This window comes from Theropithecus gelada, chromosome 20, assembly GCF_003255815.1.
Source record: "Theropithecus gelada isolate Dixy chromosome 20, Tgel_1.0, whole genome shotgun sequence".
NCBI lineage: Eukaryota > Metazoa > Chordata > Mammalia > Primates > Cercopithecidae > Theropithecus > Theropithecus gelada.
Genome location: NC_037688.1, coordinates 24,155,696 through 24,226,584, shown reverse-complemented (window position 1 = coordinate 24,226,584; position 70,889 = coordinate 24,155,696). Strand labels below are relative to the sequence as shown.

Genomic DNA, 70,889 nt, shown 5'->3' with positions numbered 1-70,889 from the left:
GGAGAGGGCCTGTGGCTACTTGGAAGAGCTGCAAACTCCACACTCTCTCACTCCTTCATTCATTCATCCATCTACTTGCTCTGGGCCAGGCACTGTGCTGGGCACAGGAGCCACTAAGGTGAGGCCAACCTAGCTCTGCCTTAGGGTCTTAAAGTCAGAGCAGGGAGAGACAATTATTACAAGAGCAGAAATATACATGGATGCCTTGCAGAGGGGGGAGGATGGTACTATGGTCTAAATGTCTCCCCAAATTCATTTGTTAAAACTGAATCCCCATTGTCGTGGCATTAAGAGGTAGGCCTTTTGGAAAGTGATTAACTCAAAAGAGCTCCACCCTCATGAATGAATTAGTGCTTTATTAAAGACTGGAAGGAACCAGCTTAGGCCTTTTTTGCATTTTGTTTTCTGCCATGTGAGGATGCAGCAAGAAGGCTCTCACTAGACACTGAATGCTGTGCCTTGATCTTGGACTTCCCAGCCTCCAGAACTGTGAGGAATACATTTCTGTTGTTTATAAGTTACCCAGTCTGTGTGTTTTGTTATAGCAGCACCAAAGGCCTAAGACAGATGGGCAGGGAAGTCTTCTTAGAGCAGATCTTTGAGGTTTGACTTGAGGAAGAGTCGGGCAAGTGAAGAAGTGGGGATGGCCACTCTTTACAGGGAGAATAGCATGTGCAAAGGCCCAGATCACTTGTTCATTCATTGGTCACTTGTTTATTCACTCACTCATTGTATTCATTTATTCAACAAGTATGTAGCGAATGCCAGTTATGCAGTTATGTGTCTATACTATGCACAGAGACTACAAAGTGAATAATTGTGGTGCTTTCAACCTAAGAGTGTTTCAGTCAGCTTAGGCTAAGTTATGTTGTGGTGACAAACAAACCCCAAATATTGGTAGCTTATGACAATGAAGATTTATTTTTAGCTCATGTTATATGTTCATTGCTGGTGGCAGAGAGAAGAGAGATAGTAGAACCATACATTGGTCCTTAAAGTTTCTGCTCTGGGTGGCATGAGTCTCTTCCGCTTACATTTTATTTGACAGGATGAGTCACGTGGCCAAGCTTGATGTCAGTGCATCAGGAATACAAATCCTCCCACAGAGAAGGGCAGTGAATATTTTGACCAATAACACACTCTACCATATGTCTGAGTAAAGGCTAATAACTCAGTCTGACTAGACTGCATGAGGGTGGCTACAACAATAAAGAGATTAAGAAGTCAAGGAGAAGCTTTATCATGTAGGGCCTTGGGTACCAGGCTAAAGAGTTTGGGTTCCATTGATTGTTAGTGGAGAGCCACTGAAGATATGAAAAGTTCTGTTGAGTTTTAAGCAAGGGAAGAGTAAGATCTTATTTATGCTTTAGAAAAATCATTTCAGTAGCTTCAGGAAAAGGCCTGGTGGTGGGGGGATTAAGGCTAGAAATAAGAAAACCAGTTGAAAAGTTGTGGGAATACCATGGTAGAGCAAATGAAGAATGCTCAAACTCAGGTTGGAATAGTAGAGAAGGAGAGGGCTAGAGCAAATGAAGAATGCTCAAACTCAGGTTGGAATAGTAGAGAAGGAGAGGCCTTCTAGAGCTGTTAGGAACAGAATCAAGGGAATTTCATTGGTACATTGTTCAACAGGTGTTTTAGAAACAAAGAATGAATGAGACCAGGTGTGATGGCTCACGCCTGTAATCCCCGCACTTTGGGAGACCAAGGCAGGTGGATCACTTGAGGCCAGGAGTTTGAGACTAGCCTGGCCAAACATGGCGAAACCTCATCTCTACTAAAAATATAAAAATTAGCCAGGCATGCTGGTGCATGCCTGTAATTCCAGCTACTCAGGAGGCTGAGACACGAGAATCCCTTGAACCTGGGAGGTGGAGGCTGCAATGAGCCAAGATCACGCTACTGCACTCTAGCCTGGGTGATGGAGTGAGACTCTGTCTCAAAAAAAAAAAAAAAAAAAAAGAAAAAGAAAGAATAAATTAATAAGTAAGAGAGTGCACCTGAACCTTGTACATCAATAAAGTGACCAATAAATAGATCCCTTATAAAGTGAGACAGACCCTGATCAAATTTTTTTTATTATTTTCAAATTTTGTTGATGATTTTCAAAAGTTTACTTTTAATTTACGTATGGTAACATTCTTTTTTTTGAGTACAGATGTATGATTTTGACAAATGCATAGACTCGTGTAACCACTACCACAATTAAGATATTCAACAGTTCCATCACCCTAAAAGTCTCTCTAATGCAGCTTCTCTTTGTTAGTCCAATCCTCCCTTCTCCCCAACTCTTAGAAACCCTGATATGTTCTCTGTTGCTACAGTTCTGCCTTTGCAGAATATTGTATAAGTGGGATCACACAGTATGTAGTCTTATGTAGTCTTTTGAGTGTAACTTCTTTCAAATGGCATAATGCACTTGAGATTCACCCAAGTTGTTGCATGCATCAATGTTTCTTTCCTTTTCACAGCTCGATAATGTTTCATTGTATGGCTGCGCCAGAGCTGGTTTATCCACTTGTCTTAGTCCATTTGGGCTATGTAACAAAGTACCATAAACTGTGTGGTTTATAAACAACAGAAATTTATTTCTCTCAGTTCCAGGGGCTGGCAAGTCTAAGATAAAGGCATCAGCAGGTTCGGTAGATTGAGTGTCTGGTGAGGGTTCACTTATTGGTTCATAGACAGCACTTTCTAGCTATGTTCTGACATGGTGGATGGGGATCCTCTGGGGCCTGTTTTGTCAGGCCACTGTGTTAGTCCATTCTTTTTTTTTTTTTTTTTTTTTTTTGCCACCCAGGCTAGAGTGCAGTGGTGTGATCTTGGTTCACTGCAACCTCTGCTTCCCGGGTTCAAGTGATTCTCCTACCTCAGCCTACTGAGTAGCTGGGATTATAGGCGTGCACCACCATGCCTGGATAATTTTTGTATTTTTAGTAGAGATAGGGTCTCACCACGTTGGCCAGGCTGGTCTCAAACTTCTGGCCTCAAGTGATCCACCCGCCTCCCAAAGTGCTGGGATTACAGGAGTGAGCCGCCGCGCTTGGCCTTTGTCCATTGTTGCATTGCTATAAGGAAATACTTGAGATTGAGTGATTTATAAAGAAAAGAGGTTTTATTGGCTCATAGTTCTGCAGGCTATACAGGAAGCATGGTGCTGGCATCTGTGCAACTTCTGGGGAGGCCTCAGGAAGCTTTTATTCATGGTGGAAGATAAAGCAGGAGAAGGCACATCACATGGCAAAAGTGTGTGTGTGGGGGGGATGTCACATACTTTTAAACAACCAGATCTCACATAAACTCAGAGTGAGAGCTCACTTATCACCAAGGGAATGTGCCAAGCCATTCATGAGGGATCCACCTCCATGATCCAAACACCTCACACCAGGCCCCACTTCCAACACTGGAGACTATATTTCTACATGAGATTTGGAAGGGTTACACATTCAAACCATATCAGGCACTGACCCCATTCATGAGGGGTCTGCCTTCATAATTTAATCCCACCCCAAAGTCCCCACTTCCAAATACCCTTGGATTGGGGATTAGGTTTCAATATACAAATTTTGGAAGGACAGAAACGTTCAGACCGTAGCACTCCTCACTAGTTGAGGGACATTTTGTTGTTTCTGGTTTTGGTGTTATAACTTTATAAGAAACTGCCAAACTGTTTTGTAAAGTAGTTTTACCATTTTGCATTCTCATCAGCAATGTATGAGTGCTCCAGTGGCTCTGCACTTGGTGTTGTCAGTTTTTTCCCCATTCTAGTAGGTATGTAGTGGCATGTCATTGTGGTTTCAATATGCATTTCCTTAATGAGTAATGATGTTGAAAATCTTATGCTTATTTGCCATCCATAGATCTTCTTTATTTATGCTTATTTTCCATCCACGTATCTTCTTTAGTGAAGTGTCTGTTCAGATATTTTGCCCATTTTTAACTTGGGTTGCTTATTTTCTTACTGTTGAGTTTGAGAGTACTTTCTGTAGTCTGTATACCCTTTGTCAGATATGTGACAGTCCATGGCTTTTCTTTTTATTCTTATAAGTTTAATTTTGCTCTTTTTAGAGCAAAAGTTTCTAGTTTTAATGAAATCCAACTTACAAATTTTTTCTTTTTATGAATTAACTTCTTGATATCATCTCCAGGAACTCTGCCTAACTGTAGGTCATGAAGATTTTACCTACATTTTATTTTAAAAGTTTAAAAGTTTTTATATTTTACATTTAGGTCTATGATTCTTTTTGAATTATTTTTTTGTATAAAATGAACATATAGGTCAAAGACTTTTTCCTGCATATGGATGTCTAATTGTTTCAGCATTGTTTATTGAAAATTCTGTCCTTGGGCCGGGCATGGAGGCTCATGCCTGTAATCCCAGCACTTTGGGAGGCCGAGGCAGGCAGATCACGAGGTCAGGAGATTGAGACCATCCTGACTAACACGGTGAAACCCCGTCTCTACTAAAAATACAAAAAATTAGCGGGGCGTGGTGGCGGGTGCCTGTAGTCCCAGCTACCTGGGAAGCTGAGGCGGGAGAATGGCCTGAACCTGGGAGGTGGAGCTTGCAGGGGGCCGAGATCGCGCCACTGCACTCCAGCCTGGGCGACAGAGCGAGACTCCGTCTCAAAGGAAAAAAAAAAAAAAAAGAAAACAAAAGAAAATTCTGTCCTTTCTCCATTGAATTGTTTTTTCATCTTTGTCAAAATTCAATTGATCTTATTTGCGGACCTATTTCTGAACTCTTTATTATATTCCACATAGATATATAGACAAATAGATATATAGAATGCATCTCTCCTTTTGCCAGTACCATACTGACTCGATGACTGTAGCTTTATAAGAAGTCTTGGAATCAGATAATGTGAATCCTTTAGCTTTTTTCTCCTTTTCTCAAAACTGTTTGAATCTTGTATATTCTTTGGATTTTTATATGAATGTTGGAATCAGCTTGTCAATTTATACAGCCAGTTAGGATTTTGATTGTGATTGGGTTGAATCTATAGATCGATTTGGATAGAATTTACATTTTAATAATTCTGAGACTTCCAATTCATGAACATGGTATATCTCTCCATTTAGTTATGCCTTCTTTGATTCCTTCATTAGTGTTTTGTCGTTTTCAGCATACAGGTCCTGTACTTATTTTGTTAGATTATAACTAAGAATTTCATTTTTAAAAGTTGCATCTCTCCATTTTTAACACTTTGTCTCTCTTGATCCATCACTCATATATTTGCTAGTGTGTCTTCACTTACTGTAGAATGCTTATTATAAAGGGAATTTTTAAATCTTGCAAAAGACAAAGGATTTCATAAAGTTGATAGGAGCATTATTGGAGAAATACTCAAATGTACAGAGCCAGTGACAAAGGAAGATCCAGATAAGTTGGGCAAATTAACAAAAAGAGAATTGACAAGGAATATAAAAAATGACTTGAAAGAGGGAATGATTTAAATATCAAAGGATATGAGAAGCCTTTGGGAAAACTAATGAGCCTGGAATATTTGTATAAAAATTCTCTTTGTGTAAATCAAAGATAAAATACAAGGAAGCTACATTATGTTCCTGTATATTTATGTTGGGAAGATATCAATACTTGAATTATCCTTCCTTTATTTTAAGAGTTAGAAAATGGTTGCAGTAAAAATCAAAACTTTCTTATATAAAATACGAAACATTTAGAATAATTTTTGGTTTTATTTTAAAGTCTCAATCAACCCTTACCTTCCAGTAATTTTTAGAAAAATCATGTCACTATTTTATGTAGATTCATTTCAATTAGCCTTATAGTTCTTACTCCTCCAGTCAGTAGACGAACCCTGGGTTTATCAGCTGATCCAAATGGACACTAAAAAATATGCCAGGCCTCCAGCTTCAGGAATAGCCAGATGTGGAATCCCAGATTTGGTGAGCTGAGAATTTCTGTGTGATGGAAGAACTCTAAGATGATGGTGAATTAGCCCCACCTCTGGTACTCCAGCCCTGTGTAATCCCCTCCACTTGAGTGTGGCAGCATGTGGGACTCATTTATAATGAATAGAATAGAAAAGGTGACCAATGTGACAGGATGTCACTTCAGTGATTACATTAGATAAGACTGCAGTGTCCTCTTGCTAGTGGACTCTCTTTCTCTCGCAGACTTTGATGAAGCAGGTGAGCATGTTGGGGAGGTCCTCAGTTCAACGGGCTGTAAGGACTGAATTCATTCAACTATGTGATCTCGGAAGTGGGTCCTTCTCTAGTCAAGGCTTGAGATAAGATTTTGTGTATGACACTTTGATTGTAGCTTTCAGAGGGGATCCTGAAGCAGAGAACCCAGCAACGTTATTCCTGGACTCCCAGCCCACAGAAACTATGAGGTGATAAGTGCATGTTTTTTTAAGCTGCTAAGTTTGTGAAATTTGTTACATAGGAGTGGATAAGGAATACACCCTGCTGCATTTAGCCATTCTTACATAAACTCATCATACATACGATTCATTTAGTTCTGGCATAAGCTTCTCACTAAAGACCCTGTATTAGTCCGTTCTCACACTTCTATACATAACTACTTGATACTGGCTAATTTCTGAAGAAAAGAGGTTTCATTGACTCACAGTTCCTCAGGCTGTGCAGGAAGCATGGCTGGGGAGGCCTCAGGAAGCTTACAATCATGGTGGAAGGGTGAAGCAGAAGCAAGCACCTTCTTCACATGGCAGAGCGGGAGAGCAAGAGTGAAGGGGGAAGTGCTACATGCATTTAAACAACCAGATCTCCTGAGAACTCACTCACTATCATGAGAATAACAAGGGGGAAATCCACCCCCATGACCCAACTGCCTCCTACCAGGTCCCTCCCCCAACATTGGGAATTACAATTCAACATGAGATTTGGGTGGGGACACAGAGCCAAATCATATCCAAACCTTATCAGACCCACACTTATTTCCCTCCCTCCTTTTCTTCCTCCCTCTCTCCCTTCCTTCTTTCTTTTCTTCTATTAGGAAAGATTATGAAAGACTTTCAAATAGGCAAAAAAAAAAAAAAAAAAAAAAGGTTGCCTTTCATCGTCTTTGAGCTATTTTACAACTCTGTAAGTTGAAGAAAACTTAGACTAATGCAGATTATTCTTGCCCATGGGAGTACAAATGATTGTGTCCAATGACATGCAGTCTATCTTTACCCTGTAGATAGACCAGTTTTATTTCTGTATGTAAGTTGATTTCAGCATTCCTTATTGGCTTTACTGTGGGATTCTCTGAATACTCCTTGCAATGGGTTGTAACATTTGACTGCTTCTATCATAAACTAATGAGTTAAAAATAAAATCTTTGATACATATTCATTTTATATGACTAAAGAGTTATGATTTTTACCTTAAAAAATGATCTTTTAACATTTTCTTCCTTCTTCCCTTCCTTCCTTCCTGTTAACATTGAATAATTACTATGTGCCAAATTTGGTTCTATTACCTTTTCAAGATTTATTTCTTTTGAATTTCACAAAAACTCAGAGTAGGCATTATATTACCCTATTTTATTTACAAATGAGAAAATTGTGACTCAGGGAGATTAAGAAACATAACTCTGCTTGTAGGAGAGCACTGACTCATCCAGGACTGCTGACTCTGAACCACCTGGCCTGGGACTGAGGAGTTTCCCAGGACACGGACTTTTAGTACTAAAATGAGGAGAGTCTTGGGCAAGCCAGGATGAGCCTATCACCCTGCATAGCTCCAGAAAGCCCAGGAAATGGACTCCACCATGTTTAGCTACAGATGTCCTGTCTTATCTCTCAAGCCCTGCCCAGTACATGCTGGTGTTTTGCTTCAGGGCCGTTGTCACCAAGTTCTTAGTGTTGTGCCTGCAAATGCCCCGGATGACTTCACTCTTCCCTATGCTTTTCAAAATATTGGCTGCTTTATGTAGTGCTCCAAGGAGGACTGTTTTAGTTCCTGTGCAATGCCCTGTGTCTATAGGCCTTTCCTTGCTCGGCCAGCAAAAGCCAAAGGCAGAGTTTTGTTGCTTCCTTCCCTGTTAAGATTCACTTCCTGCCCAGAGTCCGATCTGAAAACAAAAGACCCTAGTTCAGCACAGCTTCCTGTGTAACAACATTAAACATCCCCTCAGCAACCATTATACAGGAATATTATAAGACAACTGTGCTTTCTATGCCCTAAGCTACAAGAGCACATTGCAAAGTTTTGTGAAGTCTTCCTAAGTGTTGGGGCATACACAGATTTCCTGAACATCCCGGATAACCCCTGGATGGACTGAGAGAAATAGGCCTCAGCTGTTTCTCTTATCTTTGAGGAAGAGAAATATTGGATATTTCCATGCATTGCAGAATTCTATGGAAGTCACTTGGCTGGAAAACCGGGTTTCCCCCATCTCATAGACTGTAACTGCTCTGATCCAGAAAGTGGCTGGAAATTTGCTGTTAAAGAACTCCAAAGGTTAACAGTATTAGACTCCCACCGACCAAGTTCAAAGAAATGCTTTCAGAAGTAAGCAAACAAACAAACAAACAAACAAAATTAATCAACCCTCTAACAACATATATATTTTCTGGATTCAAGGGTGATGACTTCAAAAGCAATTCAGTTAATTCTTTTTTTTTCTTTTCTTTTCTTTTTTTTTTTTTTGGCTGAGCCTCACTCTGTCACCCAGGCTGGAGTGCAGTGGTGTGATCTTGGTTCACTGCAACCTCTGCCTCTGAGGTTCAAGCGATTCTCCTGCCTCAGCCTCCCAAGTAGCTGGGATTGTAGGCAGCTGCCACCATGCCTGGCTAATTTTTGTAGTTTTGGTAGAGACAGGGTTTCACTATGTTAATCAGGCTGGTAATTCTTAAAAGTCTCTGTTGCATTAATAGTGAACTCAAAACTTTTTTAAAAAACAAACTTTTAGTGTTTAAAAAAATGACATTTGGGGATAAATTTTGCTTATCAGTTCACTGTTTTCCAGTTACAAAAAGTGCTTAGAAATCAACATTAAGATAACATTTTTTCTGATTACAAAAATAATATATACTGCTTGCAGAAAATTTGGAAAACAGAATAAAGAAGAAAATAATTTTTCATAATTTCATAACCTGAAGATGGATATCTACTACAAAAAATTGAGATCTGACTGTAAATAATTCATTGAGTTTTGCTTTTAGCCTTGACCTTGAATTTAGCTCAAGATCACCACTTCCCAACATGACTTTTAACGGTTGCCCGGTAGGGTTTTGTGGATTTGCCATCATTTACCTAACCAATCTCTTATTGTTGGACATTTATATTGTTTCGAATCTTTTGCTTATAAATAACACTGAACTTACTGAGGCAGATACACCCTGTGCATCTTAGGTCCCTAGGAGGTCCTTAGCAATCCCTAGAAGGGTAATTGCTCCGTGGTCTGAGGTTTTGATTGGGAACATCTGCTAGTCACCTTGAAGACAGTAGGATTTATTCGAAGGATTCTTGACCTGGGAGGCGCCTGGAACCAGGGCGCTCAGGGACTGCAGCTACGTTCCTGGCCCAGAATCAACCTTCCAGGATTGGCTTGGTGAAAGCAGGGCGGGGCTGAGCAGGAGGACTGGGCGTGGACACTGCAGCAGGGCCACCTGGTGCAGGGAGGGATGGTGTGGTGCACTGTGACCCTCATAAATCCAAAGGTCTGGCGGCCAAGGCCAGCAGCTCTCGGAGAGCTGAGATTCTTGGTGCTGGCTGGGCTGCTGGAGACAGCAGGTACCCTGTTCCTTCGGGAAGGTGGGGGCTAGGACTGTGGCTCTTTCTACCCGATCAGACCCCGGTGCGAAGAGGGAGTGTAGCAAGAGCCCAGGCAGGTTGTGGGGCCAGACCACGTTCTCTGTCAAGGTCCAGGACCCCCAGAACCTGCGGTCCGTTGATTGCCAGGATGCCCGGCAGTGGAGCTCACAGACACTAGCCCTGGCTGAGCATTTATTGACACAGCGCACCCTCTAGTGGTCATTTCCCATGACCAACCGAACGGGCACGGATGATACTCCTTGGTTCAGCCTCTAGCCCCCCAGGTCTGGGAAGTCTGTAGATTCGCATTCTCCTGGGACCCATGAGGCAATGGTTGAGGGTGGGTTACAGGATGGGAGAGTGTCTAGGCCCAACTCTGTCCCTAACTTGCCTGTGTGGCTTTGGCCACATCTCATCCCCCTCTGGGTCTCACCTTGGCCATCTGTGAAATGAGGATGGTCATGCTAGCTTCAGAGGTTTGGCCTGGGGAAGGGGAAGGGCTCTGAGCCTCTGCTCCCCTTGCCCACTTTCGGTAGGCTTGGGACCTAGCGTTGGCTGGAGCAGGCATGTGCAGTGTGGTCAGAAGATTCCAGGGCCACTGGGTTTGGGGTATGATAAAATGTACAAATTCAGAGGCAGGCCCTCCTCCACTACGAAGATCACTCTTCCTACCTTAGGGTAAACAGGTTCCAAGCAGAGGAGGTGACCAGGGTGGCCAAGAGCTCAGAGCCAGGCCCCCTTGAAGGTTGGAGGGACAGAAATTGTCCTATCTGGAGGTGTCTTGGGGATGGGGAGGCTTCTTGGAGAAGGAAGTAGTGAACAGATTTCATGGGCTCCAGGGATTGGACAACCGTGAGTTCAGGGAGCAGGTACTTCAGACAGGTGGGAAAACAGCTCAAAAACCAGTTGGAAAGGGTAGCATTGGCAGGAATGACTGAGTAAGGAGCACTTCTCCCCGAGAAAAGCAATGAGAATACTGGCCAAAATTGTCAAAACCAACTTTTTCAGAACTCTGAAAACTAACCAAAAACTTGCAACAATCCAAGGTGTACCTATTTTTTTTTTTTTTAACAGGTAAATATTGGTAAGAACAGTGAGCTTGATGGCATTGTCCTTTTTTTTTTTTTTTTTTTTTTTTTAATAAGACCGGGGTTCCCTTTTTTTCCCCGGGTGATCTCAAACTCTTATATTCAAGTAATCCTCCCTCCTCAGCCTCCTAAAGTGTTGGGATTACAGGCATGAGCCACCACATCTGGCAGAGCTTGATGGCATTTTAACTTGCCCTAGTCCCATCCCCTTCTCCTGAGACCTGTGGTAGCCTTGAAACCCAGTGGTTTCATAATCATGGTGGAAATCAGCAGCCTAAAGACAAACAGAAAGATCAGAACAGGGTTGGAGCTTCTGCAAAGTCCAATTCCCAGATAACTGTCATTATTCAACTTGTCTGGTAGTTCCCTGGAAGAGACTCCACTTGCAAGGCTGTGTTCATTTGACCTGACTTGGTGCCCATTCAATGCACACAGCCTTTTCTCTGAGGTTATTTGTTGAAAGTAATCAGTGGCAATTGTTTAACATTGCAGCTGGCTGAGGCAGTGATAATGGCTGGGGCCAATAGGAAGCTAACAAAAATTTTAAAAGGAAAAGTTGAGGAATGAGCTCTCCATAGAAGGCTTTGAAAAGCTTTGGCATATTCCTAGGAATCTACAAATGTTCCCTCTTCTGTAGGTTCCTCTGATGATGATGGTGTGTGTGCATATGTGTACGTATGTGTATTTGTGTGTGCATGTGCATGCTTGTATGCATGTTTATATGTTTGTGCATGTGTGTGTGTTTCACAAGTGCCCTATCAGCTCTAGAAATGGAAGAATCTCAAAGGTTTTCTTTCCCTTTTTTTGAGACAGGATCTCACTCTGTTACCCAGGCTGGAGTGTAGTGGTGTGTTCAGAGCTCACTGAAGCCTTGACCTTCCAGGCTGAAGTGATCCTCCTATCTCAGCATCCCAAGTAGCTGGGACTGCAGATGCATGCCACCATGCCTGGCTAATTAGTTTTTTTTTTTTTTTTGGTAGAGATAGGGTCTCCCTATGTTGCCCAGGCTGAAGATTTTTCTTTATTTAGGTATAAAAAAAATACAGTACTTGTCATGCACCAGTGTGGCCAATATATAGTCATAATCTGTAGAGCAATTACTACAATTATAGAAAATAGAAGGTTAAAGGAATTGTTTTTCCAACTAAAAACCCGGAAGTAATATTGTTAACCTAAATAGCAACCTGCTTATTATGCAAAAACCCTTATTCTATATATCTGTGAGAGCTAGAAACTTGTAAGTATCATTAGTAAAAAAATCATTATAAGAAACTAGTTATTGGTTAAAACAAAAAAGTCAGTGTTATCTACAGTCCCTTGCAGTGTGAGGGGCTTTGCCCAGAGTGGGAACCTCAGTCCATGATGAAGGGTGAGCTGGATGTCTCCTTCCCTGCTTGTCTCTGTTGACTGATGCCACTTCTCCAAGGTGTGTTTGCAGTGAAACGTTCCAGTGGAAGATGCTCGGTTGATCACAGAGGTTGGGCAGGGCAAGGCCTTGCCTTCTGCAAGGTGTGCCTGAGGTTCGATTCCCTGAGATGTGACAACAGCGAAGTGTAAAGGCACATGGCTGGGCTCTGTCATGCAGTCACGAGTGGGTTTGGACATTGGCCAGTCTTGCTAAAGGCCACATCTTGGGTTCCTCTAAACCAAGGGATAAGGAGTAGACAGAGAAAAGAAAGAGGGCATGGATTGGCGACTAGGTGAGGCAGAGAAGGGGAGAGCTGTCTGCTCTGGGAATATCTGCCCCTTCTCAGGCAAAACTGGAGGGGTGCTGAGGAGTCTCAAAGCAAGGTCTCAGCTCTTCCAGGCCTTCTCCAGAGGGGATGGGTGTGGAGGTGGTCCTCACCCTGTGATCTGTCTCTCTTGATCTCCACCGCCCCTCCAGGATGAATTCACAGTTGCTTCGAAGTTCAACAAGCCATTTCCCTGAATGTGGTTCAGTGCTCAGTACAGCACAGTTACTGGCATGGCAGGCCAGTGAGGTCACTTCAGGACCCAAGGTCAGGAGCTGCCATGGGGCCCCTTCTTCCCTCTTGGCAGGCCTGGAGAGGGGCTGAGGAGTGGTGGGGCACTTGGAGTGGAGTATGAAGGAGTTGGAGCAGGGCCAGGGCTCTTGAGAGAGGGCATGATGGACGGTCACAGTCTCCCTTGGGAATGGGCTGCAGAGAATCCTGCCCCACAAGTCAAGCCGTCCAGGCCTTTGCCTCCAGGCAGATAGGGACCAGGACCTCACCAGCCTCACCACGGCATTCAGGGACCCTAGAAAAAGACCCTCCAGCAGTTGAACACAGGCTGTTTTGCTTTGCAGCCTTGGGGAGCCAGAGGAAGTCTTTGAGTTAGACGGCGGTCTGTGGGTGACAGGGTTATGTGGATGTCTGAGCCCAGACAGAACACTAGCCTGGATTTGCCAGCATTTGAGAGTAGTCATCACTGACATATGTTCCCGGATATTTCAGGAACCTGGAGTTTGCTATCCCAAGGCTGATGAGGTCTCTGGGACCCAGGAGGAAGGGGTGCTGGGCTGGGGAGTCAGTGCCATTTTTGGAGGCTGTGGTGCCTAGCGTCTGACTGGCCTGGGCTGCAGGGGGTTTGGGCCCCCAGGCCCAGAGTGGCCTCGGCCACCTAATACAGCAGCTCCTCCCGGGGGTCCGAGCCGTACAGCTCAGCCAGCATCTTAAACCTGGGTCCCCAGTCGTTAAGGAAGTCGTAATCTACGTCAGAGTCGGACGAGTCGGTGCCCAGGGAGCTGAGGGACTCGGCTATGGACTCCGAGCCCTCGTAGCCGTAGATGTGCAGCGTGTCGTAGGGGGGGCCATCGCCGTCGTGGTCCGCCTCGTCCTTCTTCACCTCGATCATGGCTGCCATCTCCCCGGGCCCCCCGTGTGCCCCCGGCGCGTGCCGCGGCGGCTTCTGCACCTGCGCGTAGAGGGATGGCCGGGCGTCCAGCGCCGGCCGTGGGGGCTTGGCCCCACCACGGCGCACCGAGTTGAGCACCGACACGTCGTAGCTGGTGGTGTCCATCTCGCCGCCGCCTTCCTCGTCGTAGGTGACCAGCTGCTCATGGATCTCCGGCACGCTCTTGCCGTGCGCGCGGGCCTGCTTCCGGAGCCGCCGCCGCAGGAAGATGAGCAGGGCGATCACTGTGGCCAGGGAGCCGAGAGGCAGAGTCAGACAAGGCTGGGGGCCGGGGCGGCCCCCCATGTCCCCATCCCTGCCCCGCCCCCTCGACCCCATCCCCACCGCCCATCGTGCCCCCATCCCCGCTGCCCCCTCACGCCCCCATCCCAGCCGCCCCCCAACATCGCATCCTCACCGCCCCCCGCAACTCCCTCGCGTCCCCCCCTGCATTCCCATCCCTTTGGCCCCCCCTTCCCCTGCATCCCTATCCCTGGCCCCCTACTTCCCCTGAAACCCCCTCCCCACCGTTCCCCCACATACCCATCCCCGCCATTCCCCCACACCCCGTCTCCGCCGCGCCCCCGCACCCCCATCACCACCTCCCCCGACACTCCCATCCCTGCCTTTCCCCCACACCCATGGGCAGGTGCGGATGTCCGGCCTGTGGGAATCTCTGAGGGGTGTGGCTATGTGAGGGTCTTGGATCCCTCAGGAGGGGTGGACCGTAAAGTGCAGAGAGTTTCTAAAATGAGGCTCAGGCCTTCTAGCTTTGAGTTACTGAACAAACTACTACATACATAAGTAAAGCTGGGATGCCCTGGGAGGCAGCCCTGCCCCACAGCCTCAGTTTCCCTGTCTGTAAAACGGAAATGATGACTTCTCTGCTCTGTTTATATTTGGGAAGATGGTTGCGAGGTTAAATACAATTCTATTTGTGGTGGGGATGCCACCATCATCATTAATTATTAATAAAGGAGAAATCTCTGCTGGAGAAGCCCCAGAAGGGGGGCATATCGAGGGCGCTCTCAGGGGAGCTACAGGCAGGAGAGGCCTGGAGTCCATATTGCAGGTGCCCTGTGGCTGTATCCAGGCCTTGCCTTGAGTTCCAGGGCGATCTCCAATCACCTGAGGGCTTCCTCTGGAGGATCAGCCCCTGCCTCATCTCATGGCGAGTGAAATGCAGGATACAGTACATCACTCCTCTCCCCCCATGGGAAGAGGCTGGGGGGTGGCCCCACGCTGCCTCCCAGCACCCTTGTGGGAGGAGGCTCCAGTTCCTCATCATGGGAACATTCCACCTTCACTGGCCGCCTCCCTTCCCAGCTTCACTCCCCCTCTGCCTTAGGAGGTATCCAGGGAAATAAACCACCTCCCAAATAAACCACTTCCACCCCAATCCTCATCCCAGGGTTGCTCCCTGGGGAATCCAAACTAAGGCCTACAATGCTCCTAAAATTTCCAAGGCCCAAACAAGAAAAAAGTATCAAGTATCAAGGCCAGAGGAATTCTATAAAAAGAAAGAAAGCACGTGGAGACAATCTAAATTAGAAGTTTTTAAACTTTCCATTTTAGAACTGGATCCTCTTTCCTTTTTCAAAAATAGGTTTCATGTAAATACATGCCCAGAACAATGCCTGGCACACAGTAAATGCTGAAAACATCTAAGTGGAAGGAGTGACTGTTATGTATAAGTTATTTTAAAGTGATACTGGCCTGATGAGTGGGGGAGGAGTCCTGAGCCTGGCCCCTCCTCCTCCCTGGCTCATCCCCCACCGTGAGCACCCAGGTGGATGGAGCTCACATCCTATATCCTGCACATGAACTGGCCAAGGGCTGCATTGCAGATCGGAGGCAGGGTTGGGCCTGAACCCGTGGCCTCTACTTCTCCTGTGAAGCTTCCCCTCCCCGCAACACCTTCCATCCCCTTCCACCCACTGCCCAGCACTGACCTGTGATGGTGAGGATAGAGAGTAAGATGGCTACCACTGCCTGGATGCTCACGCCCACCTGGGCGGCCATATCCTCGCAGAAGGTGAACTCGCCCTGCTCGTTGCACTTGCACACGGCCACGGTCAGTGTGCTGGTGCCCGTTCGGCTTGGCATGCCATTGTCTGAGATGACCACGGGTAGGAAGTGGACCTTGGTATGCTCCCGGTCAAACTGCCCGTACTTGACTGTGATGTTGGCCGTGTTATCTGGAAACACCAAGGCCTCGGAGTCGGGCTTTGCCATCTGCACAGATGGGGAAACTTGGCTCCTCCAGGAAGCCTTCCCTGACTGCACCAGCCCGCGTGCTGCCTGGGCTGCTTTTCTGCCCTTTGCACCCAGCACCTCTTGTTTCAGCCATCTGAGTGCAGGCCTGTGCCTCCATAGAGGGGATATTTTGGGGCAGCTGCTTTGACCCAATCTCCAAGAATGCCTTGGTGAAAGAAGGTAAAATCCTTTGCTTTCTGTATTTGTGAGCAACTGATGCCTGTCCCCTTCCTCTTCTCTAACCCCACTCCAGTATCAGGAGGGTTTCTCTTTCAGCTCTATTAATGAATGCACTGTTTCAAGCTTTGACAAGCAATGGGGAAAAATAAAGTTTTAAAAAGTCTTTTAGCATTAGGTTAACTTCTAAGGCAGCTTCAGCTATCTCTGAAAATCCATTGTTACATTGTTGAAAACAATGGGCATGTCCTTCGGGGCACAGAGAAAATGATTACATATAGAATTGTGGGTTTCCTCGGCAGTTTGGAACTGGGAAATGCTTTTGTCCAAATATTGGCCCCGCCCACCTTCCCAGATCCAATCAGTGATTTCTTGTACCCAAGAATCCCCCAGGGAGCTTTTAAAACACGGTGATTTTCAGACCCCTATGATCACACACACATCTTATTCAGTGGTTCTGGGCAGAGGCCAGATAATCTGCCTTTTGCAGGGTCTCAGGAGGTTGTAATGTCAATGATCAGAGAAGGATCCAGGGACTCTGCTCCAGGATTTACATAGCTACACAGGCTTCACATACTGGATTGAAAAGCCCAGGAATCCATCTTTTAGATTTTGAATGAAAGCCAACTATATTTCATTATTCATACAGGCTTGCCTCCTATTGTATATGGGTGTCTTTGGGGTGGCACTGAATCTTTCTACTGTATTGCAGATCCCTACTCTGAGATGGGACTGAGGTGGACATTGGGGAGGGGGTGACATTTTTGCCACATTATTTAATTCTAATGACAGCTGGGTGTTGAATGGTCTGTCATTGACTTGTCAACACATCAGGGCCACCTTCTCCATCCCACAGGAGTCTCCTTAAGGACTGGTCTGTGGCTGATCCCTCAAGTCTGCCTCCAACTCTCAGGGACCCCACTCCCCAATCTTCCTCAAAGGTAGCAATGGGCTGCTGCAATACAGCCATCCTCATCCACCATAGTTTTGCCCATTAGGGACAGGCAAGAATTCCATCCCATGCTGGGTGAAGGATCACTCTGCTTGAACCCAAGGGGAATTTTCTCTATTTTTCTGAGGAAATTTCAGAGGCCGTGGAAGCTTGCCTACTTGTGGCTGGAATGAAGTCAACTCAGCATCATCATTCAAGTCGGCACCTGTGCCTCAGAAGCTCCGATTGGCTGCTAATGACATCACACGGCCACCCTGCTAATCGTGAGTAGTCATTGTAGCTGAATTAAAACAAAGCTCACTGTATCCTTGGGATTTAGGACTTCATATTTCCAGTTTTGACTCTTTGGGAGTGACCTCAAAGTTCCATGTTTAATTTGCAGTTTTGCTGATGCAGAGAGCCTCCAGTGTGGGAGGGGACTCCTTGGCTAGTTCTTCAACGGAGCTGACTGCCTGCATCCCCACATCTGTTCTGTACTCCTTGCTGGCTCCTTGCAGGCGATGTGGACTTGGGAGTTTGGATGGAGTATCTCTGATCATTGCACAGACCAATTGTACAATGTACGTGGCAGGAATTGTACAAAATATCTAATGATTTGAAAATCCCAGTGGGAGCCTGCCCTCAATTTGCCGGCCTGGTCTTTGACCTTGGTGCCTCAAGACTCAACCTCACCCCGACCCTGTTAGTGCCAACTGACTGCATTTGTTCTTTTTTGGAGACGGGGTCTCGCTCCATTGCCCAGGCTGGAGTGCAGTGATATGATCATAGCTCACTGCAGCCTCAAACTCCTGAGCTCAAGTGGTCTTCCTGCCTCAGCCTTCTGAGTAGCTGGCACTACACGCATGTCTGAACTGATTACTTTGATGCCTACCGTGATTATCCGTGAGGGTAAAGTTGTTCTCAGTATTCAGGGTGAATTTGAACTTTACATTTCGTGGTGTTATGTCCTTGTCTATTGCGGAGATCTGCAGGACCAGCTGGGGTGTGGAAGACAGGAGATAGTCAGTGATGGTGGTGGGGTGGTCTGAAGTTTAGCGATGGAGCCCTTGGGTTTAGACCTGACCATGGCTGTTTCCCACCTGCAACACTCACCTATTTAGTTCTTCATAAAGCCACGCTTTCTACTCCCCTGCCCTGCCGATATACTCCCCATACCTTCTCTCTGAGCCTCAGTTTCTCTACCTGTACAATGGGCATAATGTTATTTTCCTCAAGGCTATTGTACAGGGGAACTCTTGCTGACTCTGTTGAGCAGTTCTGCCCCTCAGCCTGCCCCAGGGTGGTGCTGCCTTCCCCTCCCACCTGAACCAGACTCACCTGGCCGTGGGCAGCGTTCTCACACACTTTGGGCTGGTAGGGCTGGGCAAACTCCGGGGCATTGTCATTCTCATCCAAAACTTCAATGTGGACTTGCACAATGGATTCTTTTCCTGTGGGGGTTCCTGCAGGGGAGAAGACTGTCACCATTATGGGCTCAGCTGATGCTGGCCCTGGGGGTGGAAGATGTGTGGAAGGAGGGCTGCCCTATGGAGGCCACTTTTTGTAGGAGGAGGCTGTGGAACAGAGGCCCGGGATGGTGTTCCGGATGAAAGGAGTTTGGTGGAGGGGGAGGTGTTAAATCTTCATCCATAAGGTTTACTGAGGTATTACTTTGATTATGAGAATCAAAAAGGTAAACCACCTAAGTGCATTAAAAATATTGTAATTAAATTTCTAAAATTAAAACTTTAATTATTTGATTAAATACCTAAAACATAATAAATTAATCATAAAAGAATTGAAAAGGTAAACAACCTAAGTAAGATTGGTCAGTAAATTAGGCCACTGGAAAAGAATGAAATATATGGCCACTGACAATGCCTATGTAAATTACATCTTAAAAATATAATTAAAAAAATTTTAAGGCCAGGTGCTAAGACTCATCCCTGTAATTTCACACTTTGAGAGGCCCAGAAGGGAGGATTGCTTGAGGCCCAGAGTTGGAGACAAGCCTGGGAAACATGGTGAGACCCCATCTCTACAAAAAACTAAGACATTTCCTGGGTGAGGTGGTGCATGCCTGTAGTCCCAGCTACTCAGGAGGCTGAGTGGGAAGGATCATTTGAACTCAGGAATTAGAGACTGCAGTGAGCTGTGATTGTGCCACTGCACTTCATCCTGGGTAACAGAGTGAGACCCTGTCTCTCCCTTAAAAAAAAAATTAGCACCATGAGAAAGTGGTTCTGGAATAAGGTTAAGTAAAAATGCGGAATATATTATCTTACACAAACATTACAATCTCATGTAAGTATAAAAATATGTATAGAAAAAACAAAAATACAAGAATGTGCTAACAGTAACTGTCTCTGCATGGTGGCATTGGTGGGAGGAGTATTTTCTTCTCTTTTTCTGTATTTTCCACATTTTAAACAATTGAAGTATAAAGATTCTATTAATGGGATTATGTGGAGGAGAAAGAAGCAAAAACTGATCTGGCCAAACATGCAGGAGTCCATTACAGTTTGGGGCAGCAGCTGTGTTAGCAGAAGTGAGTCTGGGTGGGCCTGGCAGGCTCCAGGGATCCTTGGCCTAGTGGGCTCCTGGGTAAAGTGGAGTATTAATAATTCTCCTGGAGGGTGATTGTGATTTTCTCATATAGATAAAGGATGCAAAACTCCAACTCTTGCCCCTCCCTCTGGCAAAAATTACACAATTTCTGGAGAACCTCACAATCTCAAAGTTGGACGCTGCTTCACATTTTGAATTCTACCTATTAACCGGTGCATAAACACCCTCTGAAGGAACATTTCCCAAACAGCCATGATACTAAGAATCATGGGACCCTTGTTAAATGCACATCTCTGGCTCACTGGACCAGAACCTGCAGGGTGGAGTAGAGCTTTATGCTTAATAGGTGCCTTGGGTGATTCTTGTCACAGACACATCTGCACAGCCCGTTTCATGACAGTGCTTTTCCAACTGTGACATGCATGAGATTCTGATTCAGTGTGGGGGTGAGGCTTGAGATGCACTTCCAACAAGGTCTCAGGAGATGTTGATACTGCTGGTTCAAGGACCACACTTAGGCATGGAAGCTCTATAGCATCCCAATCAGCGGGTGCTTCAGCAGGCACTTCTAATACCCCTCGAGACCCCAAATGATTGATTATGCCAGTTGGAAGAATGAAGGAAAAGGAAAAGAACCCAGGTGCCCTGGCAGATGCGGCCACTCACCAGTGGAATCCAGTTCTTTGGCCTCCACAGTCAGGTTATACCAGGGGTAGACTTCTCTGTCCAGTTCTTTCTCATTGTAAATGTCTCCCTTTTTTGTGACTCGGAAGAACTGGCCCTTGTCACTGGTCCTGCGGATGGAGTATCTGCCCAGGGGAGAGAGTTTCATGGCTTTCCAGTGTTCTTTGCTGAGTCTACACTCCTCAGCATGATGGACAAGGCCCTTCTGCATCTGTCCCCTGCATCCCACTCCATGCCCCTCTCTCACTGCTCATTGCACTCTGCCACTCAGACAAGAGTGGACCTACACAGAGGGATTCAGGATAACAAGATAATATCTTTGATCTTAGTTACATTGCCATCACTGGACTGAAGGTGGTACCTGAGACCATCAGATGCACTTTCAGAGCTGAACAGGTGACATCACACCATAGCTGGGACTTGTTTTAGTGATTAATGAAAAGATCATTGGGCAAGAGCCAGGAAGGAATACAAAAAGAGCTGGAAGAAATATGAAGTAATTACAAAGAAATTAACTTTGTGAAATAAAAAATTTAAAAAGTTATTTCAGAAATCAGGAAAAATCTATTGAAAGATAAATATATATGTTTCGTGTATATAGGAATAATAGTTGCTACCAATGAGGAAAATCCCAGAACAAACAGAGCAGAAGAAATAACAAAAAAAAAAAAAAAAAAGAAAAGAAAAGAAAAGAAAACTTTCCTGATCTGAAGAAAGTTTTGAGCCTACAGATTATAAGGTGTCATTGACATCAGGCATCATTGAAAAAAAAAAATCCAATATTTAGGCATATCCTGATGACACGTACGAATTTCAAGGCTGTCTGAAGAAATTGAAAAGAGTCCAGACAGAAAGAAATAATTTCCTTATGAAGAAAGAAAAATCAGATTTGCCTCAGATGCCCCCACAAAATTAAATACTAGAATACATTGACAGTATTTTTGAAGGGAAGTGTTTATAATCTGAGGATTATATGAATGCATCTAGGTGTTATTAGAAGGCAAGGTTGGGCGTGGTGGCTCACACCTATAATTTGAATGCTTTGGGAGGGGCTGAAGCTGGAGGTTTGCTTGAGGCCAGGAGTTCAAGACCAGCCCAGGTGATAGAGTGAGACCCTGTCTCACCAAAAAAAAAAAAAAAAAAAACCCCACAAAAAAACAAACAAAAAAACCCACAAAAAAACATTAGCCTGGTGTGGTGGTGTGTGCCTGTAGTCCCAGATACTCAGAGGCCGAGGTGGGAGGGTTGCTTGAGCCTAGATGTTCAAGACTGTAGTGAGCTACGGTTGTGCCACTGCACTCCAGCCTGGGTGACAGAGGAAGAACCTGTCCCCGCCATCCAAAAAAAGGCAAAGAACTAAGATATTTGTGTCCTGAATTTTTTTTTGAAAACTTACTGTATCTAACTAAACATCTCAATATAAGGTAAACACCTGGTATGGGAAGAATTAAAACAAACTATTGATTTGTTTATCATACATAGAAAAGCAATGGGTGTGTGTGTATGTATAATAGTTTTAACTGGAAAATATAGGTCCAAGGAAACATTTTAAATTTTGCAGATGGAAGTAAATCTCACTGGTAGAAATAAAAATGGAGGCACCTCATCCAAATATCTAGGAGAAAAAAAAAATAAAGAAACATAGACTGTATAGCAAAGCTGGGGAAAAAGAAAAAAACCATTAAGTTTGATAAATGAGAAATGTAAAACAAGATAAAAGCAGTAAGAGCAAACATATCAATCATGATGAAAAATGTAAATAGGTTAAACACAAAGCATTTCAGTTTAGATTAAAAAGCAAAGCCAAATGCATTCTTGTTTTCAAGAGACAACTTAATGCCAAATGACCTGAAAAAGTTAAAAGTAAAAGTTGGAAAATTTGCATTAGGCGAATATGAATAACATGAAAACAGGACTAACAAATGTAACATCAGGAAACAGAATTAAAGGCAAAATATTTAAGCAGAACAAATTGGCCAATTACATTCGGATAAAAGTTACAAGCCATAATGAAGGTAAAATAGTTGCAAGCCTTTGTTAACTGAGTGGAAAAATTAAAATACATAAAGTCAAAACTTAGATATTCTAGGAAGAAGTGGACACAAATACAATTGTATCACATCACAGAACAAGCTAAAGCAAAACTAAAAAAATACCCTATGACTTATAAATGAAAATAAAGAAACCAAGTCAATCTCTTAAATAAACTCTTGGATCAAAGGAGAAACAAAAATTATAATTACAGGCTATTTAGAATAGAATGGCCATGAAAAGAGTAGTCCTAAAACTTAGGAGATGAGGCCAAAATGTAAGAACATATTTTCTCCTTAATAAGAAGACTTAATACCCTTGAAAGATTAGCTATACCAAAATTAATATATAAACACTAATGTTTATAATATACAAACATTAGAATTTTAATGTTTTAAAAAAACCTGGATACAAAATTTTAAATTTCACAAAAGAAAAAATGAGAGTTGACAAAAAATTATGTCAAATAAAAAAGCAACAAGGGAACAACTTTTATGTATATCTAAGGTCTAGTGTAAAGCTATATGGTTTGGATCTATGTCCCCCCCACCGAATCTCATGTCGAAATGTAATTCCCAGTGTTGGAGGTGGGCCCTGGTAGGAAGTGGATAGATGGGGCAGAGTTCTCATGAATGGATTAGCACCATCCCCTAGGTTCTGTTCTCATGATAGTGAGTTATCATGAGATCAGGTTGTTGAAAAGTGTGTAACAACTCCCTTCCCACTCCTGTTCTGGCCATGTAAGACATGCCTACTTTCCCAGGATTGTAAGTTTCCTGAGGCCTCCCAAGAAGCAGAAGCCACTATACTTCCTGTATAGCCTGTGGAAATGTGAACCAATTAAACCTCTTTTCTTTACAAATTACCCAGTCTTAACTATTTCTTTATAGGAGAATGGACTTATACAAGCTAGTAGAATAAAATAGAATGGCTTTGCTATAGAACAATAGATAGGACAGAGAATTAGAAGTAGATTCAGGTATATACAGAGAACTTAGTATATAACAAAGGTGGGAAAATGATAACTTATTATTATAATATTTAGTAAATGGTGCTGGCAAAATCTGCTATTCATCTGCAATAAAATTAAATTTAATTGAATTTATACTTACTATTGCATATTATATGGCTCTAAAAAGTATCTGTTGGAACAATATCATTTTTTTCTAAATATTGTAAAAGAGAAATTTAGTTAAGATAGAAGAGCAAATATCGATGAAATGAGCATGACATGATCCAAAAAAAATTTAAAACAATCAAACACCAAAAGCAAACAGACAACAACAAACCCACCACAAATGCATCCATATATTTGTGTGGTCATGAAAAGAAAGGAGCAATAGGACCAGGTCAGGTCACGAACATGAGTTATCTGACAGTGGGGGTTATCAATGTTTTCTTGGTAGATCTTTGTGTTGTTTCACCGTATGAAATGAACACTTCTTACTTTTGTGGTTTGGGGGAGATAGATTCAAGAATACAGTTTTAATGTCTCTGGTGTGTCATCTGATTGGTTGCTCTCTTGACTGTCAGATCTTACCACATAGGACTGGTGAGAGCTGTGGTGCAGAGAACAAGCCTTCAAGGCTGGACAGAGGACAAGTAGCTCTGGATGCCCAGGACCATGCTAGGTGGGGGAGCCTGCGCAGGTCAAGATGCCAGGCTGCCAAGTGCAAGAGCTTGGGCTTCTTATCTTGCCTCTGTCACTTTCCCCGTAAGTGCCAGGAGAAGCCAGTTCCCCTCTGTGAGTCCTGGCCGCAGACCAGCAGGCATAGGCACATCCAGGCCGGATTGTCCTCATCATCCTCATCGACAATGCTTACCCAATGCCCTTACCCAATGCTATGCCTAGCCGCGTCGGGGTCCATGGCCAGCACTGTGCCAATCAGAGGCTTCTTCTGGTTTTCTTTCAGCTGGAAGTGGTAGAAAGGCTGCTGGAAGATGGGGGGCTCGTCCACATCTGTGATGTTTATGATGACCTGGGCTCTGTTTCCGGCGGGAGGGCTCAGGTATCGGAGGTCGATGGTGGGATCTGTGGCCTCGACAATGAAACTATATTGTTGGATGTATTCGTAATCCAGAGGCTGCATAAGAAAAAAGGATGGTGAGTGCCTGCTCTGGGCCAAGCATGTGGGTGGCACATGATCTGCACAGCAACTGTGCAAGGTAGTACCAGGACGACACCCATTTTATAGATGAGGGGCCCATGGCCTTGACAAGTGATATTTCTGAGGTCATCAAGACAGCAGCTGGGCCTAATGTCTGTTTTCAGCTGCTCCCCATTTAATCTCAGCAGCCTCATGGCCACACCCACAACCCTGGCTCTTTGCCTGGCTCTGTTTCCAGCGTTTGGGACATGCAATGGATCAACTATGGTCCTACTCTTAAGGGCATCACTAGTGGTTCTACCCACAGGTCCTTAAGGACAGGCTTTTTCTTTGTTTTTGAGACAGAGTCTCACTCTTGGTGCTAGATCGGAGCGCAATGGTGCGATCTCGGCTCACTGCAACTTCTGCCTCCCAGGTTCAAGCGATTCTCTTACCTCGGCCTTCTAAGTAGCTGGGATTACAGGCACCTGCCACCACGCCCAGCTAATTTTGGTATTTTAAATAGAGACAGGATTTCACCATATTGGCCAGGCTGGTCTCAAACTCCTGACCTCAGGTGATCCACCTGCCTTGGCCTCCCAAAGTGCTGGGATTACAGGCGTGAGCCACCAGGCCCGGTCAGACATGCTTTTTCTTTATACCTTTGCTCAAGATGCTTCTCCTGCCCTTGCCTGCCTAGAAAACTCCTACTCATCCCTCAGGAAGCCAAACAGAAGGTAATCAGATGCTCTCTCAGAAACCCCTCCCAGCAGAGGTAATTGCTCCCTGTTCAGAGCTGCTGTGTATCACTTACACCTGGCTATACTTTTTTTGTTCATGCATATGTCTTCCCCATTTGCTGAGAGATTTGCTGACACTGGAGGCTGTGTCTGCCTCTCCTTGGTGTTTCCAGGCCTCAGCATGGGGCTGGGTCAGAGAAGGACTCAGGCCCAGGACTTGCAGTCCTCTGCATGGCCATTCCAGAGGCATTTTTTAATGTGCCCCACAGGTGCTCTCCCTCCTCTTCCAGATTCAGTTCATCTGGCTTCTCTGACTGTCAGCAGCATCCATTGTCAGTGGCCATCCATTTCATCACAATTACTCACTGTTTTCTTCATGCTGATGGATTTCTACTGGCCAGGACACAGGGCAGGCCAGAAAGTGCCAGAGAGGTAAAACCTCCAGGAGCAGTCCTGTCAACGCTACAGGAAGTGGGTGTATAAATACCCCAGCTCCCTCACCCTCAGCTGCTGCAACTCTGAGATATTTTCCACACTGACCCCCCAAAAGGGTCATTGCTCCTGGGGCTTCCTGGGGTCACCTCCCAGATAAATGATTTATACCCAATCTTTGCCTTAAGATCTGCTTCCCGAGTAACTTGCCCTAAGACACTGGATCACAGTCTCCATGAACACATGACCAGCTGGGAGCTTTGATGGTCCTTTGATGGTCTCTGGCCCAAGAGCAACCCCCAGGCAGGACCTGTGGGTGCCAAGAGCCCCAAGCCCCATGTTTGATGTTGTTACCATTGGCCTACAAACCTTCATGGGCTTGATGATGCCCTCGTTGTGGGTGGGGTTTGTCTCAATGGTGAAAGCGTCCTGGTAGTCGCCCCGCAAGATGCTATACTTGGTCATCCGGTTCTGGGGCTCATCTGGGTCTTCAACAAACAGAGAGCCCACAGAGGTGTCCACACGGGTGTCCTCAGGCACGACAAATGTGTACTTGGCTGATGCAAACAGAGTACCCGAAAGGGCATTGGGTTAATGAGATAGACAAGGCGATTGTCTCTTTCAGCTATTCTAACATATTTTGAGACAAGAAATGGGCATAATAAAATAATCATAAATAATAATATCCCTGGGATTCTCAAGGTAAAGAGGGTCTTCCCTATCTGTGTGTCCATCCATCTATCCCTCCATCCAATAAATAGCTATTAAGCACCTATTATATGCCAAGCACTTTGCTAGGGGACCTATCAATGGACAAGAGAGACAAGTCCTGCCTTCAGGGAGCTTATGCCATGTACAAGGAAGCCACTTCAGGACAACTGGCCTGTCTCTAGGGCAGCTGAATGACTGAATGACAGCATCAGCACTGGGAGTTGCAAGCGAGAGCCATCTGCCCCAGGGTATGGGAAAAGCTCTCATCAGACATTCTTTGTGGGGAGGATCAGTCTGTAGGTGGGGTCAGGGCCCAGCCCTGGCTCTGGATATAGAACTTTGCTGTCCCCATGTTCACTGGCTTGTGGGAATTTCTAGCTGGGACCTGAGTCTCAGGGCTTTGATTTTACAAGCCCATGGGATCTTGGTGAAACTGCTTGTGTCTCATGGTGGGACATCGTACAGTGGTGGCACCCAGCAAGGAGTGGGATTTCCCTCTGGCCTATGAGGGGATTGTGGCAGGGGGCAGCAGGATGGCCTTGGGAATGCGGTACTGGGATGGAAACAGGGCCCCTCCCTTCACCCAAAGGACTCCTTTGGGCATCAGGCCTACCCTGGGATAGAGGGAGAGGTAAAGGGATTTGTAACTCTTCTCCCAGAGCCCCAAGTCACTGAGTCTGGGGTATCCCAGCCCCCCTTCCCAGGGCCCTAGAGGAGGGGCTCACTCTGGGTGAAGAAGGGGAAGTTGTCATTGATGTCTTGCAGAGTGACCAGCACGGTGGCCGTGCCCGAGTCCCCCCGGAGGCCCTGGGCATCTCGCGCTTCCACCACGATCTCGTACCTGGCCTGCTTCTCTCGGTCCAAGCTTTTGGTTATTGTGACAATACGTCCTGCAAAAAGAGTCCCAGCAGGAGCCATGTTACCAGCTTCTAGAAAATACTGACGCCTGGAGCCTGCCCAGAGAGAACCCGATTTAAGAGCTTCCCAGGTGATTCCACTGTGCAACTGGGGCTGAGAACTGTGAGTCTACAACCCACTACCTCCATGGTGTATACTGTGAGGCCGAAGCTGGCCCAATAGTTGGGTTCAGTATTGGTTCTCGCCACCTGAAATATTGTGTTGACAAACACCATGAGGCCATATCTAGGCTCAAAGGGAAAGAGTTCTGTGATAGATTAGCGATGTCTGCCTTGTTGCACTGTAGCATAGTAGTGGCATCTGTGCTACATATTTGCCATCTCTCTGAAAGACAGTTCCACTGGACTTCTGTCTTGCTCGCAAGAGTCAGTCCTTACATTTTTTGTTAAGTCACCACATGAGCAATTACTATGGGCCTTGTTATACAATCTAACTCAAACTTTACAGCTACCATACAATATAAATATAAGCATTCCCACTTCCTAGATGAGGGAACTAGGGCTTGCAGAAGTTAGTTGATTTGTCCAAGGTCTCTAGAGGGGGTGAGTAGCAGAGCTGGCTTTGGAATCCAGATCTGTCTGAACCTGCACCCAGAGCAGCTAGCCAGCATCCTCTGCTACCCCTTGGTCACTTCTTGGGTAACGAGATCCTAATTTTCTTCCCTGGACTTGAGTCCATGTCTTGGGCACCTGCCTGCTTCCTTCTCCCTTGACCAGCCGCCTTGTCTTTATGTATGATACTGACTACTTCCATGGCACAGTGTGGTTCAGTGGCAGTGACACCTGTCAGCCTGGACTTCCCTTAGCACATGCACCTGGAGTATCCACCTCCCCTCGTCCCTCCAAGTCAGTGACTGTCCAGGAGTGTTAGTCACACAGACCAGAATTATCGATGGCAAAATACTCTTTCCCCTTCAGGATTTGGTACATGACAGAGGCGTGGTCCCCCACAGTGGGGTCGTCTGCATCCACTGCTGTCACAGAGATGACCGAGGTCCCTGCAGAGAGAGAATCCTGGGGTTACTGACTTGTGACTACAAGGCCCCTTACCCCATTCCTGGAAGACAGCAGATGGGGCTCAGGCTGTGCTCTGTCCCTACCTCCCCCAGGTCCTGGGAAGAAAAGGCTGTTTTATTTTCTGAGGAGCCTGCATGGGGGCAAAGTGCTGGTGGCAGTGGAAGCCCAGCCAGGTCAACCTTGAAGGGGTCAAAGAGATCAGGTGGCTTGTGTGCTCCCTGGGGAAAAGATGGAGGGGGTAGAGGGTTGGGGTCAGGGAGAGACACCGAGGACAGCAATGAGCTGCTTCTCCCTCTCCTGGAAAGGTGCCCCCAAAGGGGTGGTGTCACTTCTCGCATCCCCTTGAACTCCAGGATCACACACTCAACCGAAAGATCTGGTCCTAGGGCCCTGGCTGGAGACTCTGGACTAAGGGGGTGAGGAGGGAAGCTCTTTTCTGGCACCCCCTGGAGTCTGGGGGGTTCTGAAGAGGTAGAGTAATAACCTCCTGAGCCCAGAGCCCAGGCTGGTGACACACCCTGGGGCTAGTGCTCTGTTCCCCACACCACTCCTGCATGGCCCCTAGAGATGAATCCTTTTGCCTTAGTGGCAGGCCATGACAGTCTTCACATGTAAAGGCTATACTCTTTGTGTGCTAGTCCTGAGAGTCAGAGGCAGTGGGTGGAGTTTGTTCCAAAGAGTAGTGAGATACGTTTGTGCCTCTGATGGCCGGGGTGAGTTCATGATCAAAATCAGGGCACAGTCTATGACTAGGGGCAGGATTCAGTCCATGATCAGAATCAGGGCTCAGTCTATGACTAGGGTCAGGGCTCAGTCCATGATCAGGATCAGGGCTTAGTCTATGACTAGCGTCGGGGTTCAGTCCATGATCAGGATCAGGGCCAAGTTTATGACTGTAGTCAGGGCTCGGTCCATGATTAGGATCAGGGCTAGGTCTAGGACTAGGGTCAGGACTCAGTCCATGATCAGGATCAGGGCTCAGTCTATGACTAGAGTCAGGGCTCAGTCTATGATCAGGATCAGGGCTTAGTCTATGACTAGGGTCAGGACTCAGTCCATGATCAGGATCAGGGCTCAGTCTATGACTAGAGTCAGGGCTCAGTCCATGATCAGGATCAGGGCTTAGTCTATGACTAGTGTCAGGGTTCAGTCCATGATCAGGATCAGGGCCAAGTTTATGACTGTAGTCAGGGCTCAGTCCATGATTAGGATCAGGGCTAGGTCTAGGACTAGGGTCAGAGCTCAGCCTGTGGCCAGATCAGAGCTTGTTAGGAACTAGAGTTTCTTTCAAATCATATAAAGTGGCAACACAGGCCTTACAATCACTGCCCTGAACTCACTGGATTCCTACCCCAGGCAGTGAAGTGGCTGATGTGAGAGGTGCCCCCAGGTTGGGGATGAGGGAGGGAGGAGGGAGAAGAAGGAGGACAGAGTGGGCATACAACGTACCCACAGCCGATGACTCAGGCACGGACGCATTGAACAACCGATGCGTGAACACAGGCCAGTTGTCATTCACGTCATGAACTTTGATGGTGAAGCTTGAAGGAGTCTCCAGGTTTTCGCCAGTGTCCTTGTCCACAATGACAGCAGTGAGGTGGTACTCTGAGATGTTCTCCCGGTCCAGCCTCTCAATGGCAAACACGTCTCCTGTTTCTGCATCGACCCGGAAGACCTTGTCCACAAATTCTCCTTTGAGCAGGTACTTGGCGTTCTTGCGACTCACACTTGACTTGATCTAGAAAAGAAGAGGTGACGTGAACTGGGAATGGGTGGCGGCGGCTGCATGTGAGAGTATGTGAATGAGAATGTGTACACAAGTGTGCATGTGCATGTGTGTGCATGTGTGTTTGTGGTGTGTGTGGTGCTGGCCAGGGTCTCTAAGTGTGACACTGAGGTTTTTATCAAGAACCTCTGGCAGCCATAAAAAAGAATAAAATCATGTCCTTTGCAGCAACATGGATAGAGCTGCAGGCCATAATCCTAAATGAACCTAAGTGAACTAACCCAGAAGCAACAAATCCAACACCACATATTCTCATTTATAAGTAGGAGCTAAACAATTGGTACATATGACCATAAAAATTGAAATAATCGACACTGGGGATTCCCATAGAGGGGAGGTTGGGATAAGGGTGAGCGTTGACAAATAACCTATTGGCCATAATGCTCACTATTTGGGTAATGGGTACGCTAGAAGCCCAATTCCCACCAGTATGCAATATACATGTAACAAACATGGACATGTACCCCCGAAAATAAAATTTTTAAAAAGCCAAAAAGAACCTCTGACTAGTCACCAATGAATTGTTCTCATGGTGTGAGTTGCCTGGCAGAGTCCCAATATGCCTAGAATGGTGCCTGAACAGAGTAGGTGCTTAGAAAACTTTTTTTTTTTGAGTGGAAAAATATACTTGGTGCCATTGGAAGGCAAAGGATATTTTTGCCCTGTAGAAGTCACTTAACCTCTCTGAGTTTTAGTTACCTCACTTGTAAAATGGAAATAATATCGCTTCTGATGTTGCTTTGCTCTGAGTAGAACAGCACCTTTGAAGATGAGTTCTGGGAAACACTGAACTCTTTTGCTGTTCCACACAAAGATGGGGTCCTAGCCAGTGGTGTGCTGGCACTGGATTGTATCAGCTTGGCTTTTGAGAACCAGCTTAAATTTTCAGGAATATTTGTGAGGTGATTGTTAAATACAGCCATTATTACAAATTAAATTATGTAAACTTACAATTAAATAAATCATATGAAAAACAACAAATTCCCAGAATTCATCGCTTCCTAATTATTTTGCTACCTTGGACTACGTTTTGAGGTTATCTGTGTTTATGGTATCTGTATGATGGAAATACTAAATAATGATGCACTCATGAGTATCTTCTCCCATCTTGTCTTGGCCTTCGATGACATCACATCGATAGCTTGAAATGAGACATGTTGAGAGTATTTACACTGTGGAAATTGGCAAGCACTACAAATCAAACCCTTTCCCCTGGACAGCCAGTTGTCAAACATTTATCAGCACACCCCTGGGCCCAGTACAGGAAATGGTATATAAAATATTCTCTTCTTGGAGATTTACAATGTACAGCTCTGCAGAAGAGAACTCCAGTGAACTTTGTGTAACTCCGGATTTTCCATACTTCTCAGGCCACAGAACCATTTTTCTGTGTAACATGTACTGTTCATGTCCCAAGGAATAAGATTTGGAAAATAATATATGTAAAGCATCTTACACGAAACAGGGCTCAATAAGTGCTAGTTAATAATTATTAATAATAGAGCCACAGATTAGAGGATCTTAGAAGGCTAGAATTGCTAAACATTCCATTTAAAGAATCATAGAAACAGAAAATATTAGGAACAGTACAGTTCCCGTAGAATAGTATTTTATGCATATACAATGATACTCTCATAGAAGATTAGTATGTCCCCAAAATAGAATTCTATTCAATTAAAAAATATACCTGGGTGCCTGGGAGGTGCCAGGCTCCCACTAGGAGAACAGAGGGCACAGATCCCATTTGGCTCTCAGGACCTAGGTTTGCAGCCTCAGAGGCCAGCACGCTGAGGAAGTGCAACATAGCTTTTTTTTTTTTTTTTGAGATGGAGTTTAGCTCTGTTGCCCAGGCTGGACTGCAGTGGCATGATCTTGGCTCACTGCAACCTCCACCTCCTGGGTTCAAGTGATTATTTTGCCTCAGCCTCCTCAGTAGCTGGAATTACAGGCACGTGCCACCACGCCTGGCTAATTTTTCTATTTTTAGTAGAGACGGAATTTCACCATGTTGGCCATGCTGGTCTCAAACTCCTGACCTCAAGCGATCTGCCTGCCTCAGCCTCCCAAAGTGCTGTGATTACAGGTGTGAGCCACCACGCCCAACCTCTTTTTATTTTTTTGAGACAGGGTCTCACTCTGTAGTCCAGGTTGGAGTACAGTGGTACAGTGTTGGCTCACTACAACCTCCCCTTCCTGAGCTCAATCGATCCTTCTGCCTCAGCCTCTGGAGTAGGTGGGACTACAGGTGTGCACCACCAAGCTTGGCTAATTTTTGTATTTTTTTGTAGAGATGGGGTCTCACTATGTTGTCCAGGCTGTTCTCAAACTCCTGGGCTCAAGCAATTCTCCTGCCTTGGTCTCTCAGAATGCTGGGATTACAGGCATAAGCTACTGAGTCTGCCTCACATGATTTAAGGTCAAATAGAGCAAGGGATTTTACGTGAAGGCATCTGGTAAGGACTCTTAAAAAGGCTGGGCTCGGGTGGGTGCGGTGGCTCACGCCTATAATCCCAGCACTTTGGGAGTCCAAGGTGGGTGGATCACTTGAGGTCAGGAGTTTGAGACCAGCCTGGCCAACATGGTGAAACCCCATCTCCATTAAAAATACAGAAAAAAAAAAAAATTAGCTGGCTGTGGTGGCACACGCCTGTAGTCCCAGCTACTTGGGAGGCTGAGCAAGGAGGATCATTTGAGCCCCAGAGGCAGAGGTTGCAGTGAGCCAAGATCACGCCACTGCACTCCAGCCTGGGTGACTGAGTGAGACTCTGACTCTCATAAAAAAAAAAAAAAAAAAAGGGCTGGACTCCTCCAGAGAACTCAAAGAGGCTGGGGTCTCAAGAAAGAAGAGGGAGATTCCAGAAGGGTATGGCCACATCCCATGAGGTCTGGAAAGTGTCCCCAGGGTTTAGCAGCAGTGCAGTCATTGGAGCCCTCAGTGAGGGCAGTGACAGGGGTTGATAGGGTGGGAAGTTAGATGATGCAGCCTAGGGAAAAGTCTAGAAGGGGAGGAAGTGGAGACAGGGAGTGAGGATCGCCCCCTTGGTTGGGCAGGGTGGGAGAGAGGTGGGCAGCGACAAGCATCTTGGAGCAGGGCTGTGGCGTGCAGGGGGCAGGTGGGTTCATGAGGAGGTACTAAGGCCCAGTGGCTGGGATGCATGATGAACAGCTGGACTAGAGGCAAGAAGCTGTGCCTCAGTTCTGTAACCGGTGACCTGTGAGGACAGTGGAGTCTCAAAGAGAAGGGGACAGTCTGGGGCCCTGTGTGAGTTGCTCAAGGTGAGGATAAGATGGTGGTCTTCCAACTGGGCTCTGGGTGAATGTGTTAGGACCCACCAGGGCAGGGAGGATGGAGGGAGGAAATCAGCCTGGATCTGTGTGATTGGAGTTCTGCATACAATTTCATATGAGTGTCCAGTTTCTGTTTTCCTTCCCTTCAATTTTTCTTCCCTAGACTTTATTTTTTAGAACAGTTCCAGATTTACAGAAAAATTAAGAAACTAGGGCAGAGAGTTCCCAGACGCCTGCTCCTCTTTTTCCCGGAGTATGAACGTCTTACATGAGTGTGGTGCATTTGTTATAATTAGTGGACCAATACGGATGCATTATTATTTACCAGAGGGCATAGTTTATGCAGAGTTCCTCAGTTTTTTATTTTTTATTTTTTTTTTACCCAATATCTTTTGTCTATTTCAGGATTCCACACTGGATACCACATTCCACTGAGTTATCATGTTTCTTTAAGCACCTCATGGCTGTGATAGTTTCTTAGACTTTCATTGGTTTCTGATGACCTTGACAGTTTTGAGGAGTACGAGTCAGGTATTTTGCAGGATGCCCCTCTGTTGGGATTTGTCTGCTGTTTTTCTGATGATTAGATGAGGGTTATGGGTTTCTGGGAGCCTCCACTCCTCCCACCCCTGTTTTCTAAGATCACTGTATTTAAACATAACATCTCAATGCCAAAAACCCATATTTGTGGGTTCAGAAGGCAGCTCAGGACTTGCTCCCATTGTTCAGTCACGTCTGTAAACAAAGGCTCCAGGCTCTGACCTTGATAAACAGGGACTTCCTTGCCTCGGATGACATCCTCAGGAGCTGGAGGTGATCCTTGGAGCCCTGTCCTTGCCTTTTCCACACACCCTTGTTTTTTCCCAGTGTGACGACCCCTCGTGGTTCCTCGGAGACCCAGCCCCACGCCAGGGCTAAGTGAACGCTGTTGGCAAATGACAGCAGGCCTGGTGTTCTTCCTGCTGCTAGAGACCCTTGGGCAAGCCCTTGAAAGGTTGCCCCCACTTTCTATGGACTTTCCCTGACTCACTCCACAGATTTTCCTTGAGGTCAGACATTCTTTTTAGAGGCTGATTCAAGGCACAATTATCCCACCAGGAAGGATGCAGGTGGATTGACGACATTTTCCTCTATGACACAGAGCTCGCATTTGTGTTAAGAGTCAGGAATGCCGGTTTTCCTATGGCTGCGTTCTCCTTGGGGCTCTGTGCTGGTCTCCTTGTGTGACCCTGGGCAAGTGTCTCCCCCTATGAGTGGCCATGCTGGAGGACTTCAAGATCCCAGTTATTGTTGGGAGCCATGGGCACAGCCAGCTGGCTGTGGGTGGGGCTCCAAGTGGAGATTCCCCAGCTGGCCCCATTCCCATCCAATTTTGTCAAATGCTGCACAGATCTTTCCTAATTTCCCAAATGGGAAAATTTCATGGCAGCCATGGTTGGCCCTGCCCTAAACCCTGAACCCTGAGGTCACACCGGCCTTCTCAGCCTGAGCATGGGATGGCCCTATACCCGGTCCGCAGACCAAGCTCTGCTGGGGCATTTCTGGTACCATGGCCAGACTGGGCCTTCCCATCAAAAGTTCCTCTCCAGTCTGTTTATCTATAGCCAGAGGGCACCCCCACACCATTTGTGGGATTCTTTGTCTGAAGTATGCTGCCCCTCTAGACCAGGATGGGTAAACTGTTTCTGTAAAGGGCAGGGAGCAAATATTTGCAGACTTATGGGTCATTTGATCTTTGTCACCACCACTCAACTTTGCCATTGTAGCATGAAAGCAGCTGTGGGCAAACTGTAAATGAATAAATGTGGCTGTGTTCCGATAAAACTGTATTTGCAAGTCCAGGCAGTGGGCTGGATTGGGCCCGCAGTGGGTAGTTTGCTGATCCCTGCTCTAGACTGCCATCTCCATGAGGGTGGGGAGCATGTCTGCCTTAGCCCACTGTTGTTATCTTTCTGGCACCCAGTCCAGTGCTTGGAATGATCCTTCCTTTCTTCAGTACATTGACATGTTCTTTTTTGCCCCTATCATTTAGATTCCAAGAAGCTGACAAAGTGAGATTTTAATGCACCCAAAAGAAACTTTCCTCCTCATTGAAAATTCTGAAAGCACACAGTCCATCTACCTGTCATTGTGTGTGAAATTCCACTACTAGGACCATTCCTTTCAATTAGACTGGATGGCTTTGACATCAATGACAATTTGACATGGTGAGGCAATTCAGCAGTCACTCAGATATGCTCTGAGCTCTAGGAGGATGGGCTAGGGATAGACACGTTTTAAAGGAGGACAAAGTGAGGGTCAGAGTCTGAGGTCCTGCCCTGGAGGGCAGGCTTGGGTCAGGTACCTCATTACGGGTGATGTGGAATATGGGGAGCTTTGTGGGGTCACAGGGAACCAGGGATAGCCTGAGAGAAGGGCTTTTTGAGGAGGTTCAAAGGCCTAGACCGGAGTTGACAAAAATATGGCCTGGATGGTTAACTTCATCTTCAGCACAATTTTGTGGAAGGCTGCACAGTTCTTTTCTGATCTTTCAAATGGGAAAATTTCATGGCAGGCTTGGCTGGTCCTGTCCTAAACCTTGAACCCCCAGGCCAGACGAGTCTCCTCAGCTTGGGCACTGGATGGCCCTTCTGTTAGTGATATCTAGTTTACAGACCAGGGTCTGGGAGAAATTGAACCATAGAGTTCACCACCAGCTCCACCACCATCATTGTCACCTCCATTATCACCACTATCAACACTTATCTTTTGTCACTACCATCATCACCACCACCATCTCCATCAACACTTATCCTTCACCACTACCATCACCATTACCACCACCATCATCACCACCATCACAACCACCACCTGCTCCTTTACCATCACTACCATCACCACCACTGCCACCTTTTCCTTCCCCATCCTCACCACCATCACCATCACTATCATCATCACTTCCATCATCATCACCATCATCATCACCATTACAACCACCACCTACCCCTTTATCATCACTACCATCACCATCATCACAACCACCACCTAACCCTTTATCACCACCACCACCATCATGACCACCATCACAACCACCACCTGCCCCTTTACCATCACTACCATCACCACCACTGCCACCTTGTCCTTCCCCATCCTTACCACCATCACCATCGCTATCATCATCACTTCCATCATCACCACCATCAACATTTATCTTTCATCACCACCATCATCACAACCATCAAAACCATCACCTACCCCTTTATTATCACCACCATCACCATCATCACAACCACCACCTACCCCTTTATCACCACCGTCAACACCATCACAACCATCAAAACCATCACCTACCCCTTTATCATCACATCACCATCATCACAACCATAACAACCACCACCTACCCCTTTATCACCACCACCATCACCACAGCCATCACAACCACCACCTTTATCATCACCACCATCACCACCACCACCATTCCCACCACTCCCACCACCACCTTGCCCTTTCCCATCCTCACCACCATCACTATCACTACCACCACCACTGCCACCATTACCACCACTCCTTCCACCACCACGAGTTCTACCACTATTGCTACCACCTTCACCTTTATCATCTCCACTCCTACAACCACCACAATATCTATTACCACCTTTGCCACCATCGCCATCACCACCACCACTGTCAATATGGGCCAGCTGCTGATGGCTTCTCCTGTCCTGGGGCTTGAGCCTTACCTTGCCTACATGATGGGGCAGTGAGGTGTTTTTCTCTTCATCAATGTGCATCTGGTTCCAAATCCAGTCTCTCTTTTGGCGCCGGTGGGTGGGCAGCAGGCTGGGGGTGTCCCGTTGGGCAGGGTTAGCACCTGCTGCTGCTGCTGCTGCCGCCGCTGCCAGCAGGCCCAGGCAGGCGCCCGATGTGGCGACCAGCATCATGAGCCTCTGCATCTTCCCAGGAGGAACAGATCTGGGGAAAGAGGAGACACTTTCAGACTCTGTCTGAGTGACGGATGAAAGGAGTACTTAGACACAGGTATTTTGCATGAGAGCAGCTAGCTATAATGCTAAAAGCTTGGGGCAAACGTAATCTGCGGGTAATTAACATTATCATTCCCCCTTTCAGGGAGCAGTCAGGCACTGGGATGAGCAAAGGTAGGTTTTAGGACAACATGAGTAAACAAGCCCATTTAGGATACATTTCCCTACACTTCCTTGTACCTACTTCTCACCCTCTGCCTCAGGGTAGAACAGCTGCCTTCTGCTTATTCTTCCCCGAAGTTATGCAAAACCTTCTGACCTTTCCAGAAGGTTTGCGTCCTTTCCCTATAATTTCTTCCACCACTCTGAGCCATCTCCCGCATGTGGTGGCCACTGCCTAAGGGTGTGAGCAGCTCCCACAGGGAACCGAACTCCCTTTATCTATTCACTGCTTCATCCTTCACTGTCTGCTGACACCAGCAGAACCAGACCCCCTTCATGCCTTGATGAATTCCGAACGGGGAAGGTGAAAACAGATGTGGAAACCATTTCTACCTGTGAGTCTTGTGCTAGGATGGAAGCAAGTGCAGGGGATATGGGAGCCCACAGGAGGGCCTGCGGGGAAGGTCTCCAGGAAGAGGGTGTGAGGCTGATGCCAATGGCAGCTCCTAAGTCCCCAGGCATTGGGTGGTCAGGTTATCCTCATTGTTCAAATGAGGAAACTGAGGCACACAGATGTTAAGTTCACATTGTAGTAAGTGGTGGGACTCAGATGGGAACCCAGGTGTCTGATAGCTAATCTTTATCAAGCACTTATTTTTTGCCTGGCACTGTTTCAAGCACTTTATATGTCTTATCTATTTAATATTCCCCATCATCCTCCAGGTTGGTGTAATGATAACCCTCATTTTGCAGAAGAGGTACAGAGAGGTTTCGGAACATTCCTGAAATCACCTAAACTGTAAGGAGCACAGCCAGGATTTGAACCAAGGTTGTCTGGCCCAGAAGTTCAAGTCCTTTCCTCCTGCCTTCCCTTGTCCCAGCAGCTGCTATGGGGTAGGATTTAAAGCCTCCTCTCGGCAGACGTCCTCCTGCCTGAAAGCCCCTTTGACAACTTTGCATTGATTCTGTCTTCAGAAGGCTCTTAGGAAAATCCAACTGTCTTAACCCTGAGGGCCAGCCCTTCACTCCAGATCTTACAGTGAGTGGTCAGCTTTGCTGTCAGAAGAGCAGGGGTGGGTGGGGTGGTGAGTTGAGGGTCTGGGTTCATAGGAATGGCTTCATAATTTGTGTGGCCCAGTGCAAAAGAATTTTAAGAAGGAGACAGAACATTAAACCAAGCATGAGGCCCTTTGAAATGCAAGCCCTGTACAGTTGCACAGGATGCACAGTCTCGAAGGCAGGTCTGTAGGGTACGGATGTGGGTTAACCAGAGATCAAGGCCTGGCTTCATGCTGAATTCCAGGAACAGGGGTTTTCTCTACTGCCCCATGAGGAGTGCGGGCTGTGACCTTGGCCATTAGCATGTTCTCTCAGCCCTGACTCTGTCTTTCCACCCTCCGGGGTCCCTGTGTTACTGACTTGCAGCTCCTGGGATGATGTAGAGGAAGAACAGGTGGGTGGGAGAGGGAACCAGGGCTCACATCTGGAGGCACATAAGGATCTACAAGGTGCTGGATGGGATGGCCTCCTCCCTTGACTGTCTCCTGCCTGGCCACAGGGAGAGGCTGGACTCTGTACATCACAAGAGGTTTGTAAACTCTAGTAACATTTCCCCTGATTTACTGGCGCCGGGCTGACCTCAGTGAGGGCTGAGGGTGTCTGTGCTGGGCCAGCTGACCTCTGGACCCACTGATTTTAGTATCGACGGCCCCTGCCTTCTGGTTCCTGTCTCTGGCCCTGGAGGAAGTGGACTCCCCGGGTGGGGATAGGCCCCAGAATGCAGGTGCCATATGCCTGGGGGATGCCCTGACCCCTCTGGGCCTCAGTTTCCTCAGCCATAAATGAGGGGGTCAACCTGGAAGAGACTTGAGGCCCTTGAAGGATGCTCTAGGCAGGAGGAAGGTGGTGAGCAAAGGCTTAGAGAAGAAGGGGGGCAGATTGGGAGTCCTGGCCAAGAAGCTGGTCCCTGACTCAGGGGAGGCGGCAGGCATGACCCCTACCCCAGCCTCACTGGGTCCAGACCCTGTGGCTCATTTCCTTCTTTGTCCAGAAAGGAAGTGCAAGTCTTGATTCTTTCTTCCTCCCTCAAATGAGAAGTGACTCAAAGATGACAAAGTGAAACAGACAGAAGCGAAAATGAGAAACAGGGAGAGGGAGAGTTCTCAGGGCAAACAGGACGGGGTGAGCGCCCAGGCTCTGAGCTGATAGGTGCTGGGTGCCTACTGCATGATGGGCTCCATGCTAGGCAGTGGGGGTGCCTCAGTGAGTGAGACAGATGGAGCCTGCTCTTGGGGAGTGTGCAATAATGGGAACAACAGGAAAATAAGTAAGTCAATGAGGAAACATATCAGTTGGCGATCAGAGATGTTCAAGGAATTACAATGGGAGGTGCCACAGAGAGTGAGGGGGCAGCTGACTGGGCCTGTGAGGCCAGGAAGGCCTCTGGGAGAGCTGACGTTTCAGCCCACATCTGAGTGCCAGCCACAGGACTGCCAGGAAAGGGAAGGGAATTCCAGGCAGAAGCGCTGTTGCTGGTCTCTGGGTACCTCAACATCCGAGCCTACCTCTGTGCAGGCAGTGGTTGGTTTCCTTAAGGCAGCCCACCTCTCTGTAGCAGTCCCTTCATAAAATCTCTTCAATTGGCCTCCCAGGGTTTGCTCTGTTTCCAGCTGGGAACCCTATCTCTAATACAGTGAACGGGAATGTGGTTTTCTCTTTCCTGGGGCCTGTTGGGACGGGTTAGTGATCCCTATGGCTGACCGCAGCCAGCAGTCAAATGGATAAATAACAGTCGTGTGCTGCAAAATGACTTTTTGGTCAACAATGGACTGCACATACGACTGTGGTCCCCTAAGGTTTTAATGGAGCTAAAAACTCCTCTGCCCTAGTGACACCGCAGCCATCGTGACGTCGTAGCACAAGTCATTACTTGTGTTTGGGGTGATGCTAGTGTAGACCAACTTTATAAAAAATGTTATATTAGGGTGGTACACAAGTAATTGTGTGCTTTATTTATTTATTTATTATTTTTCCTTTGAGACAAGTTTTGTTCTGGAGTGCAGTGGTGCGATCTCAGCTCACTGCAACCTCTGCCTCCCAGGTGCAAGTCATTCTCCTGGCTCAGCCTCCCAAGTGGCTGTGTCTACAGACGCCTGACCCCAGGCCTGGCTAATCTTTTTTTTTTTTTTTTTGTATTTTTAGTAGAAACGGGGTTTCACCATGTTGGCCAGGTTGGTCTCAAACTCCTGACCTCAGGCAATCCGCCCGCATCAGCCTCCCAAAGTGCTGGGATTACAGGCATGAGCCACCGCACCCGGTGGCTTTTTTTTTTTTTTTAATGGTAAAAACAGCAATTACTTTTGCACTACCCTAATAGTAAACTAAAGTTAATTTCTTATTGATGAGAGAAAAATATTTTTAAGTAAATTTAGTGAAGCTAAGTGTACAGTGTTTATTAAGTCTATGGCAGGGTGAAGTGATGTCGTAGGCCACTCACTTCCTGACTCGCCCAGAGGAATTTCTAGTCCTGGAAGCTCCACTCATGGTAAGTACCACAGAGAGGTATACCATTTTTTATCTCTCTCTTTTTTTTTTTTTTTTTTTTTTTTTTTTTAGATTGAGTCTCCCTCTGTCACCCAGGCTGGAGTGTGGTGTGAATGTGTGTGGAGTGGAATATGAATGTGTGTGTGGCTCACTACAGCCTCAAACTCCTGGGCTCAAGCAATTCTCCCATCTCAGCCCCGTGAGGAGGTACGTGCCAGCACATCTGGCTAATTTTTAAATTTTTTTGTAGAGATGGTTGGAGTGCGGAGGGGTCTATGTTGCCCTCCTGTGTTGCCCAAGCTGGTCTTGAACTCCTGCCTCAAGTGATCCTCCTGCGTTGGCCTCCCAAAGTGCTGGGATTACAGGTTCCTTTTTTATCTTTTACATCGGATTTTTACTGTATCTTGCCTGTATTTAGATATGTTTAGATACATGAATACTTGCTGTCGTGTTAAAATTGGCTACAGCATTTAGTATAGTACCATGCTGCACAGGTATGGAGCCTAAGAGCAATAGACTGTACCATCCAGCCCAGGTGTGCAGCAGGTTATACGATCCAGATTTGTTTGTGTAAGCACACTCTGATGTTTGCACAACAGCGAAATCACCTGAACTCGTTTTTCAGAGTGTATCCTAGTCATTAAGATGCATATCACACACCGGGGCCTGCCGTGGGCTCGGGGGGAGGGAGGAGGGATAGCATTAGGAGATACACCTAATGTAAACGACGAGTTAACGGGTGCAGCACACCAACATGGCACATGTATACATATGTAACAAAACTGCACATTGTGCACATGTACCCTAGAACTTAAAGTATAGTCATAAAAATAAATAAATAATTTTTTTTTTTTTTTTTTTTTTTGAGATGGAGTCTCGCTCTGTCGCCCAGGCTGGAGTGCAGTGGCCGGATCTCAGCTCACTGAAAGCTCTGCCTCTCGGGTTCACGCCATTCTCCTGCCTCAACTTCCCGAGTAGCGGGGACTACAGGCGCCCACCACCTCGCCCGGCTAATTTTTTGTATCTTTTAGTAGAGACGGGGTTTCACCGTGTTAGCCAGGATGGTCTCGATCTCCTGACCTCGTGATCCGCCAGTCTCGGCCTCCCAAAGTGCTGGGATTACAGGCTTGAGCCACCGCGCCCAGCCAAAAAAATTTTTAAAGAAAGAAAATTTCAGGGTGAAGGGGGTCAAAACTAACACATTCAGAATAAAACGAGGTTCCTTCTTTGATTTGGGAAAAAAAAAAAAAAAAGATGCATGACTATACCTACACCAGACTTCAGCAAGGCAGAGTCCACCAATCACAGGCTGGGACCACATGGCTCCTGGGGGGACATTAACTCCTCAGTGGGCTTTGCCTGGCCCCACATAACAAAATGGGGGCTCAGAGAGGTAGAGTAAGTTCTCTGAAGGTGCAGAAAAGCCCCTTGGATTCTGTTCTGTGTCCAGCAGGGGCCCTGCTGCTAGCTCTGGAGAGAAGTCCCTTGGAGCACATGGGCCACCCTCAAGCTCCTGCCCTCCAACAGGGCTGGGACTGGCTCTCGCAGAGTCACCCCACAGCACCTGTGTGTCATTTGCCAGGACAGAGGGAGGTCTGAGTGCTCAGCTCTCATCAGTCAGCTGTTGGTGAGGGGCAGGACCTTGGGTTGGGGGCATTTGGGAGCCAGGGATCATGTAATCCCATTTGCACCCCCATACCAGAGCCTTGAGCACCCTCCCAAGACAGTTCTTTCTTGACTGGGACGGTGGGGGAGGGCTGACATTCCTGAGCATTCCCCCGAGGAGGCACACGTTATTGTATTTAAACCTTGCAACAACCCTTCTAGGTAGTTGTCTGTATTCCCATTTTGCAGGTAAAGAAATGGGGGCTCAGAGAGGTAGAGTAAGTTATCTCAGGTCACATAGCCACAGGAAGTGGAGCCAGGATTTGAACTTAGGCTGTCTTTCCCCAAAAATCGTGCTTTTTGCATCATGCCACCCACTCTCTATCTCTGTGGGGACATTCTCATGTAATAATAATCAACTATTCTCAGTGCTTGGTCTTTATCCATGCCAGTGCATTTAATTTTCACACTATCCCCAGGATGTAGGACTTATCATTCCCATTTCTCAGATGAGAAAACTGAGGCTCAGAGACAAACAACTCATGAATGGTGGATCTGGAACCCTCACCAGATCGATCTTTTTCTAAATCCTAGGCTCCTTCTATACTCAATCTCAGAGACACCTGTGGGACCTTCCCAACTGAAAAGCCACATTCATTTGTGTCTTTTGCCCTTTGTGTTAGAAATTTGGCCAACTAACTTTGGGTGGATCACTTGAGGTCAGGAGTTTGAGACCAGCCTGGGCAACATGGTGAAAACTTGCCTCTACTAAAAAATACAAAAATTAGCCTGGCATGGTGGCGCGTGCCTATAGTGCCAGTTACTTGAGGGACTGAGGCACGAGAATCACTTGAACCTGGGAGGCAGGGGTTGCAGTGAATTGAGATCCTGCCACTGCACTTCAGCCTGGGTGACAGGCAACAGAGCAAGACTTCGTCTCCAAAAAAAAAGGGCTAACAAATGGGGGCTGCAGGGAAGGGTCTTGTCAGACAGTTGCTCCTCCCCATCCTGATGCAGAGGAAACTGGGCCAGTCAGATCTGCTGCAGCCACAGCTGAAAACTGAATTTCTCTTGGCTGCAGCCTCTGGAGATGTGGTCATAGCTCTTTTTTCATTTTAGCCTGTTTCCTTTCGGCAGGTAAGAGTCATGTCTCTCGGTTATTCTCAGCAGTTTCCAGAGAGACTCAAGCTGTTGCCAGGTAGATTTGGGGCACCCCAGACATTCAGAGGGTCTGAGGATTTTGGAAGTGATTTCCATGTTCAGAAATTCCCAGCTGAGCAGCCCAGCAACTGCCTGATCACAGCGTTGAGCAGGGAGGGGCCACGCTTGGCAACTCAGGTGTAGGTGCTGAGCACGCCGAGGCCAGGTACCTGCCCGTGTCCCAGGTATTCAGGATGCTTGTTGATGCTGCTGTCCCCGGAGCCATGTGAGAGGGTTTGGGGGCAGTTCCAAATGGAGGAGGATGGGCCCTCTGTACCCTCCATCAGTCTGGGGAGGTCTGGAGGACCCAAAATGAGAGGATGGAGTCAGTGGCCCGAATCCCCTGGTGAGTGTGCATGGAGCCCAGGATAAGCAGCAGGGGAGCCTTGGAGAATAGGGGGAACTGGGCTCCACCATGCTCCCATGGGAGGCTAGGACCTCAGAGGCCTCTGGGGTCCAGGTCTGTATCTATATCTACCGTGGGTGGGGCCACTGGGATCAGAACCCAGACACTGAGGCCAGGCCTGGGGACTGAGGGGTCCTCCGAAGGCTGAGTCACCTGGGCAGCCTGAGAAAAGGATGGGGCTCCTGTGGCTCTTTCTGCTCCTCTCCGGCTGCCTGTCTGGGTCTGCAGGTGCCTGGTGAGCCTCCAGGCATAGCTCCAGCCCACAGGACGTTAACTCTCTGGGAAGCTCCCCACTCCACCAGGCTTGGTTGCATCCTCCCTGCCCGTGCACTTGCTGTCCTCTCTCCTCTGCCTAGATTTACGACACATGTCACCACTTCTCTGAAGCCCTCTCTAGAGTCCTGGGGTTATACAGTCATGCAGCAAACATTTATTGAGCATCTACTATGTGCTAAGCACTTAATGCCATGCTGGAATAAACACAGGCTCCACTTCCATGGGAGAGAGGGATGCCAGTCATGTGGTGAAAAACGCAGCTTGAAATTGTGACATGCGCTTTGATGGACAAATAGAGGAGGCTGTGGGAGTATACAGACTGGGAGGGCCCTGATGGGTCTGAGGACCACAGTCCCCGGAGTGAGTCCTGCCTCTCACTGACCCACCGTGGGACATCACACAAAGCTCCCTTTGGTCCCTTTCCCTTTGTGGGCATCCATCTATCTGGGGTTCTGCCTCCAAGGGGCTGTGAGATCGGCTCAGCTCTGTGTGAGTTACAGTGTCAAAAAGAGAGGCTAGGGATACAAGAGAAGAGGAAGGGAAGGGAGGGCAGGGCAGGGGAGGGGAGGGGAGGGGCTAGAGCTGCTCTTCTTGGGACTCCCTGGGACCCCTGGCTTTGTAGCTAAATAGGACATAGGAAGTCTGGACCCAGATGGGAGCCCCTCAGTGGGCTGGTGCAGCCCCTCAGCCCCTGGGCTGGTCCTGCCCCTGAGCACCAGGAAGACCCCTGCCCCTTGACCTGACCAGAGCCCCACTCAAGCCTTAGATTCCAGGGGCCAAGTCTGGGCTTTGCAGCCTGCGGGGTTTTCAATAGGCTGGAGGGCCTCAGGGGCGGGGCAGAGGAAGGCTCCAGGTCCAGAACACACACATGACATCTGGAGGCCTCATGGACCTGTGACACCCTCAAACATGCCTTCGTGAGTGCACACCCCTGGCCACAGGCAGCTGCCCAGGCCAACTCCTGCAGGGCTCCTCTTTGCAGGCCTGGCTGCTCTCCTCCCTGACCCCCAGCACACCCACTTTCAGCTAGGATCCCAGCCCAGCCTCCCGCAGGCTCTGGACTCCAGCCCAGAGGCCTGGGGTCAGGGATGAGGGGCAGGGCACTGGGAGGAGCCGGCCTAGAACATGCAGGAGGTGTGCCTGCTGGAGTGCGGGCGCTGAAGACCCAGCTCCGTGTGTGGCCCCCGGCAGCTCTCCCCACTGCCTTCCTATTCCACAGCTCAAATCTCAGTCCAGGACAGGACTGGGACCCAGTGACCCTCAAACTCTCTGGGGACTCTCAAATGGTCTGCTTGAGCTCAGACATTTAAAGCCGGGTCTTGGCAGCCACAGACATTGGGAGGATGAAGGGCGAGGCCCTGGGAGGCTCGGGAATGGGATTTGGCCAGGCAGCTATGACCTGGCCCCTTCTGCTTCCTCCTGGTTTGTGGCTCAGTTTGGCCCTGGGATAGGCTCCTGTGGGTCCCAGACCTGCTCCCCTCCCATTAGGTTCTGCCAATAGCCTCCTCGCTCCCTGCTGGAGGATGTCTAACTCCTCAGCCAGCCCTCAAGGCCTAGCATGATTGTCCCCTGCCCACCCTGCCAGCTCTCCTCTCCTCCGCTTCCCTGTCCCTTCCAGCCTCGAGGAGAGCTAGAAGTTTCTGAAGTGCACAGTGCCCTTCCTCTCAGCAGCAGGCTTTTTGCCCAGGCTGTTCCTTCTGCCTGGAATGCCCTTCTTTGCTGTCTCCTGGGTTAGCGCTTTACTTATTCTCAAGCCCCAGACTGCCTACTCCATGAGGTCTTCTGATTGCCACCTGCCACCAGCACAGCCTCTGCCTCCTGGCCTATCTCTGCCCAGGCAGGTTCTGGGCCTGAGAGTTCACTTCATGCCATACCTGGGTGCATGAACTCAACGCCCCAGACCTGGACGTGCTGCCTGTCAGCCTGGTGCCAGCTCCAGTTCTGGTCTTGCCACCCACTCCCTCCCCACTCACAGGATTTAGAAACAAATCTGTGTATTTTCAGACAACACGTAGGGTGGTCAGAGTAGGTACCATTGTTGGTATAACTCAAAGAAACTCCTCCTTGCTCCCAGATAGCTCCTCTGATGGCCCATGGGATGGGCTGCCATGGGACTGCCCAAAAGACTACCGATAGGGTTTTGATCCTTTAGGGACAACAAAATTATCCTTCTTAAGAGTCCCTGGCCGGGCGTGGTGGCTCACACCTGTAAATCCCAGCACTTTGGGAGGCCGAGGCCAGTGGATCACCTGAGGTCAGGAGTTCAAAACCAGCCTGGCCAACATGGTGAAACCCCATCTCTACTAAAAATACAAAATTAGCTGGGCATGGTAGCACATGCCTGTAATCCTAGCTACTTGGGAGATTGAGGCAGGAGAATCGCTTGAATCTGGGAGGCAGAGGTTGCAGTGAGCTGAGATCGCGCGATTGCACTCCAGCCTGGACAACAGGAGCAGAACTCTGTCTCAAAAAAAAAAAAAAAAAAAAGGGGTCCCCAGTGAGTATGCAAACACCCCTGAGCAGGGCACCTCTTAAGACAGTGCTGGCAGAACAGAACTGAGCTTGCCACATGCCCCTTTCCACACCTATGGCAGACATCACAAATCAATCACCCAAAGACTGTATTGAGGATCCTCATAGACTGTGTTGAGGATTCAGGGGCTGAGTTCAAGTTCATTCCCACTGGATGAAGGTAGAGGGTACCAGTTGGCCAGACCTATTTTGTGATGTGAAACAAATTTGTGCTGGAATCTCTGGGCTCTGGGTCATCTAGTCTATCCCCTTGCCTTCTAAAGGGACAGCTCCAAACTTCCCATGCTAAGGAGGCTTCCAGCCTCCTTTGGGCTTCCTGACTTTGTCTGGGACTATGAGGGCAGTGTGGGGAACAGAATGAGGCCCTTGCACCTGCCTGTTTGAACCTGCCCAACTGCTCGGGAGCTGTGTGACCTTGGGTTCATCTCTTGCTTGCTGAGCCTCAGCTTCCTTATCTGTAATGGAGGCAACAGTAGCCGCCTCCCTGGGGAGGACGATTAAATGAGATCATGAGTGTAAAGCCTGGCACACAGTAGGCGCCCAGTAAGGGTGTGGGTGTCTTGACTCCTATCTACCCACCCTCTCCAGCCTGGTGGGTGTGGTTTTGACTGGCCGACTTACACTTGACTTCATTTCCTGGCTCTACTCTGGACCCACCTCCTACTCTTTCTGTTCCTCTGCAGAAGGAAATCTCATTCACCACCCGCCCGGCCTGTCCCCGGGTCCCACTTCCTCGTCCTTCCAGTATCTGGACCTGCCAGGATCTGACTGTTTTGCTGTGGTCCAAGGCAGACAATCTGGAAGTCCCTGAATTAGTTTAGGGAGCATCCCCTACTCTCAAGAGATGGGAAGACTGAGGCCCAGGCTGCAGAGGGGCTGCCCAAGGCCTCCTAGCACCTGGGATTCCCACTCTTCTTCCAGCAAGCCCTTCATGATTTACTCACTTAACACCAGCTCGAACCTGGATCAGGACAGACTTTTTAGTATCTCCTCAGCCAGAGGTGGAAGCTCCTGAGGGCAGAACCTGCCTCCTAGAACATTCCTTCCCCTGGTATCACTGGGCTCCTGGCTTGTCCCTGTGCCTGCCTCTGTGGCCTGGAGTGCTCTGCTTTTCCCCTCTCTGAGCTTCACTGTGGAGTGTGGCATGGATTGTGGGTCAGAAGGGACCGCACTCACACCCTGCTTCTACCTTGTGTTGGTTGTGTGACCTTGGTCTGGCTGCACAGCTTCCCTCAGCCTTGGTGGTCCCATCTGTCAAATGGGAATTCTAGTCGCTTCAGCGTGACTGAGGGGGTGCAGAGAGAGGATGCAGGGAACAGGCATGGGTCCATGTGGGCAAAAAGGCCCAAGATTCTTCCTGGGACGGTGTCTGCTGTGTCCCCTGGGTGTCCCCGAGTCAGCAGTGAATCATCCAACTTTGCAGAAAATGTGTGGCCCCCTCTGGCTTCCTGCCCTCACGTCCGGCCCTTGTTTAGCAACACAATAGCTCAGGCTGAGGCTGCAGGCAGGCAGCTTAACCCCTTCCAGGCCAGTATACACCTCCCCTACCCCTCATCACCGTAAGCTGAAATTGGTAGGGCCGCTCAGGGACTCAGCAGCTCTTGGGCCCCTTGGAGGATACTCGCTGCCCTCCAGGGCAGGCAGAGGAGAGTCCCAGGCTCCCCACCACCTCAGGATGGACCAGGGCTCCTGGCCTGGGCTCCAGTGGCCTGTGGTTGAAGAGCCTTCCAGGTACACCCTCAACGCCTCAGAGCTGCCTCCCTGGGAATGGCCTTCCTCTCTGGTCAGAATCCTATCTGCCCATCACACATGAGAAACGTCCACGCTGGGGAGGGAGCCTGGCATGGAGCAGGTGCCCAGAGGTGCTCGCAATGTCCTCTCACTTGCACCCCCTTCCTGGTACCTGCTGGGCACCTGAGGACCCCTCCCTGATGGGGTGTTACCATACCTCAAGGGTCAAAACCTTTATGACGTTCACAGTCAGGATCGGCTCTGGGCTAGCAGGAAAATCCAGCCACTATTCCTTAAAGATCCCATGTTATGTGCCATTCCCAGCACCAGGGATTTAGATCACCTCACTTAATTGACTAAGGAAACACTGTTTCTGCATTTCACAGACGAGGCACTTGAGATCTGGGGAAAGAGCCTGGGCTTTGGAGTATGAGATCCTGGTTCAAATCCCCACACCGGCTCATATGTTTCCAAAGCTCAGTTGCTTTCACTGAAATATAAAGAAATAATATATCTACCTTGTGGAGTTGTTAATGGTAAAATAATGAACTCCACATCATCGCTTGTTCCCCACTGTGGTTTGGAAACTCTGGGTAACCTTCCCAAGGTCACCCCAGAGCAAATGGCAGAGCTGGGATCTGTACCCAGGGCAGTTGTCTCCAGGCCAGGCTCTTGGCCCAGACCTCCTGCTTCCAGGGCACTTCCTGAGCTGTGAGGGCCTTGGGGCTCTTGGGCCCTAGCCTTTGAAAGGGTGCCTGGGGGAGGAATGGTGGGCCACTGTCCAGACTACAGCTCCCTCGACACATAGCGGGCCCCGATGGTGTTTGGGCAGGGAAAGGCAGGACCGCAGGTGCCCAGAGCCAGTGCTCAGCTTGCCTATCCTGAAATGGGAGCACTGGCTTGATAGAGAGGGGCCGAGGCTCTGAGCTCCCCTTTCAGGGCCCCTCCCCAGATCCCAGCATAGAGCTTTAGTGGCGTATGGGTGGGGGGCTGAGGAGGGTGGTGTCAGGACTTCGTAAATCCTCTCCAGTAAGGGTAAGGGCATGGAGGGGGGCCAAGGCCTGGGTGCCAGTCCTCTGCCCCGGCATGCTGGGCAACTGGGGCAGAATCCTGCCTTCTCTGAGCCTGGCACGGAGGAAGGCCAGTGGGCCTTTTTGAGTTGGAGAGTGCAGTTGTGGGAGAGCCGAGCCCTTGCCCTTCCCCCCTCAGCCCCAAGATGCCCATTTGTGCCCTTGGCACCACCTCTGGGTGCACCTTCCCCGGCCCTGCTCTGAGCCTCAAGGAGGCCCAGCATGCCCTCGAGGAGCCTCTCTGTCCTGGGAGCGGGACGATGCCCATTCTACAGATGGGGAAGCTGAGGACCCTCCCACCTCGGGCGCAGGGTGGCGGGTCTGGGGTGGAGGGGAGTGTGGGAGCCCCCACTCACCGTGCCTGTGGGCTGAGGGATGTTTCTGTTCCGTTGGACTGCCTGTCCGTCCAGGGCTGAGCGTGAGTGGAGCTCTGTGGAGCCCGTCAGCCAACCGTCTCTGGAGGGGAGCCACACCCCGCTGGCGAGGGAGGTCTGGCTGCCTCCCCTTCAGGTTTTCCAGCTGGCCCTGGCCCACTTCCCCCCGGGATGGTTTCCTGTTATTGTTCCTTTGTGAGGGCTGGGCTGGCTGCAGATAGGCAGGTCCCCCGGTGGGCGGCCGCCTCGGCCCCGGATGGCTGTCTCCACAGAGGGCTGGCCCTGGACCCCGCCTGGGGCACCCCACTTGAACCCCAATGCCCGGCCTCAGCTCTGGGACTCTGAGCCCAGCACCTGCCAAGAGCCTGGCTGTGGGGACCCGTGGGTGCAGCATCACATTTAACCCGCCTTGGGATGCTGCAGGCAGGTGTCATCACCCCCATTTTATAGCCTGGGAAGCTGAGGCTCAGTGGGTTTAAGGTGCTTGTCCACCCAGCTGGGGTATAACAGAGCCAAAAATCTAGCTGGGGTCAGCCTAGCCCCAGAATTTGATTTTCTGTGGTGACCCCATGATGTCTTTGTGGGCATGGACTTTAAAGGTGATAGGGAGGCTTCAGGAGATAAGAAAGGACAGCAGCTCTTGGCTCTGGAGGACCAGGTTGGCTTCTCCCGGTCAGGGTGGGCGTGGACTCCAGCTCTAAGGCACCAGCTTTGGTCTGTAGGGGACATTTTCATTTAGGGATATTGGGTGGAGTCAAGTGACCCAGCTCTGCTTCTGATGTGACCTTGGGCCAGTCGTGTCATCCTGGAGCCACAGTTTCCTCGTCTGTAAAATGGGGATAATCACAGCCTCATCCTCACAAGGCTTTTGACATAAATGAGAGTCAAAGAGGGGCGTGGAAGACAGTGACGCTGAGGCTGGATCAGAGCCCAGCAGAACCAAGAGGCTGGGGAAAGGGAGGGGCCAAGATTCTGCTGACCAGGGGAGACATAGGAGGAGCTTCTCAAAACTACAGAGGACTAGGCTCGCCCCAGATCAACTGATTCGGAATCTCCCAGGGCAGACCCTGGGAATCTGTCCTTTGAAGACTTGCTTCTGTTTTTCCATGGGTGAATGGTTGGGAAGTCCCAAACTTGTTTTATTATATAGCTGGGCCAGCAGAGACCCTGAGAAAGACAGGACCGAGGGCTGTTTAGTAAATCAGAGCAGGAGATGGGGAGTGAGATGGAAGGATATTTTTGGAGGAGGAGGGGATAGTGATTCCTCTGTCTCAGGCAGGTTGAGTTTGAGATGCTCATTAGATACCCAGGTAGAGGTGTCAGGTTGGGGTGGGAGATAGGTGAGTCCAGCCTGGAGTCGAGGTTTGGAACCCATGAGCTTATGGCTGGCATCTGAGGCCATGGGCATGGATGAGCTTGGCGGGAGGGAGGCCTCGGACCCTCTGACATTTGGGGATCCATTAGAAGAGGGTCCCGCGATGAAGGAGGAATGCCAGGAGAGGGCAGAGGAGGAGGGCAGGGGAGTGGTCAGTGGGTCAGCCTGGGGAGCATGAGGGCTGAGACTTCACTTTGGATTTGGAAGATGAGGTCGTCAATGACTGTGACCAGAACAGGTTAAACAGGAAAAGATAGACAAGACAGATTGGAGGGGCTAGAGAAAGGGGGATGGGGATGTGGAGTCATGTGTGACTGTAGCTCCTTCCCCAACTCTTACAGTGAATGGGAGCAGAGAAGTGGGAGGGTTTTTTCTTTTTTCTTTTTAAACTGTGGCAGCACGCTCATATCCCCAGGGAGGATCCAGCAGACGGGAAGACAGATGATGCTGGAGCATGAGGAGCGACCTGCTGGAAGGAGAACAGTCCTTGGGGCGGGATTCTGAGTGGGATCCAGCACATTCAATGGCCGATTGTGGAATGAACAAACAACAGCTCAGCACTTCCTTCTCCAACGGGATTAACTCTGCTTTCTCCTGCCCAGAGGGTGGGCTGGCCGCAGAGGAGCCAGGACAGTGCTCTGTCTGCTGTGTACCAGTCCACATCCCCCTCACCCCCGCCCGTGTTGACCGCCTGTCCTCATGGTCTACGTGCCCATGGAGACACACTGGCCTGCGCATTGCGTCCTGCTGGGTCTCAGACTCGGGGCTGGTGGCAGATGGGGACAGGGCCTGTCCTGGCACCATCTGCCAATTCCCTTTGTACTCCCAGTCCATGAGGAAGTTGACTCTGCCCTGAAAACTACTATTCCTGTGGTCCATAAACAAAGGAATGGTGAGCCAGGCATGAGCTGTGGGCCCCAGGGGTGGGCATGGGGGTCACCATAGCAGAGGTAGTTGAGACTATAGGAGGGAGGCTGGTGCCTCCTTGGTCCCCCTGAGGGTTTCATGCTTGATTTCTGGCACTGCCCAGCCTCTACTCCAACCTCTCTGGAGGCAAAGGAGGTAACAGGAGGGCACAAGGCCAGGAAGTGACATTGGGAGCAAGGAAGGCGGCGGTGGGCTGGCAGGAAATGGGATGGTCTGTGAGACCAGATTAGCAGCAGAGGAGGAAGCAACAGTGGAGGCAGTGGGGGTGGGATGGGGGGCGGGATGACAAGGCCCGGGGACGACCACCCAGCCTCTGCCAGGATAAAGGCTGACCCGGCAGGGAGCGCTGCTTGGGGAAGTACAGGTGTGAGGGTTGCAGACCCAGGTTTGGATCCTAGCATGACCCGTTGCTGCCTGTATGACCTGGGCAGCTGACTTGCCTCTCTGAGCCTCTTTCCTCACCTGGGAAATGAGTTACCTGTTCAGACTTTGCAGGCTGTCTGGAAGATGAAATGAGACCATGAAAATAAATGACAGGACCAGCAAGCCTTACCGAGTGGCTGTTTCTCAAAGCGTGGTCTTCAAGTCATCCATCCTGGGAGAGGGGGATTGAATATGCAGATTCCTTGGACCCCACTCCAGGCTGATGGGGTCAGAATGGCTGGTGATAGAATCCCAGGACTTATGTGTTTGTAGCTCCCCAGGCAACATGTTTGTGTTGTTACATTTGAGGACCACGGCCTTTGTGTGTGCTGCTAATGCACTAAGCTCTGCTTGGGACTCCTCATTCAAACCTCAGGACAACCCTGGGCGGGGGGCGGTACTACTGTTAGGCCCATTATATAGATGGGAAAACAGAGCCTGGGAGTGAAAGGCTTTCTGAGATCACAGTTTGTCAGTGATGGGGTGGAAATTCCAAGTCACGCTTCTGTTTCCAGAGCCCAGTTCCTTACCCAGGGAGCTTTCCCGCCCTGCTGTAGTTGAGTCGGGACACAGCAGGGGTTCCCCAAATGAGACTTCCCTTTCCTTCCTCCCCACAGCGTGAGACACCCAGGGATGGGGCAGGAAAACAATGCCATCAGCTTCGGCAGGCGCGGTCCTGGTGAAGCCTTGCAGCCTCATGCCTCAGGACTTTGCCCATGCTGTTCCACCTTGTGTGTTTCCTTCTCTTTCCTTCCTCACCTGTGCACAGAGCCCCATCAAAGCCACCCAGATCCCATTCTCTCTAGGCTCCACTCCCTCTTCTGAGCTCCCAGGACACTTTATACAGACCTCATTCACAACCTTCCTCTCCTTTCCCAGCGGGATTGTGTCCTATTTGGGTGCTTATCCCTGGCACCTGGTAATAGTTGAGTACTCTCCAAATGTGAACTTGAAACTGTGTACTTGTTAGAACCGGCAGTCAGCCCACTGCTCCCTGGGTTGCAGGGACCGGCGGGGAGACTCGAGTGTTTCGTGTTCCAAGGCAGGTGATGGTCTGATGGCAGGGGGCTTGATGAGCCCGTGTGCTCAGTTACGGGCAAGGGAGAAACCCTTTTGCCCAGCTGGCTGTGCTGTGCTGAGGGGCGGACTCACCTCCAGGGAACATAGAATAGGGCTCACCTGAGGTAGTCTCAGAATGGGCTCAGAAGGAGGAAGAGCAGGAAGGAGGAGCAGGGAGGGGGTCTTATCCTCAGCTGTGATTTGTAAGGAACAGAACGCTTGTGATGAGGGCTGCAGGCCCAGCTGAGGACTCCTCCAAGCAGGAACTGGGCCAAGCTCACTTTGGGATGCCTGGATCTGAGCTCAAGGTGACCATCGGGCAGGGATGAGGAGCCCACTTTTTGAATGAATGAATGAATGAATGAATGAATGAATGTGTGAATAGTGAATGAATGAGTGGATGAAACACTGGTATGTTGAGGCAGACACAAGGTGCGGGGTTGGGTCTGTGCCTGTGTTCTGTGGTATGCTCTGATGGACAGTGGGTCCTTTTCCCTAAGGCTTCAAGGAGTCATCAAATCCATCCATCCATCCATCAATCAATCAACCAGTCCCTCAGTCCTGGTTGGTGCCCAGCTCTGCACCAGGCTGGGGATGGGGATCTAGGGAATTAAAAGAGACAGTCCTGCAATAAGCTCTGAGGCTGGGCTGGAGTTAAAGTCACCAGAACTACCTTGAGCTCCTCCTATGTGTCATCCCTGTCTCAGCCTGTCTCTTATTTCTAATACTTCACGGGTTCCTTAAGAGGGTTGAGAATCTGCCCATTTTAGAGAATTCGGTAACAGCCCAGTGTGGCACTGCCTGGTTCACACCAGGCTTGTGTGTGTGTGCCGAACCTTGCTGAATACTTGAGATTCGATCTGAGGCTTTCCTCCTTCGAGCCTTTCCCATGCTGTCCTCCCCCACGCTTTCCTTCCTCCCACTACAACCCAAATCTCCCAGCCCATCAGTGCTCAGATGAAACGCGCCGGCCCCCATGCAGCTTCCAGACTCCTGTTCTGAAAAGCATCTTATCCCCGCGAAGCTTCTGCCACACTCTGTCTGTCTATGCATTCCACCTCCATTTTCTCATGTAATGATGCTTCGCAATAGCCCTGAAAGAAGTAAGTGCTATTTGTATTCCCATTTCCCTGATGAAAGAGCTGAGGCTCAGAGAGGCTGAGTAACTTGCTCGAGGTCACAAAACGTCTGAGTAGAGCCAGGATTTCAACGCTTACATCTCTGTTCCCAGTTTAATGCTCACTCTATAGCACCACACTTCTTCTGAGAACTTGCCATTGTTCACCAATGTTTTATGTTCATTTGTTACTTATTTATTTATTTTTTGAGATGGAGTCTCGCTCTGTCCCCTAGGCTGGAGTGCAGTGGCGTAATCTCGGCTCACTGCAAGCTCCACCTCCAGAGTTCATGCCATTCTCCTGCCTCTGCCTCCCGAGTAGCTGGGATTACAGGCACTCGCCACATTTGTTATTTAAAAAATACACTTGGTGCCCAGGCTTTGCCCAGCCCTGTGCTAGGCATGGAGACGTGGAGGTGACTTGGGCTGGGTCCTTGTCTTTGATGTGTCCCGGTCTGGTGGGAGAGACAGACACCAAGACATGTACGAAACACACTGGGTGGGGCTGGGTTGGTGACAGAGGTGTGCACCCTGAGATGAGGGTGCCTGGAGGAGGTGGCCTGGGAACTGCTGGAGGACTGCGTCCCCAAGCTGATCTGAAAGAATGAGCAGGAGGTCACCAAAAGCAGAGTGCGGGAAGGGCTCTGCAGACATCAGAATGGCAGGGTCAAAGGCAAGGAGGCCTCTTAGGGAAGGAGAAGACATTTCAAGGGGTAGGGGAGCACTGACGTGCTGAGAGGGGAAGAGGGACTGGCTGGGGAGGAGGCCAGGTGGTGGAGCGCCTGTCACACCACACTGAGGAGCTCAGGCAGGGCACCGCTTGGGGCCTCATGCCAGCCAGGGACCCAAGGATCCCTGGATTTTAGGAGAGGCGCCCCCCTCCGTGTCCTCATGCAGCTGCCTGCTGGCAGGGCCACCTCCTGTGGGCTGTGGTCAGGCCAAGGAGGGGCCACCGACTAGGGAACCGCAAGTGATCGCGGCTCAGAATTCAGCTGCTGGAGCTGGGTGAGGAAAGGGCTAAGTGCAGCCTCTCTTTGGCCAGGAAAGGCCGATTGAACAGGGTTTGAATTCCCGACAGTGAGAACAATACCTTGCCGCAGCCGGGAGGGAGGAGGGCTGCCCAGAGTGCTTCCCCAGATGTTTCTCACTTTTCTCTCACAACATCCTGAAAAGGCTGTTAGGGAAGTGGTGCTCCCAGGGGCGGAGAGAAAGTGGTGCCCTGTGGTTATGTGCTGGGGCACATCTGCTACTTACGGTCTGGCTGATCCTGGACCAGCCACATGGCCTTTGGTGCCTCAGTTTTCCCTTCTGTAAAATGGGAATGATGGCTTGCCTTCCTCCCAGGGTTGCTGAAAGGACTCATTGAGAAGATGCATGTAAAGTGCATAGAATAGTCTCTGGTATACAGTGGGTGCTCAATGCATGTTTGTCATGACAGTGATGCCACAGATAGGTTAATGGTGGGGGCACCTGTGAGTGTGTGAGGACGACCGTGTATACATGTGAGTGTGTTAGCATGGGCATGGCATGTGCACGGTGTTTGGCAATCGTGTGGCTACACGTGAATATGCAAGAACACACATGGAGTGTGCAAGGCGTCCACATGGATGTGACTGCATGTGCTGTGTTCGTGGTGCATGAGTGGGCTGAGAGGTGCAGTCAGGTCGAGGCCTTGGCCAGCATCTTCCTCCTCCATTGTCTGGAGTCATTGGTCACCCCACTGCCCAAGCCTTCTGTGTATCCATCGTCTGTGGAGGCCCAGAGAGGGCAAGGCCTTCCTTGGGGTGGCCCAGTGAGCCGGGCAGGGCAGGGTGGGACCAAGGGCCCTGCCTCGCTGTCTGGAGGGCAGGCTTGAGTCTGGAGGAAACCTCGTCCAGCGGAAGCCAGGGCTTCCTGTTTCTAGACCCTGCATTCCTTGTGCCCTCTATCGAAGCATCCTGGAAAACAATAGGTTGGAGGCTGCACCATCTGTGGGGCAGGAAGGTGGGTCAGTCCCTCCCACCTCTTGATGGGGCAAGCAGACATGGCTCTGGCAGCAGCCCTCAGCTGGGCAGTGTGGCAGCAGGCCCAGAACCAGGCAAGCCCAGGCCATCTGCGTCCTGCCTCTCTGGGTCTCTTCTCTAGGCCATCTCTATATCCCTCAGTGCATACTGCACTCTGTGGCCTGAGTCGAGTCCTGTGGGCAAAACCCAGCTAGGGGAGGAGGCGTCTGAGCTGGTCCTGGGGAAGGAAGCTGCTAGGAAAAGCTCAAGTCCGATTGGATGGGACTGACTGCACAGGCTGGTGGAGGCCTCGAGGATCCTCCAGCTTCACCCACCTGCCATGCCACTGAGAACCAAGAGTGAAAAAAGAGAGGCTCCGATCAGTCAAAAGAAGGAATCCTCCCAGCCTCTGTGCTTTAGCCCCTTATGCATAGGCGTGTCTCTGAGCCTGTTAACTCTTGGTTTACGTACAGTCCTAACAAGTCCGGTTCTCCAGGGCAGAGGGGCACAGTGGTAAGAGCAGTGGGCTTGGAACCGGAAGCCCCAGTTTTCTGATCCCATGCTCTGCCGCTGACTGCTCACCAATGCTTTTTGTCTCAGTTTTCTCCTTTGTGAAAAGGTTGTACTTTGCCATGTTTTGCTGAACTCACAGGCGGCTGGAGTGGGTCACATGAGTAACAATTCTCCAAGTGCTTTGTAAACTTGGATGCCTCTCCCATTCCCAGGGAGGGCACAGAAGCTCTGGGCTCCACCCCTGCGTCTTGTCCCATGCGGTGCTTCCATTCGGCGGTTCCTAAGTTGTATCCTTTGTAATAAATGAGTAATCAAAAGTAAAGCCCTTTTCTGGGTTCTGTGAGTCATTCTAACAAATTATCGAATCCGAAAGAGGGCTGTAGGCAACCCCGAGCTTGTAGTTGGGCAGGCAGAAGTGTGGCTCACCTGGGGACCCTGCTTGTGGCTAGTGTCTAAGCCTTTATTAACCTGCGAAGTCTGCACTAACTCTGGGTAGTTAGGGTCAGAAATGGCTTGAATTATTGGAAACCCAAGTGGTGTTGGAGAATTGGACAATTGGTTGTTGTTAGGAAAAAACCCACACAGCTTCCTTTGGGTCAGGCATGGAGCCTAGTGGTTTTTTTTTAGGGGGCTGGGCAGTTGTTCAGGGTGATAGGGTCTTGCTCTGTCACCCAGGCTGGAGTGCAGTGGCGCAATCATGGCTCACTGCAGCCTCGACCTCCTGGGTTCAAGTGATCCTCCTGCCTCAGCCTCCTGAGTAGCTGGAACTACAGGCACATATCACAGATAATTAAAAAAATTTTTTTTTGTAGAGACAGGGCCTCACTGTGTTGCTCAGGCTGGTCTTGAACTCCTGGACTCAAGCAACCTAGTGTTCTATATGCACCAGCTTACTCACTCTCTCTCTTTCTTTGCAAGACAGTGGTTCTCAAAGTGTGGCCTCAACCAGCAGCCATCAGCAAATCCTGGGGTGCCACCCCAGACCTGCCGAATCAGAAGCTCTGGGGGTGGGACCCAGCAATCTGTGTTACTAAGAGATTCCAGTGATTCTGATGCATGCCCAAGCCTGAGAACCGCTGCCCTGGAGCAGAGATCCTCACTTCAGGCTGCGCCCTGGAACCGCCCAGCCAGCTCCCCTCCCCACGTCCAAGTAGTATCTGGGGCAGTCACACGTGGAGATTCTGATTTAATTGGCCTGGTGGGGGCTGGACTTCACTATTTTATTTTTTTGAGACAGAGTCTTGCTCTGTCGCCTAGGCTGGAGTGCAGTGGCTCGATCTCGGCTCACTGCAACCTCTGCCTCCCAGGTTCAAGCAATTCTCCTGCCTCAGCCTCCCGAGTAGCTGGGCTTACAGGTACGCACCACCACACCCTGCTAATTTTTTTGTGTTTTTAGTAGAGATGAGGTCTCACTATGTTGGCCAGGCTGGTCTCGAACTCCTGACCTCAAGTGATCCCACCTGCCTCGGCCTCCCAAAGTGCTGGGATTACAGGTGTGAGCCACCATGCCTGGCTGACTTCACTAGTTTTTAAAGCTCCCCAGGAGGTTAATATGCTCCCAGGTCTTTCAGCATTACCTTAGGAGGTAGCTACCTCTCTTAGATCCATTTTGCAGGTGCATAGGTTCTGGGAGATTAAAGGATGTGCCCAAGTTATATAGCCATGTAAAGGGATGGGGAATTCTAAATCCCTGCCTTTCCACTTTCCCTCCTTCCTCCCATTCATTGCTTTTTGCTTTATTTAAAACTGTGTAGTTTCCCAAACAACTTTCTTTGGAAAATTAAACAATTCCTGATGTCGCCACCTAGTGGCCAGCGATGAGAACAGATGAGCCTCTTCCGGGCTCGGCAAGATGGGGCTCCCAGAGGACCCACGTGGGAAGAGGAAAGGCCATCGTTCATAGATGCTCAGGCAGATGCTTTCGGGACACTTGGGTTCATTTTCCCAAAAGGTGCCCTCTCAGAAGGACAGTAGAATGAAGATGGGTTTCGTGTTTAAGAGCTGTTGGGAGTTCACGCATGAACCCCAGGAGGGGCATGAGGTGTGGTCCCCAGGCAGGCGGAGGCAGAGAGGGAGCTGGGATGAGGGGGATTCACCTGAGCAGGAGAGCTTGACCCTCCTGCGGGGGCTGGCTGACCTTTGCTTGGGCACTGATTCATTCCACCATCAGCCACCGTGGGCCAGGTCTGAGGCTGCACTGGCCTCCAGACATCAGGGGAGAAGCACAGAGTATTCCAGGTGCTCAGTCCTTCATGATCCAAGCTGGTCTGTTCTTGGCCATGGGCAGAAGCTCCTGTGGAGGCTGATGGGGTGAGGAGAGGGTCGTGCTTCCAGTGGGGGACCTGAGGTGGCTGTGGGGGAGGGGGACAGCTTCTTGGAGCCTGTGCCCAGGGTCTGAATAGGAGCCCACAGGTATGACTCAAATCCAATGGCTGCTCCCCACCTGCTGGCTCTTGTGGGGCCAGACAAGAGGCACCAGGGGATGTCTCGGGACTGGTGTGCTTGGGGTTCTCACCATGGCAGGGCATGGAGAGAAGTAAAGCTGTCTGAGAAAGGAGGGAGTGACTGACTATGCTCAGGGCACTCATAGGGTGGAATTCTTTTGTAAAAATAAATCTCAGTGGACAAAAGAGATATAAGGGCTTGTACTATTGAAAGGCAAAGCCTCTAGCCTGGAAGCTTACCATAGATTTCATGTCTTTGCTTCTCCATGTAAACGCTGTTTTAGCATCTGTTGTGTATCAGTCTCATCTGATTGCAGCCTCTTTTATTCCCAAACACATATTCACACCTCATGGGAGCCAAAAATTTCCTAGGAATACAGTTTGGGACACATTGGCCCCAAGGGAGGTCTCTAGTGGTATGCTGCAAGATTCTATTCCAGGTCCATCTAGACCAGCCTTCTTTTAAAAAATTAATGAATGAATTAATTATTGAGACAGTCTTGCAGTGTCACCAGGCTGAAGTGCAGTGGTGTGATCTGATCATGGCTCACTGCAGCCTCACCCTCCTGGGCTTATGGCAGCCTAGACCGCTCAGGATCAAGCTGTTGTCCCACTTCAGCCTCCTGAGTGGCTGGTACGAGAGGTGTGTACCACCATGCTCAGCTAACTTTTAACATTTTTGTAGAGACAGGGTTCCTCTATGTTGCCCAGGTTGGTCTCAAACCCCTGACCTCAGGTGATTCTCCCACCCCAGCTTCCTAGTGTTGGGATTACAGGTGTAAGCCATTGTGCCTGGTCTGGACCAGCATTCTTTATCATCCACTTAGAGGAAGACGATTTTCTACTAATCCAATCAATGGGCTCTTTAAACGCTGATGAGATGGAGGATGGGCTGGACAACAGGGTCAGGATCCAGAGGTCTTGTCAGGGTGAGGAAATGGTTCAAAATATCAATAGGAAACATTACAAGGATGAGTTGAGGGCCCTGTATTTGGGATTGAAGAAAAAAAGTCCAAAGCAGCTGCCCAAAGATGGGAGACAAATATGAGAGAAACTGAGGACGACTTGGTCAATGGTTGGGATAATAATAGTATTAATAAAGTAATGATAGCTGACATGGATGACGTTATTTGGCCTTCACAACAATGCATGAGGCAGGCATTATTATTGATCCCTATTTGACAGACGGGAAAATTGAGGCTCATACAGCTTAAATAACTCAGAACCTCCCTCAGGGCCTGCTGGTACCATGTTCATTCCTTTCAGGGCATGCAGAGAATGTACAGGAAACAACTATGGGAAAGTTTAACCTAAAGTAGAATAGGGTCGGATGCGGTGGCTCACGCCTGTCATCCCAGCACTTTGCGAGGCCGAGGTGGGCGGATCATCTGAAGTCAGGAGTCCGAGACCAGCCTGGCCAACATGGTGAAACCCCGTCTCTACTAAAAATACAAAAATGAACCAGGTGTGGTGGCAGGCACCTGTAATCCCAGCCACTTGGGAGGCTGAGGCAGGAGATTTGCTTGAATCTGGGAGGTGGAGGTTGCAGTGAACCGAGATCTCACCACTGCACTCCAGCCTGGGTAACTGAGCGAGACTGTCTCAAAAAAAAAAAAAAAAAAAAAAAAAAAAAAAAAAAAAAAAGAAAGAAAAAAAAGTAGAATAGGAAGCCATGGAGGTAGTGAGATCCCCATCCTTAGGGGATGTTCAAGTGTAGGCTGGAAAACCCTGGCAGTGCTGTTGTGGTAAGGATCTCAGCAACAGATAGGGTCTAGAAAAAAATAATATTTAAGGTCCCTCTTTCCTCTGCAATTCTATAATTCTGTTCTAGCAACTTATTTCTTTAAAGTCAAGTTTATGATACGGGAGGACTATATTTTTTACATGAGGAATGTATGCATTATTTATAATACTTTGGGGTTTCATCTATGACAAATATGCTCACTATATTTCCGAGTTCTAGGACTTGTGACAAATTTTACATGACCATTTAGGGTTTACATTTTCAGCTGATTATTAAGACATTTATAGTTTTTGCACATTTATATTTATGACATTGGGTTGGTCATATTTATGATGTACTGGATGCCAAGTCATTGGTCAGGAAGGCCGGCTGAATATCTTAACATTGTTTCTGTGGGAAAACATGTCTTGCTTTATGGTAATTCATTTTATGATGTGGATTCAGAAACTCAGCGAATTTACTCTGGGAGAAAAAAGTCTACGGCTACGCAATTTGGGGAAGTCTCATAGATTTAGAGGCAGACAACCTCGAGTTAGCTATGTGGCTTGGGTGAGTTTCTCAACACTTCTGTGCCTCAGTTTCTGTATTTAGTAATCTGAGCTAGGGAGTGGGAGGAGGACACACATACCCTCCCCAACATTGCTGAGGTGGTGGTTTCTGTTTTGCTCTTACTTGGCACATGGGAGGGACTCAGCCCTGAATCTTCCCTCTCTCTTGTCCTCCTTGGATTTGCTGGTGGTACCTTGGGAACCATGTGCCTCGAAGGCTGCTTTCCCAGAGGGGCTCCAGCTTTTGGGAAGATTCCCAGGAATTCTTCCCAGGAATCTTGCCAGGTAGCATTTTTTCAGCACATTAGAATTTTGCTCTGGGCCCCAAACTAAACTTGTTTCACCTTAAATCAAAGAAATCAATCCTCACAGCTGAGCTGTGCTACGACATTGATTTTGACACAGCCTGGCTAATAAATAAGCGGAAAGGCAATAAACATGAGGGAGAATTATCTGTTAGGGAATTGGGGTGGGCAGCTGGGGAATGGGGTGGTGGTGAATTCCCCCCGCCCCCCGCCTCCTTCTCTGCTTTCATCCTGAGACCCTCATCAATTGTGGGGTGAGCAGCAGCAGCAGCAGCAGCAGCAGCAGCAGCAGCAGCAGCAGTGATTCCAGCGGCGCTGCCTTGGCAGGTGGTGGATGTGGGGAAGTGGAGAGGGTCTGGGGGCCTCCCTCAGTGGGACTCTTGGTTGCTGAGACCTGGCTGGCAGAGCAAGGAGACCAGCTTCTCTCTGGCCTTTGGTGCCCGCCTGTGAATCCCAGCCCGTGAGCTGTGTGATCATGGCTATGTGAATTCACCTCTCTGTGCCTTGGTTTTCTCACCCGGAAAACTGGGAACACTTTCAGCAGGCATTGGGTGAGATGCAGGGACAATGTCATCCATAGTCAGTATGCTAAAACGTGTCAGCCTCAGCTATCCCACCCTGGAGATTAAAGAAGCAGCTGTCTGCCAGATGTCCAGCCCTAGTAGGCACGCTGTAAGCAGCCAGTGTTACTATCTGGGAGGTGGACTAATCAGCTTTTGGGGGCCCTGCCCTCAAGTCTTGGGTCCTTCCCCTTCCTCACCATGCTTGTGTCCTGCTGTGGCCCTGGAAACATCTATTGTCACTTTCCCAATTCCCAGGCTCAGAGTTCAGTTGCCTTCTACAGGACGTACTCCCTCCCCAGCACCCACTGCCACTGTTGGCCTCTGTGGGCTCTGTGGGCACAGTGGGGTCTCCAGCTTCTCCTCTTCTTGCATAATTGCATTTGATTGTCGTAGTGTGTTAGTGACTTAGTTACTGGTTAACAGGAACCTCAAATAAATAACTCTCTGCCCCATCTGCTTGCTGGTAGGTGATGAAGAAGAAACAAATGTGAATTTGAAAAGTGATACATTTCCCCCAACATGATTTCTGTCTCCGGTCATAAATGTCAGATAAATGAATCTGTTTTGTGAAGAATCAGCATAGTGGTTCAGGGGAGCATCTGCTGGGCTGTGAATCACGGAGCCTTGGAACGCTCGCTGGCTCTCCCCTGCTTGCTGCGCGGCGCCTGCAGGCGCTGCCTTCCTGCTTGAGTACTGGGAGCCTTGTCAGAAGGGAATGGGGCAATCTCTGCCATCCAGCACTTCCCCTCTCCACCAAACCCAGGCCCTCCCAGGTGCTGTGCCTGTTGGTGCAGATGACTTTGGTCCCCCAGTGTGACCGTCCCCAGAGCCCTGACCACAGCCACCCACCCTATCCCTGGCTTCAGAACAAGGAAAGGTGAAGCTGGCATTTTAGCTCCATGTTTCCTGGCTGTGTGACGTTGGGTGAATTGCTTCCACTCTCTGAGCCTCAGTTTTCTCAGCTATAAAGGGGAATAGTAATGTCCAGAAACAATGTATCCATTTTTGGCACAGGGAGACACAGTGCCTAGGACCCAAGATACTTTTAAGGGATGTGGTTGACAGAATAATGGCCCGTGAAGAGGTCCGCACCTCAATCTCTGGAAACTGACAATGTTATGCCACATGGTAAATGGGAATGAAGGCTGTAGGTGGAATTAAGGTTGCTGATTAGATGAGCTTAAACAGATTTTCCTGGGATGCTCAATGTGATTGCAAGAGTCCTTGAATGTGGAAGAGGGAGACGGAGACTGAGTATCAAAGTAATGTAAGAATGTGATGTGATGTGATGTAATGTAAGTAATGTGTAAGAAGAGGGAGGTAAGAATGTGTATAATGTAAAGTGGGAGGTACGAATGTGTGTCATGTAAGTAATGTGTAGGAAGAGGGAGGAAGTGTCCACAAGCCAAGGAATGTGGCAGGAAAAGGCAAGGAAATGGATTCTTCCGTAGAGCATCCTGAAAGGCATGCAGCCCTGCCAACACCTTGGTTTTAGCCTAGGGAGACCCATTGCAGACTTCTCACCTCCAGAATTATATGCAGACTTCTCACCTCCAGAATTATAAAGTCATACATCTGCATTGTTTTAAGCCACTAAATTTATGGTAGTTGTCATAGCAGCAAGAAGAAACTAATACAGGTCGGGTGCGGTGGCAAACAGCAGGACCTTGGGAGGCTGAGGCAGGAGGATCACTTGAGGCCAGGTCCACCATGGGCAACATATTGAGACCCCATCTCTAAAAAAGCTTTAAACAATTAGCCCAACAGGATGGCATGTGCCTGTAGTCCCAGCTACTAGATAAGCTGAGGCAGGGGGATCACTTGAGCCCAGGAGTTCGAGGTTACCGTGAGCTATGATTGTGTCACTGCACTCCAGCCTGGGCGACATTGCGATACCCTGTCTCTAAAAAACAAAAATATAAATAAAAACTGAAAAAAAAAAAAAGAAAGTGAATACAGGGACATACAAAAATATTCTAATTATTTTAAAATCAGTAGAAAAAAATAAATATGAGCCAGGCTGGGTTGCATATGTCTTTATACCAAAAAGCATAAAGTATAATATTTGTGTTTAAATTAAATTAAATTTTTTTTGAAATGGAGTCTCTGTCTCCCAGGCTAGAGTGCAGTGGTGCAGTCTCAGCTCGCTGCAACTTCTGCCTCGCAGGTTCAAGTGAGTTTCCTGCCTCAGCCTCCCCAGTAGCTGGGATTATAGGTGCACACCATCACACCAAGCTAAGTTCTATTAGCAGAGACAGGGTTTCACCATGTTGGCCACGCGGGTCTTGAACTCCTGACCTCAAGTGATCCACCCACCTGGGCTTCCCAAAGTGCTGGGGTTACTGGTGTGAGCTATTGTGCTCAGCAGATAAAGTATAATCTTTGTTTTATGGAGGAAGGGGCCCGTGAAGGCAAAAGTGACAAGGGCTCATGGTCCATGCAGCCATGATGCGTCTTGCCTTTTAGCCCGCAATGGGCTTAAAGGAGAGGGTGTTGGCAAGGCACCTGCTAGGATGTGCGGATCGCACACCAGGAGTCAGAAATGGGGGCAGCTGTTGTTTTGTGTTGTGGTCAGTTTCCCTTCCAAGTACTAAGGCTCCCCATTGGGGGAATGCCTTGACCTGAAGCTTTGCACCCCACTGCTGGGATCCTTCATCTCCTGGCAGGATCTCACTGACCCAAAAGTCTGGTGGGGGGCCAGCCCTGACTTGCTGTGTGCCTAATAGCGGGGCCTTCCTCCTGGTCCCCCGTGCCTGCATCCATTGCTGAGTCTCCCACAATAACACAGTTGGCTGAGCACCTACCCTGTGCTTGGACTGGAGGGTGGGAGGCTGGAAGCTCATTCAGTACTCCCTTTGGAATAGCAGCATCTTTGATTTTTCAGAGCCACCCAGTGAGGCAGATACTGATCCACCATCCCACCAGAGTCTGTGTGACTTCATCCTGCTCAGCAGGGCTCCCCTGTCTCCTGATGGTGAGAGTCACCTGGGAACTCGTAAAAAAGCACAGTGCTGCAGCCCCAGCCAGCCTCGAAGAACCTGAACCTCCTGGGAGGGTCTTCGAGGCTGCCATATGGTTACCAGTGCTCCAGGTGAGTTCCATCCTCAGTAGGGGAGACTTTACTGCACAGGCCACATGCTCACTTGCAACAGGGGAAGGGGGCAAACACAGGGCATGAACATGTGAACTTGCTATGTTCTATGTGCCAGGTGTGGGGCTGGGGAGGGCTACCTTGTGTTATCACGGCTGTCTTTCCAGGTGAAAACAACCCCATTTTAGAGATGGGAAGACTGAGGCTCAGGGAGGCAGCATGAAAATGCTGAGCCATGGAGGTTGAGGCAGGGGTAGGTGGAGTGCAGAGTCCCGGGGTTGCTGGAGCTGAACCAGGGCGTGCGGCCACTCTGCAGAAGTGGTAGCTTGAGGCAGAGGCAGAGGCAGAGGACAGGAGGCTCGGTTTCTCTTCCTGACCCTGACACCGATGCTTGGTGTAACTTTGAGTCATCTTTCTTCTCTGGACCACATTCCCTTGTTTTACAAAGCCATTTGGCTTGGTGGTAAGATTTCCCACCTCTGGAACCTTATATGTGCTGTTCCTCTGCCTGCAATGCTCTTCTCCCCACTTCTTTTTAAAATGACTTTTGACTGACAAATCATAATTATATACATTTATGGAGTACAGTGTGATGTTTTGATACATGTATACAATGTGAAATAATTAAACCAAGTGAATTAATGTACTCTTCACTTCATTTACCATTTTTTTTTTTTTGTGGTGAGATGTTTGAAATTTACTCTCTTAATTATTGAAATACAGTCACAAGTCACCTAATGACAGGGTGATATTCTGAGAAGTGCATTGTTAGGTACTTCCACTGCTGTGTGAACATCATGGAGTGAACTCACACAAACCTAGATGATACAGCCTACTACACACTTAGGCTATATGGTAGAGCCTGTTGCTCCTAGACTACAAACCTGTACAACATACCTCTAGAGTGAATGGTAAGTATTTGTAAATCTAAACATATCTAAACATAGGAAAGGTACAGTAAAAATATGGTATAAAAGGTAAAAAAAACCCCTATATACAACAGCTACATTACAATCTTTTGAGACTCCCATCATATATGTGGTCCATTGCTGGCCAAAATGTTGTTATTCGCATGACTGTATATGACATATATGATTGACAAGAGCCACCCTGTTGTGCAGTAGATCTCAAAACTTATTCCTCCTTTCTATTTGACACTTTGTATTTTAAATTTTTTTTTGAGACAGAGTTTCCCTCTTGTTGCCCAGGACAGAGTACAATGGTGCGATCTTGGCTCACTGCAACCTCCGCCTCCTGGGTTCAAGCAATTCTCCTGCCTCAGCCTCCTGAGTAGCTGGGATTACAGGTGTGCACCACCACACCCGGCTGATGTTTGGATTTTTAGTAGAGACGGGGTTTCACCATGTTGACCAGGTTGGTCTTGAACTCCTGACCTCAGGTGATGCACATATCTCGGCCTCCCAAAGTTCTGGGATTACAGGCGTGAGCCACTGCACGCGGCCGACAGTTTGTAACTTTTAATCAACAGCACCACATTCCCTCCTCTAACTCTCCCCACTAACCCCTGGTAACCACTATTCTATTCTCTACTTCTGTGAATTCAACTTTTTTTTAGATTCCACATGTAAGTGAGATCATGTGGAATTTGTCTTTCAGAGCTTGGCTTATTTCACTTACCATAATGTCCTCCAGGTTCATCTACGTTGCCGGAAATGACAGGATTTTCTGCTTTTTAAAGGCTGGATAGTGTTTCATTTGTGTATATGTGTCACATTTTCTTTATCCATTCATCCGTCAATAGGCACGTTGGTTGATTCTGTATATTGGCTGTTGTAATAATGCTGTAATGAACACAGGACTGCAGGTAACCCTTTAACATATTGATTTCAGTTCCTCTGGATATATATGGAGAAGTAAGGTTGTTGGATCATATGGTAGTTCTAGTTTTAGTTTTTCGAGGGACCCCCATACTGTTTTCTATGATGTCTGTGTCAATTTACATTCCCACCAACAGTGCACAAGGCTTCCCCTTTCTCCACATCCTCGCCAACACTTGTCTTTTATTTTCGTGTTAATGGCCATTCTAACAGGTGAGGGGTGGCATCTCATTGTGGTTTTAATTTGCGTTTCCCTAATGATTAGTGATGCTGAGCATTTTTCATGAACCTGTTGGCATTTGTACGTCTTCTTTTGAGAAATGTCTGTTCAGCTTCCCCACTTCTTGTGTGACCAGCTCCTCGCTCTTCGGGTTCCTGCTCCAGTGTGCTTTCCTCTTCTGCCTTCCCAACCAGACCTTACCCTGCCCCGCTCAGCCCCCCTCTCAGCCCATGGTTTGGCCTTTGGAGTGCTTACCGCCGTTTGTAGTTCTGTTTGTGTCTGCCTCCGTGTTTCCTGCCTGTCTCCCATCTGGGTTGTGAGCCCCACAAGGTCAGGAGCCCAGCGTCTGCTTTACTGTCTTCGGTGTCCAGTGCCCAGCCTTGCCTCAGGCCCATGGCGGGTGGAATAAATGAGTAAATGAATGAATGAAAGAATGAATGAATGAGTCAATGAGTGTGATCTGTGCCAGCTGGCGAGACACTTGGGCCAGCCCCGCTGGGGGAGACTTGGTCTGGATTACCCAGGGGTCCTTGCTCCTTCATTGAACATGGCTTCTGGAAGCCGCACAGCCCTCTGGGGTGGGACACCCCAGCCGAAAGCAGGTGAGGGGAAATGGGGGGATGCGGTAGGGGACAATGGGTCTCCTGGGCAGCTCAATGGAAGGGTTAGAGTGACAAGAGGATGCGTGGGAGAGTAACATCTCCTTTGAGGCCCCATGTATTGGGCATCCTTCTGAGGTCTTGCCCATGCATAAGCTCATGCTCCCCGCTTTCTCTCTTGTCCTTCTTATCCATTCAGCAATAGTTTCTGAGAAGTTTTGCTTCTAAACATCTCTTGAATCCATGCCTCCCTCTTCATTTACTGCCTCCACTCTCCTAGCTAGAGCCTCTCTCTATGGAATGAGCCACTGCAGGGGACAAGCTTAGCTGCCCTCCAACTCCCCACCTCCAGTGCAGACTCCAGCCTGGTGGTTATGGTGATCTGTCCCCTGTGCAAATCTGGGGACATCACTTCTTCTTTTTCTTTTTTTTTTTTTGATGGAGTCTACCTCTGTCACCCAGCCTGGAGTTCTGTGGTGCAATTTCCTCTCACTGCAGCCTCCACCTCCCAGGTTCAAGTGATTCTCCTGCCTCAGCCTCCCAAGTAGCTGGGACTACAGGTGTGTGCCATCATGCCTGGCTAATATTTGTATTCTTAGTAGAGATGGGGTTTCACCATGTTGGCCAGGCTGGTCTCAAACTCCTGACCTCAGGTGACCCAGCTGCCTTGGTCTCCCAAAGTGCTGGGATTACAGGCATGAGCCACTGTGCCCAGCCTGGGCACATCACTTCCAACACCCTTCCATGAGTGGAAGGCTTTCTCCACTGCCTTCGGGACCAATGAGTACTCACCTCCTTGTAAGCCCAGTACCCAGCAGACGGTGGATTGGTACTTGTTAGATGAATGAGTGTAGAGATCTCAGTGGGCCTTGCCTGCAGTCTCTATTTGCATCCGCCCCCCAGAAAGAACAAACTGAGTAAATTCTGGAAATCTGTATCCCCCTCCCACTTCATAGATCAGAGAATGGCATGATGATGAGGCAGAAAGGAACCTGAGAGGTTGGCAAGGCCAACAGACTGATTTTACAAATGGGTCAACCGAGGCTCGGAGGTGGGTGTGACTGTCCCGAGTTAGGAGCAGAGCTGGGAGGGAGCACTGGGTTGGGTGTCGAGAGACTGGGTTCTAGTTCTGGCTTTCACACTGACTGGCTGTGCAACTCTGGGAGGAAAATCACTGCTCATTCTGGGCTCAGCCTTCATATCTGCAAAATGGAGCAACTGAGCTTCACAATGCCCTCCCTTCAGCTCTGACAGTCTGAGATGTGGGGACTGCAGAGAATCTCCTTACCTCCTGAGTGTGTTTTCTGGGTGCTGAGAATGTCCCGGGTATTCTCAGAGTCTAACCACGGGACTGGATATTCTTCCAGAGAACCCAGGTATTTTGGCTTTCTTTCCCCACACGAGGAGTGGTCAGGAAGGATCAGAGGCAGGACCCTGCCCTGCCTGTCTCTCCTCACTGCGGGGTTCTACTCAGGCCGCACAGCACAGCCCCAGCAGGGCTCTCTGGAGGGGCTGGGGGAGTGGAGCACCTTTTTGACTGCTGTTGTCTGGGAGGTTTGAACTGAGTCTGGGTGGTGCTGTGGAGGACTTGTGTTTCACCTGGGGAGGCCAGGAGGTGGCTCTTGTATCTGCTTTGTCTGTCTAGGGCTCTGGACAGAGGCGTGTGTTTGTTTCCTGGGGTCCCATCATTGCTGTCCTCCACCCAGACTGTCCCCTGTGGGCCACCTTTTAGCACCTGGCTTTTGTTGCCTCATCATTCTGCTGGCACGTGTGTTCACCGGCTTTCAGCTAATCTGTGAGGTTGCTTGTGTGCCTCTGAACAGCCTTCATGGATGCTTGTCTTTGGAGTCTGGAGATTTATTAGAGCAAAACTGGAAGTCCACACCTTCAGAGAAACCTCTTTTCATTAATTAAGTTGGGGGACACTCCTGGCTGTCTTC

General features: G+C 48.7%; 1 protein-coding gene and 1 long non-coding RNA gene across 3 annotated transcripts; both read right to left on the bottom strand.

The window, feature by feature from the left end:
- Positions 1 to 5,680: 5,680 nt before the first annotated feature.
- Positions 5,681 to 8,033, bottom strand: LOC112614553. The gene is made up of 2 exons (XR_003117096.1): positions 7,744 to 8,033; positions 5,681 to 6,304 (listed from the first exon to the last, which is right to left on the bottom strand). It is a non-coding gene; the product is annotated as an uncharacterized LOC112614553 (long non-coding RNA).
- Positions 8,034 to 11,822: 3,789 nt separating this feature from the next.
- Positions 11,823 to 50,391, bottom strand: CDH5 (cadherin 5). Of its 2 annotated transcripts, XM_025371134.1 has the most exons (13): positions 50,184 to 50,245; positions 48,205 to 48,277; positions 37,060 to 37,291; positions 29,716 to 30,004; positions 28,131 to 28,247; positions 27,058 to 27,222; positions 25,991 to 26,178; positions 24,199 to 24,446; positions 20,314 to 20,456; positions 18,418 to 18,542; positions 17,972 to 18,077; positions 15,668 to 15,913; positions 11,823 to 13,960 (listed from the first exon to the last, which is right to left on the bottom strand). In XM_025371134.1, exons 3-13 carry the CDS (start codon positions 37,270 to 37,272, stop codon positions 13,443 to 13,445), a joined length of 2,358 nt encoding a protein of 785 aa, XP_025226919.1. In that variant the 5' UTR covers positions 37,273 to 37,291; positions 48,205 to 48,277; positions 50,184 to 50,245; the 3' UTR covers positions 11,823 to 13,442. The 2 variants fall into 2 exon arrangements, with proteins under 2 accessions (XP_025226919.1, XP_025226918.1); XM_025371133.1 differs by lacking the exon at positions 48,205 to 48,277 and having other exon boundaries at positions 50,184 to 50,391.
- Positions 50,392 to 70,889: the final 20,498 nt, after the last annotated feature.

Excerpts from the sequence above, each read along its gene's own strand:
- CDH5 (XM_025371133.1), bottom strand. The coding sequence starts at position 37,272 with ATGCAGAGGCTCATGATGCTGGTCGCCACATCGGGCGCCTGCCTGGGC. Across the intron at positions 27,223-28,130 it reads TTTTGCCATCGATAATTCTG|GACGTATTGTCACAATAACC; the intron begins GTCTGTGTGACT and ends CTCTTTTTGCAG. Across the intron at positions 20,457-24,198 it reads GCGGCTAGGCATAGCATTGG|ATACTCCATCCGCAGGACCA; the intron begins GTAAGGGCATTG and ends TCCCCTGGGCAG.